Here is a 60,948-nt window from a genome sequence, read left to right on the forward strand (position 1 = left end):
TTCTGCCTATTTACCAGTTCCCTCAAAAGTTGACCATCTTCCATTGTGGGGAGCACCAACAAGGGACATGAGAATTAACTCAGCAGACTATACCACAAGCCAGGCCACTGGTTCCCCCAAACTGATTTTGTACTTGAGCCATTGATCATCCCCAACTATGCTTCCTGGAGACTCTGTGAACTAAGCATGGTCAAAAATGCTCTTAATGGGCTTTTGAAGCTGAAGGCCACCATCATCCACTGCCTGATACAAACCTTTAGAGAGCCAAATATTAGCTGTCTACTGGGCCCTGATAGAGACTGAGGCTCTCACTGTCCCAACCCAGATTTCTATCCTGTCATGGGTGACAGATTCTTCCCAGGAGTGGCTTGGCATGACCATGGAAAATACTTCGCTTAAGTGGAAAAGGAACCTTCAGTAATTGGTTAAACCTTACAAACAGGGTCTTTCTAAGTTGCAGGGTATGTGGCTTCCCCCATGTTCAGCACATTGCCCATGGACCTAGAGACAGCAATGGTGCCCCCATTGCCTCATCCTCTGGCAAAATGGAGAGCCCCTTGTGACCAAATGTCTGACATGGAAAGGAAGTTGGTGTTCACTTATGACAGCACCACCAATGTATGCAATGCTGTCCACTGGAGTACTGCAAACTATCATCCGGCCTCAAGTGACTAGGGATGATGTCCTTGGGCCTGCCCAACTTACACTACAGGATGCCCTTTGCTAGGTAGATTCCCTATGTCTAGATTCTTATTGCTTCATGGGTGGTTGCAAATGGCCTTGTGGTCTGATCAGGCCAATAGCAGAAAGATGATCTCCCAGCACTCCTGAGGCTGGCACCCCAAAGCCTACATACATACATACCACATGTGCATACCTACATGCACACATACCACTCCCATGAACACCTCCGCTCCCTGTCTCTACTCACTTATATCAACTACCACACCACCCTGGCTGCAAACCAAGACCTCTAACTCATATGTACAGGCTACTGAAGTTTCAGTCATGACACAAGCCCTTTAAAACTGTTGGGCCTGCCACTAAGTCCCTCTAGAGATGGGACCCCACCTTAATGTCCTCCTCATCACCATGCTAAACTAAGTTCTATCATGACTTCCAAGGAAAACCCATATTCACTTAAACACACCTGCCTTCATTCCTAACTCTACTCACCTGGGACAGCTGCACATGATAGTCAAGTCATCCCCAAAGTCTTGCCAATTTTACTGAGGAGTCAACTGCACTTGGCCACTTCCCCATGCTGAGGCTTTTACCTTTCTTATGATAACATCCTCAAGGATACATTGTGCTCTAAATAATGGCACTTTCCAGTTATATTGTGGTCCAAACTCACAGGCATAGCACCTTATGTATTTTTTCTTTGCCAACTTCCCCACAGGTTTTCCCTAATGAAACCATACCCCAGTGTGCAATGATTACATAGGGGATTCCCCTATTTCCTTGTCCACTGGGTACCTCCTTGTTTCTATCAACCCAAGGACACCAGGTAAAATGGGCTATATTTATCCATATCTTTTTTTTGTTTTTTGTGGTACGCGGGTCTCTCACTGTTGTGGCCTCTCCCATTGTGGAACACAGGCTCCGGACCTGCAGGCTCACCGGCCATGGCTCATGAAGCCAGCCACTCCACGGCATGTGGGATCCTCCTGGACCAGGGCACGAACCTGTGTCCCCTGCATCGGCAGGAAGACTCTCAACCACTGCGCCACCAGGGAAGCCCTTATCCCTATCTTAATAGCACTTGCCATAGCTATAGGATCTGCCAGAATTGGCATCAGAACAGCAGTTTTTGTCAAAAAAATCAAATTATAACTACAAACTAGCACCTTTCAGTTGACTTTTCAGTACTATTAAAAGGCTGGTCAAAACACTGTCCCTTTTACAACTAGTCCATTAGTCTCTAGCCCAGGTGGTAATGGATAACAGACTGGCTCTTGTCTTTTTACTAGCCAGGGAAGGAGAGGTTTGTGCCATTCAGGATACCTCCTGTTGTATGTGTATGAATAAGTCTGGACAGGTACAGACCAAGCTATGAGGAATGGCCAAGAGGTAAAGATCTTTTGTAATATAACCAACATCTTCCAACAGATTTCCTTAATCCAGAGATGCCTGGATTTCTCCCACAAAGTATGGTGCCTGGTTGTGAACTGGGTACCAAACCTTCATAATATGCCTAATAGAACTCTTCCTAGTTGTCACCTTTATCAAAATTTGCCTTCAGTGGCTAAGTCAAGATGTTCCATTCACCTTTAACATCTCCAGAAGCCAGGGGGCAAGCATTATCCATTCTGATTCCCAATTAGAATTGTCAGTGATGTTGAGCCCCACAGGGTCAACTGTATTGTAAATTTTATTTTTTTAATTAATTAATTTTATTTATTTATTTTTGGCTGCATTTGGTCTTCATTGCTGTACTCAGGCTTTCTCTAGTTGCAGGGGCTACTTTTGGCTGCAGTGTACGGGCTTCTCATTGTGGTGGCTTCTCTTGTTGCGGAGCATGAGTTCTAGGCATGCGGGCTTCAGTATTTGTGGCTCGCGGGGTCTAGAGCACAGGCTCAGTAGTTGTGGCACACGGGCTTAGTTGCTCCGTGGCATGTGGGATCTTCCTGGACCAGGGCTTGAACCAGTGTCCCCTGCATTGGCAGGCGGATTCTTAACCACTGTACCACAAGGGAAGCCCCAACTGTATTGTAAATTTTAAAACTTCATTTTTTACTGCTGCCTCAGCATCCCCACCAATAGGCTCTGAGCACCCTGCCCAGATGAGCAAATATGATAGGGTTGGCCCTTGCCACAAGTTCCCCTTCTTCTGTCTGTCACCTACTGACATTGAAACACACCAATGAAATCCCCTGGCACTTTTTGCTTGTGTACTCCACCCTAACCCCCAATAAAAGCACTTACTCACAGGTTCTCTCTCTCTATCTCTATCTCTCTCTCTCTATCTCTATCTCTCTCTCTCTTTCCTCCCTATCTTCTTGTTGAGTCCTCTCCCTCAGAACTTCCGCCTGTGACCTCTTAGCATTTTGTGCCTCTGCCTCTTTAGGACTTATGAGTATAGCAAACTTTGTTTCCCTGAGTCTCTCCTGTGTTCCCTCTTGTTGCTGCACCTGACTCACCATCACCTAAAAGAATACGAAACAGGAAACTGGTTTAAGATTTTGGTAGAGGAAGCCTTGAATTCACCTATTCCCACAGACATAACAAATTTAGAATTACATGTGGAATAATTATCCTCTGACAAGGACCTGAAAACTAGATGAACAGCATATCCACAACAAAAGATAAAAGAGATGCATCAAAATGGGTAGGAGAGGGAGAGACTTGGTCTTGCCCAGGACCCAACCCCTGGCATAGTATTACAATTTGGGAAGAATTCCCAAAATACAAAATATTCTGGAGAGAAGTGAAGGGCCTGTGCCCTACCATAGACATGAACCCCAACTCTTGGATCTGGCACCAGAAGGACAAACCCCCAAAATATCTGTATTTGAAAATTAACAGGATTTAATTAAGTCTAGGAACTACAGGGAGTGAAGAACTTGCTTTGAAATCGTTCATGTGCAGACCCACTCACCCTGAGATCTAGTGCAAAAACAACAGTCTAAAAAGCACCTATATCATAAGTGAGGGAGACCTACTTGCTAATCCTAAAGCAGCTGCCAGAGAGACAGGAACTTGCGGTGACACAGAAGCACAACTGCAAACCATTTCTGTGCCTTCTCTGTAGCCTACTACCACCTGTGGACATGCTCTGCACCCCACCCACCCCACACAACAGCTACCCCTCAAGCAGGACAGGCAAGCACATGGTGCCCTACCATATCTGAGCAGCAGCTGCATGCAACCAGGCTGGGCAAGTGTTCTGAGCCCCACCACCCTACACAGAAGCTACACCACAGCCAGGCGAAGGCCCCAAGCCCTGCCCTTCCCATGCACCAGCCATGCCACAGCTGGGCCAAGGGAATGCCTTGAGCCCTGTTCACACTATGCTGTATCTATGCCACAGCTGTACCAGGTGAACACATCACACCCCATCCTCCCTGTGCAGTAGCTGAAGCCCTGCCTTAGCTGGCAGGAGAACACAGCCTGCACAAGAAATGCCTCTTGAGCACCTGGCTCTGGAGGCCAGAGGAGATTGTGCTTCTGGGCTCCATGGATCATCTGCTACACAAAACCACTCCTTCAAGGCTGGGAGAGGTAGCTGTTTTGCCTAATATATATAGACAAACACAGAGAGTCAGGAAAAATAAGAAGACAAAAGAGTATGTTCCAAACCAAAGAACAAGACAGATCCCCAGCAAAGGACCTTAATAAAAGAAGGTAGGTGTGTGGAGGGTGACCTTAATAAAAGAAGGTAGGTGGGGGGGATAAATTGGGAGATTGAGATTGATATATACACACTGCTATATATAAAATAGTTAACTAATAAGGACCTACTGTATAGCACAGTGAACCCTACTCAGTACTCTGTAATGACCTATATGGGAAAATAATCTAAAAAAAGAGTGGATATATGTATATCTACAACTGATTCACTTTGCTGTACAGCAGAAAGTAACACATTATAAATCAACTATACTCCAATAATTTTTTTAAAAAATAATAAAAATAAAAACTAAAATTTTAAAAAAGAGATAAGCAGCCTATCTGATAAAGAGTTCAAAGTAATGGTCATAAAGATGCTCACTGATCTCAGGAGAAAAAGAGATGAAAAAAGTGAGAACATAAACAAAGAATTTAAAACAATAAGAAAGTACCAAACAAAGCTTATAACAATTGAAAATACACTGGGGGTTTCAACAGCAGAATGCATGAAGTAGGAGCACAAATCAGTTAACTGGATGACAAAGCAATAGATCTCACCCAGACAGAGCAGCAATATTAAATAATTTTTTAAAGTGAGGACAACTTAGGGGATCCCTGGGACAACATCAAACAGAATAACATTTGTATCATAGGGGTTCCAGGAGGATAAGAAAGAGAGAGAGAGAAAGGGGCAGAAAAATTATTTGAAGAAATTATGGATGAAAAGTTCCCTAATCTGGGAAAAGAGAGAGACATCCATATTCAAGAAGCCTAAAGAGTTCCAAATAAGATGAACCAAATAGAACCACACCAAGGCACATTATAATTAAGATGGTAAAAGTTAAGGATAAAGAAAGAATTTTAAAAGCAGCTAGAGAAAAAAACAATGTATTACATACAAGGGAAACCCCATGAGGCTATCAGCAGATTTTTCTGTAGAAATTCTGCAGGCCAGAGAGGAGTGCTGCATTCCTCTCTGGATATATTCAAAGTGCTGAAAGAAAAAAAAAATCCAGTCCAGAATTCTCTACCCAGTAAAGTTAACATTCAGAATTGAAGGAGAGATTAAGAGTTTTCCAGACAGACAAAAGCTAAAAGAGTTTATCACCACTCAACGAGCCTTACAAGAAATGTTAAAAAGACTTCTCTAAGTTGAAATGAAGATACACTAATTAACAATAAGAAAACATACAAAAATAATACTCTCACTGGAAAAAGTCAATAAAAAGTAAAGGTAGTGGATCAATCACTTATAAAGCAAGTATGAAGGTCAAAAGATACAAGTAGTAAAATTAAAATTGTACTAATTAGTTTAAGGGATGCATAAAATATGTAAAATATGTCATCAAAATATAAAATCTGGGTGGAAGAGTAAAAATGTAAAGCTTTTGGAATGTGTTCAAATATAAAATGCTATCAAATTTTTAAAAAATATTGTATGCATAGGATGTTTATTTATGAAACACTTGGTAACCACAAAGAAAAAACTTACAGTAAATACACAAAAGAAAATGAGAAAGGAATATAAATATAACACCAAAGAAAGTGATCACACCACAAGGGAAGAGAAAAAGAGAAGAAAGGAACAGAGAGGAATTACAAAAACAGCTGGAAAATAATGAACAGAATGGCAATAAGTACATGCTATCAATAATAACTTTATTATTGTTATTATTTTAACATCTTTATTGGGGTATAATTGCTTTCCAATGGTTTTTTTTATGGTTGAGTAATATTCCTCTGTGTGTGTGTGTGTGTGTGTGTGTGTGTGTGTGTGTGTGTCATAATTTTATCCATTCATATGGTTTGGTTTTCTATTACATCTTTATTAGAGTATAATTGCTTTACAATGGTGTGTTACTTTCTGCTTTATAACAAAGTGAATCAGTTATACATATACATATGTTCCCATATCTCTTCCCTCTTGCATCTCCCTCCCTCCCACACTCCCTATCCCACCCCTCCAGGCAGTCACAAAGCACCGAGCTGATCTCCCTGTGCTATGCGGCTGCTTCCCACTAGCTATCTACCTTACGTTTGGTAGTGTATATATGTCCATGACTCTCTCTCGCTTTGTCACAGCTTACCCTTCCCCCTCTCCATATCCTCAAGTCTGTTCTCTAGTAGGTCTGTCTTTATTCCTGTCTTACCCCTAGGTTCTTCATGACATTTTTTTTCTTAAATTCCATATACATGTGTTAGCATATGGTATTTGTCTCTCTCTTTCTGACTTACTTCACTCTGTATGACAGACTCTAGGTCTATCCACCTCATTACAAATAGCTCAATTTCGTTTCTTTTTATGGCTGAGTAATATTCCATTGTATATATGTGCCACATCTTCTTTATCCATTCATCCGATGATGGGCACTTAGGTTGTTTCCATCTCTGGACTATTGTAAATAGAGCTGCAATGAACATTTTGGTACATGACTCTTTTTGAATTATGATTTTCTCAGGGTATATGCCAGTAGTGGGATTGCTGGGTCATATGGGAGTTCTATTTGGAGTTTTTTAAGGAACCTCCATACTGTTCTCCATAGTGGCTGTACCAATTCACATTCCCACCAGCAGTGCAAGAGTGTTCCCTTTTCTCCCCACCCTCTCCAGCATTTATTGTTTCTAGATTTTTTGATGATGGCCATTCTGACTGGTGTGAGATGATATCTCATTGTAGTTTTGATTTGCATTTCACTAATGATTAATGATGTTGAGCATTCTTTCATGTGTTTGTTGGCAGTCTGTATATCTTCCTTGGAGAAATGTCTATTTAGGTTTCTGCCCATTTTTGGATTGGGTTGTTTGGTTTTTTTTAACATCTTTATTGGAGTATAATTGCTTTACAATAGTGTGTTATTTTCTGCTTTATAACAAAGTGAATCAGCTATACATATACATATGTTTCCATATCTCTTCCCTCTTGCATCTCCCTCCCTCCCACCCTCCCTATCCCACCCCTCTAGGTGGTCACAAACCACCGAGCTGATCTCCCTGTGCTATGCGGCTGCTTCCCACTAGCTATCTACCTTACGTTTGGTAGTGTATATATGTCCATGCCTCTCTCTCGCTTTGTCACACCTTACCCTTCCCCCTCCGCATATCCTCAAGTTCATTCTCTAGTAGGTCTGTGTCTTTATTCCTGTCTTACCCCTAGGTTCTTCATGACATTTTTTTTCTTAAATTCCATATACATGTGTTAGCATATGGTATTTGTCTCTCTCTTTCTGACTTACTTCACTCTGTATGACAGACTCTAGGTCTATCCACCTCATTACAAATAGCTCAATTTCGTTTCTTTTTATGGCTGAGTAATATTCCATTGTATATATGTGCCAAATATTCTTTATCCATTCATCCGATGATGGACACTTAGGTTGTTTCCATCTCCGGGCTATTGTAAATAGAGTTGCAATGAACATTTTGGTACATGACTCTCTTTGAATTATGGTTTTCTCAGGGTATATGTCCAGTAGTGGGATTGCTGGGTCATGTGGCAGTTCTATTTCTGGTTTTCTAAGGAACCTCCATACTGTTCTCCACAGTGGCTGTATCAATTTACATTCCCGCCAACAGTGCAAAAGGGTTCCCTTTTCTCCACACCCTCTCCAGCATTTATTGTTTCTAGAATTTTTGATCATGGCCATTCTGACTGGTGTGAGATGATATCTCATTGTAGTTTTGATTTGCAATTCTCTAATGATTAATTATGTTGAGCATTCTTTCATGTGTTTGTTGGCAGTCTGTATATCTTCTTTGGAGAAATGTCTATTTAGCTCTTCTGCCCATTTAGGGATTGTGTTGTTTGTTTCTTTGTTATTGAGCTGCATGAGCTGCTTATAAATTTTGGAAATTAATCCTTTGTCAGTTGCTTCATTTGCAAATATTTTCTCCCATTCTGAGGGTTGTCTTTTGGTCTTGTTTATGGTTTCCTTTGCTGTGCAAAAGCTTTGAAGTTTCATTAGGTCCCATTTGTTTAATTTTGTTTTTATTTCCATTTCTCTAGCAGGTGGGTCAAAAAGGATCTTGCTGTGATTTGTGTCAGAGAGTGTTCTGCCTATGTTTTCCTCTAAGAGTTTGATAGTTTCTGGCCTTACATTTAGGTCTTTAATCCATTTTGAGCTAATTTTTGTGTATGATGTTAGGGAGTGATCTAATCTCATACTTTTACGTGTACCTGTCCATTTTCTCAGCACCACTTATTGAAGAGGCTGTCCTTTCTCCGCTGTACATTCCTGCCTCCTTTATAAAAGATAAGGTGACCATATGTGCGTGGGTTTATCTCTGGGCTTTCTATCCTGTTCCATTGATCTATCTTTCTGTTTTTGTGCCAGTACCATATTGTCTTGATGACTGTAGCTTTGTAGTATAGTCTGAAGTCAGGGAGCCTGATTCCTCCAGCTCTGTTTTTCGTTCTCAAGATTGCTTTTGCTATTCGGGGTCTTTCGTGTTTCCATACAAATTGTGAAATTTTTTGTTCTGGTTCTGTGAAAAATGCCAGGGGTAATTGGATAGGGATTGCATTGAATCTGTAGATTGCTTTGGGTAGTAGAGTCATTTTCACAATGTTGATTCTTCCAATCCAAGAACATGGTGTATCCCTCCATCTATTTGTATCATCTTTAATTTCTTTCATCAGTGTCTTATAATTTTCTGCATACAGGTCTTTTGTCTCTTTAGGTAGGTTTATTCCTAGATATTTTATTCTTTTTGTTGCAATGGTAAATGGGAATGTTTTCTTGATTTCACTTTCAGATTTTTCATCATTAGTGTATAGGAATGCCAGAGAATTCTGGATATTAATATTGTATCCTGCAACTTTACCAAATTCATTGATTAACTCTAGTAGTTTTCTGGTAGCATCTGTAGTATTCTCTATGTATACTATCATGTCATCTGCAAACAGTGACAGCTTTACTTCTTCTTTTCCCATTTGGATTCCTTTTATTTCCTTTGCTTCTCTGATTGCTGTGGCTAAAACTTCCAGAACTATGTTGAATAAGAGCAGTGAGAGTGGGCAACCTTGTCTTGTTCCTTATCTTAGTGGAAATGCTTTCAGTTTTTCACTATTGAGGATGATGTTGGCTGTGGGTTTGTCATATATGGCCTTTATTATGTTCAGGCAAGTTCCCTCCATGCCTACTTTCTGCAGGTTTTATCATAAATGGGTGTTGAATTTTTTCAAAATCTTTTCCTGCATCTATTGAAATGATCATATGGTTTTTCTCCTTCAATTTGTTAATATGGTTTATCACATAGATTTATTTGCATATATTGAAGAATCCTTGCATTCTTGGAATAAACCCCACTGGATCATGGTGTATGATCCTTTTAACGTGCTGTTGGATTCTGTTTGCTAGTATTTTGTTGAGAATTTTTGCAACTATGTTCATCAGTGATATTGGCCTGTAGTTTTCTTTCTTTGTGACATCCTTGTCTGGTTTTGGTATCAAGGTGATGGTGGCTTTGTAGAATGAATTTGGGAGGGTTCCTCCCTCTGCTGTATTTTGGAAGAGTTTGAGAAGGATAGGTGTTAGCTCTTCTCTAAATGTTTGTTAGAATTCGCCTGTGAAGCCATCTGGTCCTGGGCTCTTGTTTGTTGGAAGATTTTTAATCACAGTTTAAATTTCATTGCTTGTGATTGGTCTGTTCATATTTTCTATTTCTTCCTGATTCAGTCTTGGCAGGTTGTGCATTTCTAGGAATTTGTCCATTTCTTCCAGTTTGTCCATTTTATTGGCATAGAGTTGCTTGTAGTAATCTCTCATTATCTTTTGTGTTTCTGCAGTGTCAGTTGTTACTTCTCCTTTTTCATTTCTAATTCTATTGATTTGAGTCTTCTCCCTTCTTTTCTTGATGAGTCTGGCTAATGGTTTATCTATTTTGCTTAACTTCTCAAAGAACCAGCTTTTAATTTTATTGATCTTTGGTATCATTTCCTTCATTTCTTTTTCATTTATTACTGATCTGTTTTATATGATTTCTGGTAACTTTGGGCATTTTTTGTTTTTCTTTCTCTAATTGCTTTAGGTGCAAGTTTAGGTTGTTTATTCGAGATGTTTCCTGTTTCTTAAGGTAGGATTGTATTGCTATAAACTTCCCTCTTAGAACTGCTTTTGTGGTATTCCATAGGTTTTGGGTCTTCCTGTCTCCATTGTCATTTGTTTCTAGGTATTTTTTTTATGTCCTCTTTGATTTCTTCAGTGATCACTTCGTTATAAAGTAGTGTATTGTTTAGCCTCCATGTGTTTGTATTTTTTATAGATCTTTTCCTGTAATTGATATCTAGTCTCATAGCGCTGTTGTCGGAAAAGATACTTGATACAATTTCAATTTTCTTAAATTTACCAAGACTTGATTTGTGACCCATGATATGATCTATCCTGGAGAATGTTCCATGAGCACTTGAGAAGAATGTGTATTCTGTTGTTTTTGGATGGAGTGTCCTATACATATCAATTAAGTCCATCTTGTTTAATGTATCATTTAAAGCTTGTGTTTCCTTATTTATTTTCATTTTGGATGATCTGTCCATTGGTGAAAGTGGGGTGGTAAAGTCCCCTACTATGAATGTGTTACTGTCGATTTCCCCTTTTATGGCTGTTAGTATTTGCCTTATGTATTGAGATGCTCCTATGTTGGGTGCATAAATATTTACAATTGTTATATCTTCTTCTTGGATCAATCCCTTGATAATTATGTAGTGTCCTTCTTTGTCTCTTGTAATAGTCATTATTTTAAAGTCTATTTTGTCTGATATGAGAATTGCTACTCCAGCGTTCTTTTGGTTTCCATTTGCATGGAATATCTTCTTCCATCCCCTTACCTTCAGTCTGTATGTGTCTCTAGGTCTGAAGTACGTCTCTTGTAGACAGCATATATGTGGGTCTTGTTTTCGTATCCATTCAGCAATCTGTGTCTTTTGGTGGGAGCATTTAGTCCATTTACATTTAAGGTAATTATCGATATGTATGTACCTATTCTCATTTTCTAAATTGTTCTGGGTTCGTTATTGTAGGTTTTTTCCTTCTCTTGTGTTTCTTGCCTAGTGAAGTTCCTTTAGCATTTGTTGTAAAGCTGGTTTGGTGGTGCTGAACTCTCTCAAATTTTGCTTGTCTGTAAAGGTTTTAATTTCTCCATCAAATCTGAATGAGATCCTTGCTGGGTAGAGTAATCTTGGTTGCAGGGTTTTCTCCTTTATCACTTTTAATATGTCCTGCCACTCCCTTCTGGCTTGCAGAGTTTCTGCTGAAAGTTCAGCTGTTAACCTTATGGGGATTCCCTTATGTGTTATTTTTCCCTTGCTGCTTTTAGTGTGCTTTCTTTGTATTTAATTTTTGACAGTTTGATTAGTATGTGTCTTGGTGTATTTCTCCTTAGATTTATCCTATATGGGATTTTCTGTGCTTCCTGGACTTGATTAACTATTTCCTTTCCCATATCAGGGGAGTTTTCAACTATAATGTCTTCAAATAATTTCTCAGTCCCTTTCTTTGTCTCTTCTTCTTCTGGAACCCCTATAATTCGAACATTGGTGCATTGGACCCTCTGTTGACCCAGAGGTCTGTGAGACTCTCCTCATTTCTTTTCATTCTTTTTTCTTTATTCTGCTCTGCAGTAGTTATTTCCACTATTTTATCTTCCAGGTCACTTATCCATTCTTCTGTCTCAGTTATTCTGCTATTGATCCCATCTAGAGTATTTTTTATTTCATTTATTGTGTTGTTCATTGTTGTTTCTTTCATCTTTATTTCTTCTAGGTCCTTGTTAAATGTTTCTTGCATTTTGTCCATTCTATTTCCAAGATTTTGAATCATCTTTAGTATCATTATTCTGAATTCTTTTTCAGGTAGACTGCCTACTTCCTCTTCATTTGTTAAGTCTGGTGGGTTTTTATCTTGCTCCTTCATCTGCTGTGTGTTTTTCTGTCTTCTCATTTTGCTTATCTTACTGTGTTTGGGGTCTCCTTTTTGTAGGCTGCAGGTTCATAGTTTCCGTTGTTTTTGGTGTCTGTCCCCAGTGGCTAAGGTTGGTTCAGTGGGTTGTGTAGGCTTCCTGGTGGAGGGGAGTAGTGCCTGTGCTCTGTTGGATGAGGCTGGATCTTTTCTCTCTGGTGGGCAGGTCCACACCTGTTGGTGTGTTTTGGGGTGTCTGTGAAATAATTATGATTTTAGACAGCCTCTCTGCTAATGGGTGGGGTTGTGTTCTTGTTTTGCTCGTTGTTTGGCATAGGGTGTCCAGCACTATAGCTTGCTGGTCGTTGAGAGAAGTTGGGTGCTGGTGTTGAGATGGAGATCTCTGGGAGATTTTAGCCATGTGATATTATGTGGAGCTGGGAGGTCTCTTGTTGACCATTGTCCTGAAGTTGGCTCTCCCACCTCAGAGGCACAGCACTGACTCCTGGCTGCAGCATCAAGAGCCTTTCATCCACACGTCTCAGAATAAAAGGGAGAAAAAGTACAGAGAAAGAATTAGTAGAAGTAGCAAGAAAAAAAGAAAGAAAGAAAGGAAGGAGAGAGGAAGGGAAGGAGGGAGGGACGGTGGGAGGAAGGAAGGAAGGAGGGAAGGAAGGAAAAAAGAAAGAAAGAAATAAGATAAAGTAACATAAAATAGAGTAAAATATAACAAAGTTATTAAATTAAAAATAAGTATTAAGAAAAAAATTTAAAAAAATAAAACGGATGGATAGGACCTTAGGTCAAATGGTGGAAGCAAGCTCTACAGACAAAATCTCACACAGAAGCATACACATACAGACTCACAAAAAGAGGAAAAGGGGGAAAGATTATAAATCTTGCTCTCAAAGTCCACTTCCTCAATTTCGATGATTCGTTGTCTAAAGGAGGGAAGGAAAGAAAGAAAAAAGAAAGAAAGAAAGAAAGAAAGAAAGAAAGAAAGAAAGAAAGAAAGAAAGAAAGAAAGAAAGGAAGGAAGAAAGAGAAAGAAAGAAAAAGTAAAATAAAATATAGTTATTAAAATTAATTATTAAGAAAGAAAAAAATTTAAAAAAAAAAAACGGACGGATAGAACCCTAGGACAAATGGTGGAAGCAAAGCTATACAGACAAAATCTCACACAAAAGCATACACATACACACTCACAAAAAGAGGAAAAGGGAAAAAAATCATAAATCTTGCTCTCAAAGTCCACCTTCTCAATTTGGGATGATTCGTTGTCTATTCATGTATTCCACAGATGCAGAGTACATCAAGTTGATTGTGGAGCTTTAATCCACTGCTTCTGATGCTGCTGGGAGAGATTTCCCTTTCTCTGCTTTGTTCTCACAGCTCCCAGGGGCTCAGCTTTGGATTTGGCCCCGCCTCTGCGTTTAGGACGCTGGAGGGCGTCTGTTTATCGCTCAGACTGGACAGGGTTAAAGGAGACACTGATTCGGGGGCTCTGGCTCACTCAGGCCGGGGGGAGGGAGGGGCACGGAGTGCGGGGCGAGCCTGCGGTGGCAGAGGCCAGCGTGACGTTGCACTTGCCTGAGGCTCACTGTGCGTTCTCTCAGGGAAGTTGCCCCTGGATCCCGGGAACCCGGCAGTGGCGGGCTGCACAGGCTCCCCAGAAAGGAGGTGTGGATAGTGACCTGTGCTCGCACTCAGGCTTCTTGGCAGTGGCAGCAGCCGCCTTAGCATCTCCTGCCAGTCTCTGGGGTCTGCGCTTTTAGCCGCGGCTTGCACCAGTGTCTGGAGATCCTTTAAGCAGCAGTCTTAATCCCCTCTCCTCGTGCACCAGGAAACAAAGAGGGAAGAAAAAGTCTCTTACCTCTTCGGCAGCTCCAGACCTTTTCCCAGACTCTAATAATTACTTCCAATGTAAATGAACTAAATTTGCTAATCAAAAGACATAAAGTGGCTGAATGGATTAAAAAAAATAAGACCCATCTATATCCTGCCTACAAGAGACTCACCACAGAAGTAAGAGCACAAACAGACTGTGGAAGGCAGGAAAAAGATATTCCATGCAAATGGAAATGAAAAGAAACCTGGAAAAGTTATATCAGACAAAATAGGATTTAAAACAAAGACCATAATAAAAGACAAAAAGGGCACTAATTAATGGTAAAGAGGCCAATAAAGCAAAAATATATATAATATTTATAAATATATATGTACCCAATATAAGATCACCAAAAGATATATAGTAAATATTAATGGACCAAAAAGCAATAAAATAGTAGTAGGGGAAATTAAACACCCCACTAACAGTAATGGATAGATCATCCAGACAAAAAAATCCATAAGGAAATATCAGCCTTAAATGACACATTAGACCAAATGAAGTTAATAGACATATACATAATTCCATCCAAAACCATCAGAATCCATATTCTTCTCAAGAACACACAGAACATTCTTCAGAATAGATCGTATGTTGGGACACAAAACAAGTCTCCATAAATTCAAGAAAACTGAAATCATACTAAGTATCTTCTCTGACCACAATGGTATAAAAATAGAAGTCAGTTACAATGAGAAATATGGAAAAACCACAAAAAACATGGAGATTAAATGACATACTACTGAACAACCCATATCAAAAAAATCAAAGAAGAAAATTTAAAATACCTTAAGACAAATGAAAACAGAAATACTACATACCACAATGAAAGAGGTTGTAGAAGAAAGGAAATAATAAAGATGAGAGCAGAAATAGATGAAATAGAGACTAAAAAGACAATGGAAAACATTAAAGAAACTAAGAGCTGGTTCTTTGAAAATATAAACAAAATAACATACCTTTGGCTAGACAAAGCAAGAAAAAAAGAGAAGGCTCAAATAAATAAAATCAGAAATGAAAGGAGAAATTACAACTGATACCACAGGAATTAAAAGTATCATAAGAGATTACAACAAACAATTATACACCAAGAAATTGGACAACCTGAATAAATGGACAAGTTCCTAGAAACAAAATCTTCCAAGACTGAATCATAAAGAAATAGAGAACTTGATAGACTGATTACTAGTAAGGAGATCAAATCAGTAACTAAAAATACCCCCCAAAACAAAAGTCCAGGACCATATGGCTTCACTGGTGAATTCTTCCAAATATTCAAAACATCCTTCTGAAGCTCTTCCAAAATATTGATGAGAAGCGATAAATTCCAAACATATATTATGAGGCCAGTATCAACCTGATACAAAAACCAAACAAGGATGCTATAAAAAAAGAAACTTACAGACCAATATCCTTGATGAACATACATGCAGAAATCCTCCACAAAATATTAGGAAACTGAATTAAACAATACATTAAAAGGACCATAAGTCATGATCAAGTGGAATTTATTCCAAGGACACAAAGATGCTTTAACATCCACAAATAAATCAACATGGTACACCATATTAACAAAATGGAGAATAAAAATCAAATGATCATCTCAATAGATGCAGAAAATCATTCTATAAAATTCAACATCATTTATGATAAAAAAATCTCAACTAAGTGCATATACATCAACATAATAAAGCTATATATGACAAACCCACAGCTAACATCATACTCAATGGTAAAAAGCTGAAAGCATTTCCTCTAAGATCAGCAACAAAATAAGGATGCTTGCACTGGCCATTTTTATTCAACATAGTATTAGAAGTCCTAATCATGGCAATTAGTCAAGGAAAAGAAATAAAAGACATCTAAATCAGAAAGAAACAAGTAAAACTGTCTCTATTTGTAGACATGATACTATATATAGAAAACCCTAAAGATTCCACAAAAACATGGTTAAAGCTAATAAATTCAGTAAATTTGCAGGTTACAAAATCTATATACATAAATCTGTGATGTTTCTATACATTATCAACAAACTGTCAGAAAGAGAAATTAATAAAACAATCCCATTTACAATTGCACCAAAAAGGAATGAAATACCTAAAAATAAATTTAACCAAGGAAGTGAAGACCCATAGACTGAAAACGATAAGATACCAATGAAAGAAACTGATGAAGACATGAAAAATGGAAAGATATTCTGTGCCCATGGATTGGAAGAATTAATACTGTGAAAATATCTATACTACCCAAAGAAATCTACAGATACAATGAAATCCCTATCTAAATTCCAATGGCATATTTCATAGAACTAGAACAAATTATTCTAAAATTCATATGAAAACAAAAAAGACCCTGAATAGCCAAAACAATCTTGAGGCAAAACCCCCCAATAAACCCACAGCTGATGGTACCACACTGCCTGATTTCAAAGTATAATACAAATCTATAGTAATCAAAAGAGTATGGTACTGACACAAAAACAGACACATAGATCAACAGAACAGAAATAAACCCACACATATATAGACAATTAATCTATGACAAAGATGCAAAGAACATACAATAGGAAAAGGACAATTTCTTCAATAAATGGTGTTGGGAAAACTCCACATCTGTATACAAGAGAATGGAACTAGACCACTAGCTTACACCACACACAACAATTAACTTGAAGTGGATTAACGACTTGAATGTAAGAGCAGAAACCATATAATTCCGAGAAGAAAATATAGGTGGTAATCTCACTGGCATCAGTCTTAGCAATGTTTTTGTGGACCTGACCCCAAAGGCAAGGGAAACAAAAACAGAAATAAACAAATGGGATTACATCAAATTGAAAAACTTTTACAAAGTGAAGGAAACCATCAACAATACAAAAAGGTCACCTACTGAATGGGAGAAGATATTTGCAAACAATATATCTGATAAGAGGTTAATATTCAAAATATAAAAAGAACTCATACAGCTCAACATCAAAACAAACAAACAACCCAATTATAAAATGGCCAGAGGACCTGAATAGGCATTTTTCCAAAGAAGGCATACAGATGGCCAACAGGCACTTGAAAAGATGCTCAACATCACTAATCATCAGGGAAACACAAATCAAAACCACAATGAGATTTCACCTCACACTCATTAGAATGGATATTATCAAAAAGACTACAGGGCTTCCCTGGTGGCGCAGTGGTTGAGAGTCCGCCTGCCGATGCAGGGGACACGGGTTCGTGCCCCGGTCCGGGAGGATCCCACATGCCGCGGAGCGGCTGGGCCCATGAGCCATGGCCGCTGAGCCTGCACGTCCGGAGCCTGTGCTCCGCAACGGGAGAAGCCACAATAGTGAGAGGCCCACGTACTGAAAAAAAAAAAAAGACTACAAATAACAAGTGTTGGAGAGGTTGTGGAGAAAAGGTAACTCTCATATGCTGTTGGTGGGAATATAAAATGGTACAGCCACTTTGGAAAATGGTGTGGAGATTCCTCAAAAAATGAAAAATAGAACTACCATATGATCCAGCAGTTCCACTTCTGGGTATTTATCCAAAGAATATGAAAACATTAATTTAGAAAGATATATGCACCCTTATGTTTATCATAGTATTATTTACAATAGCCAAGACATGGAAACCACCTACGTGTTCATCAATGAATGAATGGATAAAGAAGATGGGGTGTATATATACAATGGAATACTACTCAGCCATCCAAAAGAGTGAAATCCCACCATTTGTGACAACATGAATGGACCTTAAGGGTGTTATGCTAAGTAAAATAAGTCAGAGGGAGAAAGGCAGATACCATATAATCACTCACACTTGGAATCTGTAAAACAAAACATAAAAACGAAATAAACTAAAATAATAAACTAAAATTCACAGATACAGAGCACAAATTTGTGTTTATCAGAGAGGAAGAGCATTTGGGCAAAATGGGTGAAGGGAGTCAACATTATGGTGATGGATGGTAACTAGACTTGTGGTGATGATCACTATTATGTACACAGATGTTAAACTATCATGCTATACACCTGAAAGTTATATAATAAAAATTGTTAAAATGGTAAGTTTTATGACATGTGTATATAGCCACAATAATAACACTTAAAAATAAAATGATACAGAACAAAAATTAAAAAGGCAACTTACTCAATGGAAGAAAATATTGGTAAGTCATCTATCAGGGACTGATATCCAGAATATACAAAAAACTCCTAGAACTCAATTTTTAAAAACCCAATTCAAAAATGGGCAAAGGACTTGAATAGACATTTGTCCAAAGAAGTTATACAAATGATTGATAAACACATGAAAAGATGTTCAGCATCATTAATCATTAGGGGAATAAAAATAATAACCACAATGAGATACCATTTAACACATGTGAAGGTGACTATAATTTTAAAAAATTGGAATGTAACAAGTGTTGGCCAGGATGTGCAGTAATTGTAACCCACATACATTTCTGGTGATAGTGTAAATTCGTGTATCTGCTGTTAAAAACAAGTTAGATATTCCTCAAAAAGTTAAATTTAAAATTACCAGAGAATTGAAAAAAGGTGTTCAAATAAAAGGTTGTACATAAATGTATATAGCAGCATTACTCACAATAGCCAAAAAGTGAAAACAACCCAGGTGTCCATCAACAGAAGAGTGCATAAACAAAATGTGGTATATCCATTCAATAGAACATTATTCAGCCATAAAGAGAAATGAAGTACTGATACATGCTACAATGGATATGAACTTAGAAAACATTATACTATGTAAAAGAAGCCAGACACAAAAGGTAATATATTATGATTGCATTCATATGAAATATCCAAAATAGGTAAATCCATAGAGGCATGGATTAGTGATTGTCAGGAGCTCAAGTGAGGGGGAATGAATGGTGACTGCTAATGAGCATGGGTTTCTTTTGGGATCATAAAAATGTTTTGGAACTAGATAGAGGTAATGTTGCACAACATTGTGAATGTACTAAACAACACTAATGTACACTTTAAATGGTTAATTTATGTACTAATGTACACTTTAAATAGTTAATTTATGTTACATAAATTTCACCTCAATTAAAAAATAGCCAAAAAAGTAATATTCCTAGAAATACACCTAACAAAGATGTGCAAGATCTTTAAGAAGAGAATTGTAAAATTTTATAACAACATATCAAAGACAATACGAGTAAATAAAGATATATAACAGTTTTCATGAGTAGAAATACATGACACCATAACAATGAAAATACTACACAAACTATAGATTCAGTGAAATTCTGACTTAAAACCAAAGTTTTAAAATGAAATTTGTAAAACAAATCTAAAATTCAATTCACACAAGGCATATCCTGTGACTAAAATAGAATTAAGAAATCAATAATAGAAAGATACCTGGAAAAATCTCCAAATAATTGAAAACTAAATAGTACAATTCTAAATTACCCATTGGTGAAAGAAGAAATCAAAAGGAAATTGGAAGGTATTCAAAAAAAATTTTAATTGAAGTATAGTTGATTTACAATGTTGCATTAGATTCAGGTGTACAGTAAAGTGACTCAGTTCTGTGTTATATATATTATTTTCCAAATTTTTTTCCATTATAAGTTAATACAAGATATTGAATATAGTTTCCTGTGCTATACAGTAGGTCCTTGGAGTCTATCTATTTTATATATAGAAGTGTGTATCTGTTGATCCCAAACTCCTAATTTATCCCTCACCCCACTTTCCTCCTTGGTAACCATAAGTTTGTTTTCTGTGTCTGTGAGTCTATTTCTGTTCTGTAAATAAGTTCACGTGTATCATTTTCTTCTTTTTTCTTCTTTTTTTTTTTTTTCGATATGCAGGCCTTTCACTGCTGTGACCTCTCCCATTGCGGAGCACAGGCTCCGGACGTGCAGGCTCAGAGACCACAGCTCACGGGCCCAGCCACCCCGCGGCATGTGGGATCCTTCCGGACCAGGGCATGAACCCGCACCCCCGCATCGGCAGGTGGACTCTCAACCACTGTACAACCAGGGAAGCCCTGTATCATTTTTTCAATTCCACATATGAGTAATATCATATGGTATTCGTTTCTCTTTCTGACTGACTTCATTTAGTATGATCATCTCTAGGCCCATCCATGTTGCTGTAAATGGCATTATTTCATTCTTTTTTATGGCTGAGTAATGTTCTCTCAGATAGATAGATAGATAGATAGATAGATAGATAGATAGATAGATAGATAGATAGATAGATATAGATATATGTATTCTTTTTCATACTCTTTTCCATTATGGTTTATTACAAGGTCTTGAGTATAGTTCACTGTACTATACAGTAGGACCTTATTTATCTGTTTTATATCTAGTAGTTTGTATCTGCTAATCCCAAACTCTTAATTTATCCCACCCCCCTTCCCCTTTGGTAATCATAGGTTTGTTTTCTATGTCTGTGTGTCTGTCTCTGTTTTGTAAACAAGTACATTTGTATCATATTTTAGGTTCCACATATAAGTGACATCATATGATATTTTTCTTTCTCTTTCTTAATTCATTTAGTATGATAATCTCTAGGTCCATCCATGTTACTGCAAATGGCATTATATCATACTTTTTTATGGCAGAGTAGTATTCCATTGTATACATACCACATCTTCTTTATCCATTCATCTGTTGATGGACATTTAGGTGGTTTTCATGTCTTGGCTATTATAAATAATGCTGCAATGAACATTGGGGTGCATGTATCTTTTCAAATTAGAGTTTTCTCTGTTTATGTGCCCAGGAGTGGGATTGCTGGATCATATGGCAAATCTATTTTTAGTTTTTTAAGGAGCTTCCATACTGATTTACATAGTGGTTGTATCAATTCACATTCCCATCAACAATATAAGAGGGTTCCCTTTTCTCCACACCCTCTCTGGCATTTATTGTTTGTAGACATTTTTATGATGGCCATTCTCACTGGTGTGAGGTAATATGTCATTGTAATTCTGATTAGCGTTTTTCTAATAATTAGTCATATTGAGCATCTTTTCACATGCTTGTTGGCCATCTGTCTATCTTTTAGGAGAAATGTCTATTTAGGTCTTCTGCCCATTTTTTGATTGGATTGTTTGGTATTTTGGATATTAAGTTTTATAAGCTGTTTGTACACTTTGTAAATTAATCCCTTGTTGGTAGCATCATTTGCAAATACCTTCTACAAGTTCATAAGTTTTGTTTTGCTTATGTTTTTTATTCTGTGCAAAGCTTTTAAGTTTAATTAGGTCCCACTTGTTTATTTTTGTCTTTATTTCTATTACTCAAGGAGATAGACCCAAAAAAAACATTGCTGTGATTTATGTCAAAGAGTGTTCTACCTATATTTTCCTCTAGGAGTTTTAAGAGTATCCAGTCTTTCATTTAGGTCTTTATTTTGAGTTTATTTTTGTATGTGGTGTTAGAGAATATTCTAATTTCATTCTTTTACATGTAGCTGTCCAGTTTTCCCAGCGCCACTTATTGGAGAGACAGTCTTTTCTTCATTGCATATTCTTGTCTCCTTTGTCATAGATTAATTAATCATAAGTGTGTGGGTTTATTTCTGGGCTTTCTATCCTGTTGCATTGATCTACATGTCTGTTTTGTGCCAGTACCTTACTGTGTTCATTTTTTAATTTTTTAAAACTAATTTTTATTGGAGTATAGTTGATTTACAATGTTGTGTTAGTTTCTGCTGTACAGCAAAGTGAATCAGTTGTACATATACATATATCCACTCTTTTTTCAACACTGTTTTTTTTTAACTGTAGGTTTGTAGTATATTCTGAAGTCAGGGAACCTGATTCCTCTAGCTCTGTTCTTCTTTCTCAAGATTCTTTTAGCTATTCAGAGTCTTTTGTGTTTCCATACAAATTTTAAAATGTTTTGTTCTAGTTCTGTGCAATATGCCATTAGAACTTTGATAGGGATTGCATTGAAACTGTAGATTGTTTGGGTAGTATGGTAATTTTAAGAATATTGATTCTTCCAATCCAAGAACATGGTATACCTCTCTATCTGTTTGCATCATCTTCAATTTCTTTCATCAGTGCCTTACAGTTTTCTGAGTACAGTTCTTTTGCCTCCTTAGGTAGGTTTATTCCTAGATATTTTATTCTTTTTGATGCAATGGTAAATTGAATTGTTTCTTTAATTTCTCTTTCTGATAGTTCATTTTTAGTGTATAGAAATGCAACAGATTTCTGTATACTAATTTTGTATCCAACAACTTTACTGAATTCATTGATGAGTTCTAGTAGCTTTCTGGTAGCATCTTTAGGATTTTCTATGTATAACATCATGTCATCTGCAAACGGTGACAGTTTTACTTCTTCTTTTCCAATTTGGATTCCTTTTATTTATTTTTCTTCTCTGTTTGCTGTGACTAGGACTTCCAAGACTATGTTGAATAAAAGTGGTGGGAGTGGGCATCCTTGTCTTGTTCCTTATCTTAGAGGGAATGCTTTCAGCTTTTCACTGTTAAGTATGATGTTAGCTGTGGGTTTGTCATATATGGCCTTTATTATATTGAAGTATATCCCCTCTATGCTAACTTTCTGGAAAGTTTTTATCATACATGGATATGGAATTTTATCAAAAGCTTTTCCTGCATCTGTTGAGGTGATCATATGGTTTTTATTCTTTAGTTTGTTAATGTGGTGTATCATATTGTTTGATTTGTGACTATTGAAAAATCCTTGCATCCGAGGGATAAATCCCACATGATCATAGTGTATCATCCTTTTACTGTATTTTTGAAGTTGGTTTGCTAGTTATTTTGTTGAGGATTTTTGTATTTATGTTCATCAGTGATATTGGCCAGTTATTCTTTTTTTGTGGTATCTTTGTCTTGTGTTGGTGTCAGGGTGATGGTGGTCTTATAGAATGATTTCAGAAGTGTTCCTTACTCTACAATTTTTTGGAATAGTTTCAGAAGGATAGGTGTTAACTCTTCTCTAAATGTTTGGTAGAACTCACCTGTGAAGCCATCTTGTCCTAGATTTTTGTTTGTTGGGAGTTTTTAAATTACTGATTCAATTTCAGTATTTGTAATTGGTTTGTTCATATTCTCTATTTCTTCCTGGTTCAGTCTTCGGAGACTGTACATTTCTAAGAATGTGTCCATATTTTCTAGGTTGTCCATTTTATTGGCATATTGTTGCTCATAGTAGTCTCTTATGATCCTTTGTATTTCTGTGGTGTTGGTTGTAACCTCTCCTTTTTCATTTCTAATTTTATTGATTTGTGACCTCTCCCTTTTTTTCTTGATGTGTCTGACTAGAGGTTATAAATTTAAAAAAAAACTTTTCAAAGAACCAGCTATGAGTTTCATTTATCTTTTAAATTAAAAACAAATTTTTTTAGTCACTATTTCATTTCTTTTTTCTCTGATATTTATGATTTCTTTCCTTCTACTAAGTTTGGGTTTTGTTTGTTCTTCTTTCTCTAGTTGTTTTAGGTGTAAAGTTAGGTAGTTTATTTGAGATTTTTCTTGTTTCCTGATGTAAGTTTGTATCACTATAAACCTTCCTCTTAGAACTGCTTTTGCTATGTCCCATAGGTTGTGAATTATGTGTTTTTGTTTTCATTTGTCTCTAGGTATTTTTTTTACTTCCTCTTTGACTTGTTCAGTGACCCATTGGTTGTTTAGTAGCATATTGTTTAGCCTCCATGTGTTTGCAGTTTTTTTTCTTATATTTGAATTCTAATCTCAGAGCCTTGTGGTTGGAAAAGATGCTTGATATGAGTTCAGTTGTCTCATGTTTACCAAGCCTTGCTTTGTGGCCCCACATGTGATCTATCCTGGAGAATGTCCATTTGCACTTGAAAAGAATGTTTATTCTGCTGCTTTTGGACAGAATTCTCTATAAATATCAATTAAGTCCATCTGGTCCAATGTGTCATTTAAGGCTTGTTTTTCCTTACTGATTTTCTGTCTGGATCATCTGTCCATTGATGTAAGTGTGGTGTTAAATTCCCCCACTATTATTGTGTTAATGTCAATCTCTTCTTTTGTGCCTGTTAGCATTTGCCTTACGCATTGAGGTGCTCCTATGTTGTGTGCATATGTATTTACAATTGTTATATCTTCTTCTTTGACTGATGCCTTGATCATCATGTAGTGTCCTTCTTTGTGTCTTATAATAGTTTTTATTTTAAACTCTATTTTTATCTGATATAAGTATTGTTACTCTGGCTTTCTTTTAGAAAGTATTTTTAACCAAGTGGGTAAAAGAGCACAACATGTCAAAATTAATATGATACTCTTAGAATATATTGTAGGAGAAAATCTAAGTGACCTTGGGTTTGTTGATGACTTCTTAGATACAACACTAAAAGCATGATTCAGAAAAAAAAAGATATGTTGGACTTCATTAAAATTAAAAACATCTGCTGTACAGAAGACATTGTTAATAGAATGAAAAGACACGCCACAGACTGGGAGATAATCTTTGCAAAATACACATCAGATGAAGGACAAGGATCCAGAGTATACAAAGGACGCTTAAAATTCAACAACAAAAAAATGAACAATCCAATTTAAAAATAGGAAAAAGATCTAAAAAGACATCTCCCCTAAGAAGATATACAGATGGCAAATAAGCATATGAAAAATGCTCAGGATCATATGTCATTAGGGAGTTGCAATTAAAACAACAGTGAGATAGCATTACACACCTGTAACAATGCCTAAAATCTAAACAACTGAAAATACCAAATGCTGGTGAGGATTTGGAGCAGTGGGAGCTCTCATTCATTGCTGGTTGGAATACAAAATGGTACAGCCACTTTGAAAGACAGTTTGGAGGTTTCTTACAAAGTTACACATGCTCTTACCACATGTTTCAGCAATCACACTTCTGGATGTTTTACCAAATGAGTTGAAATTTTATATGCAAAAAAATTTATGTGCAAAAATTTATGTGCAAAAATACCCTGCACATAAATGTTTATAGCAAGTTTATTCATAATTGCTAAAACTTGTAAACAAGAAGCATGTCCTTTGATAGGTGAATGGAAAAAAATTGTGGTATATCCGTGTAATGGAATAATGTTCATTGATAAAAAAGAAATGAGATATTAAGCCATGAAAAGACATGGAGGAACCTTAAGTACATATTACCAAGTAAAAGATGCCAATCTGAAAGGGTTACATATTGTATGATTCCAACTGTATGATATTCTGGGGAAGACAAAACTATGGAGATAGTAAAAAGTTCAGTGGTTGCCAGGGGTTTTGATGGAGGAAAGCAGGTAGGTAAAGAAGGAGGAATGAATGAGTAGAACACAGGAGATTTTGAGCATAGTAAAATAATTATTCTGTGTGTTGCTGTGATGATGGATACATGTCAATATACATTTGTCAAAATCCATGGAATATACAACACAAAGAGTAAAGCCTAATGTAAACTATGGAATTCCCTGGTGGTCCAGCAGTTAGGAATATGCGATCCCACTGCAGGGGGCACAGGTTCGATTCCTGGTAGGGGAACTTATATCCTGCAAGCCATGTGGCACTGCCAAAAAAATATAAAATAAAACAAAATCTTGTGTAACTTAAACTATGGACTTTAGTTAATAATAATGCATCATTGGTACATATATTATAACAAATGTACCACAGTAATGTAAGATGTTACTAAAAGGGGAAATTGTGGGGAGAGTAAAGGGTTATATGGCAACCCGCTGTTCTTTTCAATCAGTTTTTCCTATAAACCTAAAATCGTTCAAAAAATAAAGTCTATTAACTTAAAACAATTTAATGGGACACCTCTAAAGTTTTAATTAAAAGGAAATTTATAGCAGTAAATGTCTATATTAGAAAAAAAAATGTCTGAAATCAATGACTTCAGTTTGCTCCTTGTATTGGTCAGGATTCTCCAGAGAACTAAGAGAACTTGTATGTATATATACACAAAAAAGTGAATTATTTTAAGTAATTGACTCACACGATATGGAGACTGGCAAGTCCAAAATCTGCAGGGCGGACCAACAAACAAGATATCCAGGAGAGAGCCAATGTTGTAATTCAAGTCCAAAGGCCAACAGGCTGGAGCATTCCTTCTTGCCATGAGGAGTCTTCAGTTGATTGGATGAGGCCCAGCCACATTGTGAAGGACAATCTGTTTTATTCAAAGTTCACCAATTTTTCATCTTCCAGTTTTATCGAGGTATAATTGACATACAACACTGTATAAATTCAAGGTGTACAGCATAATGATTTGACTTGCATACATCATGAAATAATTATCACAATTCATTTAGTGAACATCCAGCATCTCATACAGATACAAAATTAAAGAAATAGAAAAAAAAATTTTTTCCTTGTGTGAGAACTCTTAGGATTTACTCTCTTAACAACTTTTGTATGTAACATACAGCAGTGTTCATTATATTTATCATGTATAACTTACATCCCTAATACTTATTTATCTTGTAACTGAAAGTTTGTACCTTTCGAATACCTTCAACCAATTCCCCCTCCCCCAAACCCCCACCTCTGGTAACCACAATTCTGATCTCTTTATCTATGAGTTTATTTACGTTTGAGGTATAAATGACCTACAACACTATGTTAGATACTGTTACACAACATAGTGATTTGCTATTTCTATGCATTTCAAATTTATCACCACAATAAACCTGGTAACAATATGTCACCATACAAATATACTACACTTATTGACTATATTCCCCATACTGTTCATTTCACACCCTGTGACTTATTTTGTAATGAAAGTTTGTACCTCTTAATCTCTTTCACCTATTTCTTTCTGCCCCCACTCTCCTCCCTCTGGGAACCACCTGTTTATTTTCTGAATCTGTATCTCTGTTTCTGTTTTGTTATGTTTGTTCATTTGCTTTGTTTTTTAGATTCCACATATAAGTGAAATCATACAGTATTTGTATTTCTTTGTTTGACTTATTTCTCTTAACATAATACCATGTAGGGCCATCGATGTTGTTGCAAATGGCAAGATTTCATTACTTTTTATGGTTGAGTAATATTCCTGTGTGTGTGTGTGTGTGTGTGTGTGTGTGTGTGTGTGTGTGTGTGTCATAATTTTATCCATTCATATGGTTTGGTTTTCTATTACATCTTTATTAGAGTATAATTGCTTTACAATGGTGTGTTAGTTTCTGCTTTATAACAAAGTGAATCAGTTATACATATACATATGTTCCCATATCTCTTCCCTCTTGCATCTCCCTCCCTCCCACCCTCCCTATCCCACCCCTCTAGGTGGTCACAAACCACCGAGCTGATCTCCCTGTGCTATGCGGCTGCTTCCCACTAGCTATCTACCTTACGTTTGGTAGTGTATATATGTCCATGACTCTCTCTCGCTTTGTCACAGCTCACCCTTCCCCCTCCACATATCCTCAAGTCCATTCTCCAGTAGGTCTGTGTCTTTATTCCTATCTTACCCCTAGGTTCTTCATGACATTTTTTTCTTAAATTCCATATACATGTGTTAACATACGGTATTTGTCTTTTTCTTTCTGAGTTACTTCACTCTGTATGACAGACTCTAGGTCTATCCACCTCATTACAAATAGCTCAATTTCGTTTCTTTTTATGACTGAGTAATATTCCATTGTAGATATGTGCCACATCTTCTTTATTCATTTATCCGATGATGGACACTTAGGTTGTTTCCACCTCTGGGCTATAGTAAATAGAGCTGCAATGAACATTTTGGTACATGACACTTTTTGAATTATGGTTTTCTCAGGGTATATGCCAGTAGTGGGATTGCTGGGTCGTATGGTAGTTCTATTTGTAGTTTGTTAAGGAACCTCCATACTGTTCTCCATAGTGGCTGTACCAATTCACATTCCCACCAGCAGTGCAAGAGTGTTCCCTTTTCTCCCCATCCTCTCCAGCATTTATTGTTTCTAGGTTTTTTGATGATGGCCATTCTGAGTGGTGTGAGATGATATCTCATTGTAGTTTTGATTTGCATTTCTCTAATGATTAATGATGTTGAGCATTCTTTCATATGTTTGTTAGCAGTCTGTATATCTTCTTTGGAGAAATGTCTATTGAGGTCATCTGCCTATTTTGGAATTGGGTTGTTTGTTTCTTTGTTATTGAGCTGCATGTGCTGCTTATAAATTTTGGAGATTAATCCTTTGTCAGTTGCTTCATTTGCAAATATTTTCTCCCATTCTGAGGGTTGTCCTTCGTTCGTGCTTATGGTTTCCTTTGCTGTGCAAAAGTTTGAAGTTTCATTAGGTCGCATTTATTTATTTTTGTTTTTATTTCCATTTCTCTAGCAGGTGGGTCAAAAAGGATCTTGCTGTGATTTATGTCAGAGAGTGTTCTGCCTATGTTTTCCTCTAAGAGTTTGATAGTTTCTGGCCTTACATTTAGGTCTTTAATCCATTTTGAGCTTATTTTTGTGTCTGGTGTTAGGGAGTGATCTAATCTCATACTTTTACATGTACCTGTCCAGTTTTCCCAGCACCACTTATTAAAGAGGCTGTCCTTTCTCCACTGTACATTCCTGCCTCCTTTATCAAAGATAAGGTGACCATATGTGCGTGGGTTTTTCTCTGGGCTTTCTATCCTGTTCCATTGATCTATCTTTCTGTTTTTGTGCCAGTACCATATTGTCTTGATTATTGTAGCTTTGTGGTACAATCTGAAGTTAGGAAGCCTGATTCCTAAGGCTCCATTTTTCATTCTCAAGATTGCTTTCACTATTCGGGGTCTTTTGTGTTTCCATACAAATTGTGAAATGTTTTGTTCTAGTTCTGTGAAAAATGCCAGGGGTAATTGAATAAGGATTGCATTGAATCTGTAGATTGCTTTGGGTAGTAGAGTCATTTTCACAATGTTGATTTTTCCAATCCAAGAACATGGTGTATCTCTCCATCTATTTGTATCATCTTTAATTTCTTTCATCAGTGTCTTATAATTTTCTGCATACAGGTCTTTTGTCTCCTTAGGTAGGTTTATTCCTAGATTTTTTATTCTTTTTGTTGCAATGGTAAATGGGAGTGTTTTCTTGATTTCACTTTCAGATTTTTCATCATTAGTGTATAGGAATGCCAGAGAATTCTGTGCATTAATTTCGTGTCCTGCTACTTTACCAAATTCATTGATTAGCTCTAGTAGATTACTGGTAGCATCTTTAGGATTCTCTATGTATAGTATCATGTCATCTGCAAACAGTGACATCTTTACTTCTTCTTTTCCGATTTGGATTCCTTTTATTTCCTTTGCTTCTCTGATTGCTGCGCCTAAAACTTCCAAAACAATGTTGAATAAGAGTGGAGAGAGTGGGCAACCTTGTCTTGTTTCTGATCTTAGTGGAAATGCTTTCAGTTTTTCATCATTGAAGACAATGTTGGCTGTGGGTTTGTCATATATGGCTTTATTATGCTGAGGAAAGTTCCCTCTATGCCTATTTTATGCAGGGTTTTTATTATAAATGGGTGTTGAATTTTGTCAAAAGCTTTCTCTGCATCTATTGAGATGATCATATTGTTTTTCTCCTTCAATTTTTTTAATATTGTAATCACATTGATTGATTTGTGTATATTGAAGAGTCCTTGCATTCCTGGAATGAACCCCACTTGATCATGGTGTATGATCCTTTTAACGTGCTGTTGGATTCTGTTTGCTAGTATTTTGTTGAGGATTTTTGCCTCTATGTTCATCAGTGATATTGGCCTGTAGTTTTCTTTCTTTGTGACATCCTTGTCTGGTTGGAATCAAGGTGATGGTGGCCTCTTAGAATGAGTTTGAGAGTGTTCCTCCCTCTGCTATATTTTGGAAGAGTTTGAGAAGGATAGGTGTTAATTCTTCTCTAAATGTTTGATAGAATTCGCCTGTGAAGCCGTCTGGTCATGGGCTTTTGTTTGTTGGAAGATTTTTTTTTTTTTTTTTTTTTTTTTTTGCGGTACGCAGGCCTCTCACAGTTGTGGCCTCTCCCATTGTGGAGCACAGGCTCCAGACGCACAGGCTCAGTGGCCATGGTTCGTGGGCCTAGCCGCTCCATGGCATGTGGGATCTTCCTGGACCGGGGCACGAACCCGTGTCCCCTGCATCAGCAGGCAGATTCTCAACCACTGCGCCACCAGGGAAGCCCTTTTTTTTTTTTTTTTTTTTTGTTGGAAGATTTTTAATCACAGTTTCAATTTCAGTGCTTGTGATTGGTCTGTTCATATTTTCTATTTCTTCCTGATTCAGTCTTGGCAGGTTGGGCATTTCTAAGAATTTGTCCATATCTTCCAGTTTGTCCCTTTTTTTGATATAGAGTTACTTGTAGTAATCTCTCATGATCCTTTGTATTTCTTCAGTGTCAGTTGTTACTTCTCTTTTTTCATTTCTAACTCTATTGATTTGAGTCTTCTCCCTTTTTCTCTTGATGAGTATGGCTAATGGTTTATCTATTTTGTTTATCTTCTCAAAGAACCAGCTTTTAGTTTTATTGATGTTTGCTATCGTTTCCTTCATTTCATTTTCATGTATTTCTATTTTGATCTTTATGATTTCTTTCCTTCTGCTAAATTTGGGGTTTTTTTCCTTTGTTCTTCTTGCTCTAATTGCTTTAGGTGCAAGGTTAGGTTGTTTATTCGAGATGTTTCCTGTTTCTTAAGGTAGGATTGTATTGCTATAAACTTCCCTCTTAGAACTGCTTTTGCTTCTTCCCATAGGTTTTGGGTCATCGTGTCTCCATTGTGATTTGTTTCTAGGTATTTTTTTATGTCCTTTTTGATTTCTTCAGTGATCACTTCGTTATTAAGTATTGTATTGTTTATCCTCCATGTGTTTATATTTTTTTACAGATCTTACCTGTAATTGATATCTAGTCTCATAGCATTGTGGTCAGAAAAGATACTTGATACAATTTCAATTTTCTTAAATTTACCAAGGCTTGATTTGTGACCTAAGATATGATCTATCCTGGAGAATGTTCCATGAGCACTTGAGAAAAATGTGTATTCTTTTGTTTTTGGATGGAGTGTCCTATACATATCAATTAAGTCCATCTTGTTTAATGTATCATTTAAAGCTTGTGTGTCCTTATTTATTTTCATTTTGGATGATCTGTCCATTGGTGAAAGTGGGGTGGTAAAGTCCCCTACTATGAATGTGTTACTGTCGATTTCCCCTTTTATGGCTGTTAGTATTTGCCTTATGTATTGAGATGCTCCTATGTTGGGTGCATAAATATTTACAATTGTTATGTCTTCTTCTTGGATCGATTCCTTGATCATTATGTAGTGTCCTTCTTTGTCTCTTGTAATAGTCTTTATTTTAAAGTCTATTTTGTCTGATATGAGAATTGCTACTCCAGCTTTCTTTTGGTTTCCATTTGCATGGAATATCTTTTTCCATCCCCTTACTTTCAGTCTGTATGTGTCTCTGGGTCTGAAGCGGGTCTCTTGTAGACAGCATATATTTGGGTGTTGTTTTTGTATCCATTCAGCCAATCTGTGTCTTTTGGTGGGAACATGTAGTCCATTTACATTTAAGGTAATTATCGATATGTATGTTCCTATTCCCATTTTCTTAGTTGTTTTGTGTTTGTTATTGTAGGTCTTTTCCTTCTCTTGTGTTTCTTGCCTAGTGAAGTTCCTTTAGCATTTGTTGTAAAGCTGTTTTGGTGGTGCTGAACTCTCTCAGCTTTTGCTTGTCTGTAAAGATTTTAATTTCTCCATCAAATCTGAATGAGATCCTTGATGGGTAGAGTAGTCTTGGCTGCAGGTTTTTCTCCTTCATCACTTTCAGTATGTCCTGCCACTCCCTTCTGGCTTGTAGGGTTTCTGCTGAGAGATCAGCTGTTAACCTTATGGGGATTCCCTTGTGTGTTATTTGTTGTTTTTCCCTTGCTGCTTTTAATATGTTTTCTTTGTATTTAATTCTTGACAGTTTGATTAATATGTGTCTTGGCGTATTTCTCCTTAGATTTATCCTATATGGGATTTTCTGTGCTTCCTGGACTTGATTAACTATTTTCTTTCCCATATTAGGGAAGTTTTCAACTATAATGTCTTCAAATATTTTCTCAGTCCCTTTCTTTTTCTCTTCTTCTTTTGGAACCCCTATAATTCGAATGTTGGTGCATTTAATGTTTTCCCAGAGGTCTCTGAGACTGTCCTCAGTTCTTTTCATTCTTTTTTCTTTATTCTGCTCTGCAGTAGTTATTTCCACTATTTTATCTTCCAGGTCACTTGTCCGTTCTTCTGCCTCAGTTATTCTGCTATTGATCCCATCTAGAGTATTTTTTATTTCATTTATTGTGTTGTTCATCAATGCTTGTTTCATCTTTATTTCTTCTAGGTCCTTGTTAAATGTTTCTTGCATTTTGTCTATTCTATTTCCAAGATTTTGGATCATCTTTACTCTCATTATTCTGAATTCATTTTCAGGTAGACTGCCTATTTCCTCTTCATTTGTTAGGTCTAGTGGGTTTTTATCTTGCTCCTTCATCTGCTGTGTGTTTTTCTGTCTTCTCATTTTACTTAACTTACTGTGTTTGAGGTCTCCTTTTTGCAGGCTGCAGGTTCATAGCTCCTGTTTTTTTTGGTGTCTGTCCCCAGTGGCTAAGGTTGGTTCAGTAGGTTGTGTAGGCTTCCTGGTGGAGGGGACTAGTGCCTGTGTTCTGGTGGATGAGGTTGGATCTTGTCTTTCTGGTGGGCAGGTCCATATCTGGTGGTGTGTTTTGGGGTGTCTGTGGACTTATGATTTTAGGCAGCCTCTATGCTAATGGGTGGGGCTGTGTTCCTGTCTTGTTAGTTGTTTGGCATAGGGTGTCCAGCACTGTAGCTTGCTGGTCATTGAGTGAAGTTGGGTGCTGGCATTGAGATGGAGATCTCTGGGAGATTTTAGCCATTTGATATTATGTGGAGTTGGGAGGTCTCTTGTGGACCAGTGTCCTGAAGTTGGCTCTCCCACCTCAGAGGCACAGCACTGACTCCTGGCTGCAGCACCATGAGTCTTTCATCCACGTGGCTCAGAATAAATGGAGAAAAAGTAGAAAGAATTAGTAGAAGTAGAAAGAAAGAAAGAAAGAAAGAAAGAAAGAAAGAAAGAAAGAAAGAAAGAAAGAAAGAAAGAAAGAAAGAAAGAAAGAAAGATGGAATGAAAGAAAGGAGGGAGGGAGAGATGGAGGGAGGGAGGAAGGATGGAAGGAAGGAGGGAAGGAAGGAGAAAAGAAAGAAAGAAAGAAGATAAGGTAAAATAAAATAAAGTAAGATAAAAGATAATAAAGTTATTAAAATAAAAAATTTTTAAGAAAAAAAAAAAGACGGATAGAACTCTAGGAGAAATGGTGGAAGCAAAGCTATGCAGACAAAATCTCACACAGAAGCATACACATACACACTCACAAAAAGAGGAAAAGGGGAAAAAATCATAAATCTTGCTCTCAAAGTCCACCTCCTCAATTTGGGATGATTCGTTGTCTATTCATGTATTCCACAGATGCAGGGTACATCAAGTTGATTGTGGAGCTTTAATCCGCTGCTTCTGAGGCTGCTGGGAGAGATTTCCCTTTCTCTTCTTTGTTCTCACAGCTTGCAGGGGCTCAGCTTTGGATTTGGCCCCCTCTCTGTGTGTAGGTCGCCAGAGGGCGTCTGTTTATCGCTCAGACAGGACTGGGTTAAAGGAGCCACTGATTCGGGGGCTCTGGCTCACTCAGGCCGTGGGGGAGGGCGGGGCACGGAGTGTGGGGCGGGCCTGCAGCGGCAGAGGCCGGCGTGACGTTGCACCAGCCTGAGGTGCGCCGTTCTCCCGGGGAAGTTGTCCCTGTATCCCCGCACCCTGGCAGTGGCTGACTGCACAGGCTTCCCAGAAGTGAGGTGTGGATAGTGACCTGCGGTTGCACACAGGCTTCTTGCTGGCGGTAGCAGCAGCCTTAGCATCTCATGCCCGTCTCTGGGGTCCACGCTGTTAGCTGCGGCTCGCGCCTGTCTCTGGAGCTCCTTTAAGTGGCGTTCTTAATCCCCTCTCCTCTTGCACCAGGAAAAAAAGAGGAAAGAAAAAGTCTGTTACCTCTTCGGCAGGTCCAGACTTTTCCCCGGACTCCCTCCCAGCTAGCCGTGGTGCACTAACCCCCTGCAGGCTGTGTTCATGCCGCCAACCCCAGTCCTCTCCCTGCGCTCAGACTGTAGCCCAATCCTCAGCTCCCAGCCCCGCCCGCCCTGGCTGGTGAGCAGACAAGCCTCTCGGGCTGGTGAGTGCCAGTTGGCACCGATCCTCTCTGCGGGAATCTCCCCGGTTTGCCCTCTGCACCCCTGTGGCTGCGCTCTCCTCCGGGGCTCTGAAGCTTTCCCCCTCCGCCACCCGAAGCCTCCACCTGTGAAGCGGCTTCCTAGTGTGTGGAAACATTTCCTCCTTCACAGCTCCCTCCCACTTGTGCAGGTCCCATCCCTATCCTTTTGTCTCTGTTTATTCTTTTTTTCTTTTGCCCTACCCAGGTACATGGGGAGTTTCTTGCCTTTTGGGAGGTCTGAGGTCTTCTGCCAGCCTTCAGTCGGTGTTCTGTAGGAGTTGTTCCACGTGTAGATGTATTTCTGGTGTATCTGTGGGGAGGAAGGTGATCTCGTCGTCTTACTCTTCCACCATCTTCCCCTCGTCTCTCTATCCATTCATATGTTGGTGGACACTTAGGTTGCTTCCATATCTTGGCTGTTGTAAATAATACTGCAATGAACATATGGGTGCATGTATCTTTTCAAATTAGTGGGCTTTTTTCTTGTTTTTTGTTTTTTGTTTTTTTTTTTTAACGGCACCACTCAGCTTGCAGGATCTTAGTTCCCCAACCTGGGACTGAACCTGGGCCATGGGAGTGAAATTGCCGAGTGTAACCACTGGAACATCAGGGAATTACCCAAGTTAGTGTTTTCACATTCTTTGGATAAATACCCAGGAGTGGAATTGCTGTGTCATATGGTAGTTCTATTTTTAGTTTTCCGAGGAATCTCCATACTGTTTTTCAAAGTGGCTGTACCATTTTATATTCCATCCAACAGTATATGAGGGTTACTGTTTCTCCACAACCTCTCCAACCCTTGTTATTTGTAGTTTTTTTTGATAATAGCCATTCTAATGACTGTGAGGTGAAATCTCATTGTGGTTTTGTGTTTCCCTGGTGATTAGTGATGTTTAGCATCTGTTCAGGTGCCTGTGGGCCCTCTGTATGTCTTCTTTGGAAAAATGTCTATTCAGGTCTTCTGCCCATTTTATAATTGGTTTGTTTGTTTTTTGATATTAAGCTGCATGAGTTCTTTCTATATATTTTTTTTAATATTAAGCCCTTATCAGATATATGGTTTGCAAATATCTTCTCTTGTTCAGTAGGTAGACTTTTCATTTTGTTGACTGTTTCCTTCACTGTGCATAAGCTTTTTAGTTTGATGTAGTCCCATTTGTTTATTTTTGCTTTTGTTTTCCCTGTTTTCCTGAGGAGACATAGCAAAAAAAGTTACTAAGACTGATGTCAAAGAGATTACTACTTATGTTTTCTTCTATTAGTTTAATGGTTTCCAGTCTTCCATTTAGGTCTTTAATCCATTTTGAGCTTATCTTTGTATATTCTGTGAGAAAATTTCTTTTTAAAAAAAAATTATTGATTGGTTTATCTGGCTGCACGAGGTTTTAGTTGTAGTATGTGGGATCTTTTTAGTTGCAGCATGTGAGATCATTTTAGTTGTGGCATGTGGGATATAGTTCCCCAACCATGGATCAAACCCAGGGCCCCTGCATTGGGAGTGTGGAGTCTTAACCACTGGATGACCAGGCAAGTTCCAGAAAATTTTTCTTTCTTTTTTCTTTTTTTTTTTTTTTTGGTGTACACGGGCCTCTCACTGTCGTGGCCTCTCCTGTTGTGGAGCACAGGCTCCGGATGTGCAGGCTCAGTGGCCATGGCTCACAGGCCCAGCTGCTCCACAGCATGTGGGATCTTCCTGGACCAGGGCATGAACCTGTGTCCCCTGCATCGGCAGGCAGACTCTCAACCACTCTGCCACCAGGGAAGCCCAGAAAACTTTTATTTTTAATTTCATTTTTTTTACATGTAGCAGTCCAGTTTTCCTGGCACCACTTATTGCAAAGATTGCCTTTTCCCCACTGTACATTCTTGACTCCTTTTTCTATTAATTGACCATGTGTGTTTTATTTCTGGCTCTGTATTCTGTTCCATTGATATATGTGTCTGTTTTTGTACCAATATATACTGTTTTGATTCCTGTAGCTTTGTAGTATAGTCTGAAGTCAGGAAGTGTGATACCTCCAGCTCTGTTCTTCTTTCTTAATATTGTTTTAGCTATTCAGGGTCTTTTGTGTTTCCATACAAATTTTAGAATTTTTGGTCTAGATCTGTAAAAAATGTCATTGGCATTTTAATTGGTATCACATTAAATTTATATATTGCCTTGGGTAGTATGGTCATTTTAACATTATGTATTCTTCTAAATCAGGAATATGGCATATCTTTCCATCTGTTTGTGTCATCTTTCGTTTCTTTTACCAGTGTCTTATAGTTTTCTGAGTACAGGTCTTCTACTGCCTTAGGTAGGTTTATTCCTAGCCAGCACTAGCCTCAGGACCTGGCTTCACCCACCTGTTGTTGGGCAGCACCCCAGAGTCTCCTGGACCCTGACTCCACTCACCATTGAGTGAGGACTAGACCAGGGGCCCACCAGGATTCCACAGCCAGCCACCTCTTGACCTGGCCCCACCAATCAGTGGCCAGCAGCCTCTCCACAAGACAACCAACCAAGCCTACCAGACCACTCATAGAAATCATCCTGCAACAACAGAAGGAAACATGCAACCCACATGAGGGGTATCCCTAGAGTATAGAGCACTGGTGACAAGAGGGGAGTGTGCTGCTAGGACACATAGGACTCTCCTACAAAAGGCCACTTCTCTAAAGTTGGGAAACTTAACCAACCTTCCAGATAAATAGAAATAAAAACAGCAAGTTAGGCAAAATGAGGCTACAAAGGAACATGTTCAAAATGAAGGAACAAGATAAAACCCAAAAGAAGAACTAAATGAAGTTGAGGTAGGCAATATACTTGAGAAAGAGTTCAGGGTAATATCCAGAATCAAGCACACAGAAAAAAAGATAGGAAACATTGAATAGAACATGAGACATATGAGATATTGATAAATGGTCTAACATATGTGTAATTGGATACAGTAAGGTGTGTGGGAGAGAGCGGGGAGGGGGGATTGATAAGCAATATTTGAAGAAATACTGGTGAGCAATTTTTGAAAATTAAATTATCAAAATACAGATTAAAGAAGGCGTATAAATCCTAAATAAGATAAATACAAAGAAAACCATACCTAGGAGCTAACATCTTACATCTAGTTTTGCTTGATTGATGATTTTCATTATGGATCATATTTTAGTACCTCTTTGTATGCCTGATAATCTTGAATTGGATTCTAACATTGTCACTATTACCTTATTGAGTGTTGGATATTTTTATATTGCTAAACATTTTCTTGAGTTTTGCTCTGGGATACAGTTATTTTACTTGGAAACAGTTTGATACTTTCAGGTCTTGTTTGTGTGGTGCATTAGGTGGATCTGGAGTGTAGAGATACTATATACAGCACCCATGAAGTATGAATTTTTCTAGTCCAGATGTGAGAACGAGTACTGATTCCAGCCCTGTGTGTGTGTTAGATACTGTTTCCCTCTATTCCTTTTGGATGGTTCTTTCCCCAGTTTTGGATTGTTTCCTTACAGTTATGTGCTTATTATTTCTCTGCTGAATACTCAAGAGGGACTGTACAGATCTCTGGGATTCTTCTTCAATGCAATTATTTCCTCTAATAGTCTATCTTATCAACTGTAGCTGCCTTGTATCCTGGACCATCAACTCCATCTTCACAACTCAGCTAGGCTGACATGTTCTTCCTCAGTTTTCCCTCCCTGAGCTGTAGTATGGAAACTCTCTCAAAGCAGTAATCTGAGGCATTTGTAAGATTTACCTCATTTGTTTCCCATCTTTCAGGGATCACTGTCTGATGGGAATTTTTGCACCCTCCTAAATTTGTATGTTGAAACCCTACCCACCCCCATGTGATGATATTTGGAGATGGGCTTTTGGGAAGTAATTAGGAGAAGGCATGAGAGTGGAGTCCTCATGAACGATTAGTGCCCTTATAAGAGTCAAGAGAGAGGTTGTTTCCTTTCTCTGTTCTCTTTTATGTGAGGATACAATGAGAAGTTGATAGTCTGCAACTCAGAAGAGGGCCCTCAGCAGAATCTGACCACACTGGCACCCTGATCTTAGACTTCCAGCCTCCAGAACTGTGAGAAATAAATTTCTGTTTTTTATAAGCCACTCATTTTATGGTACTTTGTTATGGCAGCCCAAGCTAAGACATTGTTCATTATTTGATTGTCTTGAAAAGTGTTGTTTCATGCATTCTTGTCTGGTTGTTGTTGTCATTGCTTCAGGTAGGAGGGTAAATCCAGTCCCTGTTACTCTGTCTTGTCCAGAAGTGACTTTAAAAAGTTTTTGACTATTCTTGTAGTCAGTTCTGATATAACATGACATATACATTCCTAAAAATCACCACACTATGCAAAATTATGCAATAAAACCCCATTTTACTCAAGGGAAAATGAGGTTATGAGCACAACACCAAAAAATTCTGACATACTAAACAAAAGACAAGGACTAAATAAAAATGTAAGTACAGTTTTTAACATGTTAAATGACTAATAAATACATAAATACTATAGTAAACATGGCACTTTGCCTTGTGAAAAACCTGAAATTTACTTGTGGAAGGGCATGCTCTTCCTGCCAGCCTGCCCACCTCCCACTCCCAGCATGCTGTATGTGTGAGGAAGAGAACAAAAGAGATTTTTAAAAAGTGAAAATAATTGGAGATTAAAAAGAAAAATAACAAATCTGGACTGTTCCTTAACTTTCTTCTGAGTGGACAGACATTGATAATCCCAGGGCAATGTGGGAGAGAGACAACAGAAATAACTTAAACCTGTCTTTTCCCGACCTATTCTTTCCCTGTTTTCTGTGCTTGGACTGCAGCTACTTTCTTCCCTACACATTCATTTTAAGACAGGCTTCAGCTCCCTTAGGAGTTTTTAAAATTTCTCTTAGTTCTTAGAATATATGTTTCCCTTTTATAATTTAGAGAAAGGAACCAGTAGCCCATAGTAGTTCATCATCGTAGCAGGATTCAGCAAATGTTGTATTATAATTGTTATGTATAATACTTGCAAAGAAAAATCTCTGCTGTATTTATAGTTATTTAACCATTTCATCCTGTATTTTGCTTACTTGCATCTTTCCTCTTTTTTTGCTTGATTAATCTCACTAAAGGTCTCTCTCTATTATTGATTTTATCAAAGAATCAGCTTATGGCTTTGTTAATTTACTGCATTATTTTTGTTGTTATATACTTCACTTACTTATTCTTTTTTCCTTTGGTATTCTCTCTTGCTTTTTAAAATACTTCCAAATTGGATGCTTAACTCATGTGTGTTTAAACATTCTTATTTTATGACAAATGTGTTTAAATCACTTAATTTCCATTATGATTTCATCTTTAACCCAAGGGTAATTTAGTAATAGGTTATTCAGTTTCTAAATATGTCTTAAAGCTATTCTTAATTATCTGGATAGCTAATTTTAATCAATTTTTGGTTGGAAAACATAGTATATATAGAATTAATCCTTCAGCACTAGTAGAGCTTCCTTTGTAGCCTATCACATTATTTTTATACATATTTTATATGTGCTCAAAAATAATGTGAACTATCCAATAAGTGGATTATTTACCATCTGATGTCTCAACCTGGTTTACTGTATTGTTTAAAATTTTGATATCTATGCCTATCTTTTCTCTGCTTCAACTATTAATTTCTCAGAGATGTACGTGTGTAAAATAACCTTCTACATTTGTTGACTCATTAATCTATTCATTTCTGTCAGTTTTTGCTTAAATTTGTCACTCTTTTAGCTAACAAGAGCTATATTTTAATATGCTCTAATTTCTTTTTGGTCTCTCGTCCCTTTATCTCTGCTGTTATGCTATTCTCTGTGCATCAGTTTCTTCATCAGTAAAGCACTTAGAATAGTACTTGGCATGTAGTATTATGTGTTTGGCTAGTATAAAAATGGCTAGAGGTGGTCATTGAAACCACAGGCATGGTTGAAATCGCTTGAGGAGACAGGATAGTTTGAGAAAATAAGAGGATCAATCATCAAGATTTAAGGAACTCTTCTGTTTAATGGCCAAGTGAGGGATAAACCTTCAAAAGAAACTGAAAAAGAGTACATAAAAATGTAGGAGGAAACCCAAGAAAGTATATTACCAATGGCATCAAGAAGAATTAATTAACAGCGCTGCAGAATAAAGATTTGAACAAATCTTTATACTATTTGTGATAAATAGTATCAATTGAAACAGCTAAATGAGTGGTTTAATGAGTACAGTGGACACTCTGATGCATCTCCCAGACCTCCCTTGCAAAATGAAGGTCTTATTCTGCCAGTTACTGGAGTGCTGCCAGCAGACACGCCTCAGCTATCAGCCACCTTGAGGAATTACTTTGGCTAAGGAGATCATCCTTGCCTAAGGTCATGCATCCTTCCTTGGGAAATCCTGCATCCTACTGGGGAAAACTTCAGAAGTTCATCTTAAAAAAAAAAATCATCTTAATTTTAGAGCTCTGTGTGGGATAGTCTAAGGCCTTTGTTGAGACTGGGCGTCACAACCCAACGTCTCCCTCTGCCGAGTTTTGCTCCCTTTTCTTCCCTTCTACAGATACTGATCCCTAATAAACTTCAGGCACACCAAAGTCCATCTCAAGAGTCTGCTTCCCAGGGAACCCAATCTGTGACAATGAGTTTCATTTATTAGAAGTGCTGTTGGATATGAGGAGAAGCCAAACTGCAAAGTTAAGAAATGAATGGTGAGAAAATGTAACAAGCCAAGAATAGGCAACTCGTTCAAGTAGTTTTGCTTTCACAGATAGGATGATCAGAACCAAGACAGTATTAAGGGCTCACCACTCTGCCCCCTCTTTAGTATGGGAAATATTTGACTGAAAGATAAATGCCAGTTACACACACAGGATTCGACATCGCTAAAATTAACCTTTAACAAAGAATGAACAGTAGTTAAAAAGTATTACGTTCTGTATCAGAACATCAAGATCTTTCATCAGTACTAGCTGATTAAGGAGTTAGGAGAATGAGTACCCAGCATTTTTAAAAAACCAACTTGGCTACCATACATCAATCTCCTAAATTTGATCCAGTTTACATTTTTACTGCCTCTAGCTGATAAAACTGGATCTCCTAAACCACTCCTCCCACAACTTCCTTCTAGTCCCAGCTGAAGCCAGAGACTTAACCTGTTCCTCAGATAAGAGATTTTAACAGCGGGAATCAAGAGACTTCTGCAAAGTTTTTCTCTGGAGATCCAAATAAAGATGCCAAAAAGTAAGTCTATATGGGGAATTAAACTTTTAGAGAATCAAGTAGTTAACTATATGACAATAAGTAATTTCGAGCGAGAATTAATGGTGGGGTGGAGAGAGAGATTAGGTTAAATCTCGAGGCAAAGCTTCAAGAAAGGAAAAAAACCAAGAAACCCTCAGGAAGTAGCAATAATACAGGCGCTTGCCACAGGCAGGCGTCTAAAATTTTCTCACGCCAGGAGTGCATATGGCTTCAAAAGAGCGCTCCGATGTCTTTTAAAGCACTGGCGGCAGAGGAAACTTACACTAGCGGCGAATACAAAGGCAGAAACTTTGCGATTGACCCCGGAAACATTTTATTTTGCGTAGGTATCTGGAGAATTTTCTTTGGCGATTCGTTACTTGATCCGGAAGAAGAGACAGCAAACATCACCTGCGATTGGATCGCAGCATAAGGGCGGGGCGTTAGCGAGCCATTCACCTTGGCGACCGGATGTGGCGATACCGGAAGCTGCTAGGCTGAGCTTTGCTCTCGCTGGCGGCCTCGGTGGGCGGGGTCGGCCGAGCCCGTCTGGCTTGGTCTTCACCACTGACCCGGCACCGATAGGGGCGGCACCATTAAGGCCACGCCTCCCGCGCTGATTCCCGGTGACTCTGGAGCGATGTCCTAGGCGCTGAGGCGGAGACTCAGGGCTGTTTTCTCAGAGGTTAGGGACGGACCCGCCCCGTCAGCCTCTTCGATTCTTCCGGTTTCTGGTGGCTGCGCCGCCTCCATCCGAAGCCTGAGGATACGCCCTCTCGAGAGCCCGCCGTCGCTCTCCTTTCAGCTTCTAACCTCTCTGAGCTGCTACGGGGCAACTCCATCCCTACATTCTCTCTCTCTGGTTCTCGCCACTTGGAGGACCTCGGCCCCGACACTGCCCCCTTTCCTGGATGTACTGGTCCCTTCCACTCCTCTAAAATGTCCAATAACCTACAGAGGGTCTTCCTGAAACCTACAGAGGAAAAGTCAGGCAACGCCTCGCACTGGTAAGTACCGGTTTCGAATCTCCCTCGACATGGCCGCACCTCGCCCGTCTCTTAGCAGGATGTCGAGTCGGCCGTCGTTTCCTGACGTTCTGCAATTCAGATGCCTTTGATCCCGCTGGGTGAGCACTCCAGGGGAAGTTCGCGGCAGTTTGGCACTTAGAGCCCTTAGAGCACATCCCTGTCGGAAACGTAAAACCTCTTCAGAGCCTGACGCAGTCAGCCTCTGCCCTGGCTCCGCAGGACTCCAGCGTCTGAAGTTTCATAGGCTGACAGAGTAGATCTCCACGGGAGAGGAAAATCAACATGGCCGGCGCGCCTGTGTGAGCAAAATCTTCTGGAAGATTCTCGCGCACTCGCAGAAAAACACGCAGCAATCCGCGCGGATTAGCAAGTGCAGCTCAGGTGGCGCTGGACCTTCAGGGAAAATAGCTGTAATTTAAGAGAGTTAGTGAGAAGGAAAGGACATATTTTTGTGTAATTGATAAGAGTATATGAATATAGAAACCGAAAAATTGTTCTGGAATAAGGGAATCGATTTTTTTAAAATTTCGAATAATAGCTTTATTTGAAGATAAAGAAAAGTGAAGATAGAGAAATTATCATGTAAAGTTAATCCCTTCGAACAGCATATTCGAAGCAGGTGTAATGAGAATGTCGTCTCGAATTGGATGTTTATGTAGAGGAACTACATTTGTCAGGGGGAGATTCGAGTATTTCTTAGACACTTATTTGTAAATTTAGACAATAGTTTATCACTAACTCAGTGGTTTTTTTAAGCTCATATTAATCAAGAAGAAATAAAACTGGAACAAAATTGTTTGCTAAGGTAGAATATTTTAAGTTGTACTCTCCATGGTTTGTGGGTATATAATAAGCGGCGAGAAGAAAGTTAACGAGTCCCTGCAGAAGGAAAATGTGAAGAAGAAGGCATGGAAATGGAGATATAAAAATCATGGAAGAGCATTTATGATTGAAGAAAATCGGGCTCACTAGGTTTAATGCTAGCTTTGCTAGTTACTATTTGTGAGGCCAAGTGACCTGGTTTCCAGTCTGTAAATAAGAGCACCTAGAGGTATTTTAAGGATTAAAAGAATGAATATACTAAAATACTTAGTATAGGAAAAATAGAAAAGCATTATTTAAATGTTAGCTATTATTATTATCCTAAGGATACAACTTTACTTCTGTACAAATTTTAGCCCAGGAAGTAGGTAGTTACAAGTAGCTATAAAACCTAATTGTAATAAACACTTTAAAAAAGTATGCATAATATTCTAAAGAGAAATGGTCACCAAAAGTGTTGAGCTAAAACCATATGGAAGAACTGCCAAGAAAGAACCATTGTATTTCAGATCTTAACAAGAGCCAGCTTTTGTGCATGTATGTTTTTTGTTGGCTTATTTTTGGTGGAAGTTGAAGGGGAAGGCAGAGGTAGTGCCCTGTATAGATATGCAAAAATAGAATTAGTCTTTAATGATTGTTCATTTCTTCTATCTTGTTTTAGTACCTGGATATTTTATAACATCTGATTTACCCTAATTTAACACAATTTGTTTCAGGATTGCATTCTTTTTCAATATCAGAAATTAGACAGAGTAAGAACCTTACTTTTTGTGTATTGTGTAATTTAACTCTGTTATCTAGTTTCTACTTCTTTTGGCTATCTATATTTTTAAAACATTACAAGTTGAATTCTGTTTTAGTTACATTCATCAGTTATCTGGAGTTCATTAACTCATTGGTTTATGCATTATTTTTTATCATTTTTGAATGCATTTATTTCTTCAAATCCTCGATTTTAAATCACATACTTAAGACATTTACAAGATGCTTTTCTGAAACAATTTGACATTTACTTTGGTTATTGATTGCATATTTGATTCTATTCTTTTTTATAAGCAACAATCTGCATGATGTCCAAATATACTTTTGCAAATAGTTGGATTAATGTCATCTCTTTAGTTTATTGGAAGCTTCATTTTCTTATATTTCTTATATTTTCTTATATTTTGATGGTATAAAATCATTTTTTTCATAAGTTTAGAATGACTATATGATTTTATTATTTTCTGTAGGTACTTGAATTTTTCTTGAGTTACTTCTTTCCTGCTGTAAAGTTTTTCAGTAATGTGATACAGAATGTTTATTGTTTAAAAAGTATCTCTTCATCAGTGCATAAAATGTAAAACCCAAATTTAATCTTATAATACAAAGGAAAAATCTGGAAGATATTTGTGACAGTAAACATTAAGTTTATTTAGATTTGGACTTCATATGCAAAGAGCAAAGCAGGAGTCAGAATGGTACAGTAGAGTTACAAAGACCTTGGTAGAGTTACAGAAACAAGGTAGAGTTACAGAGACCTAGGTTCATATGCTGCGTCACCACTTATTATCTGTATCGTTCAAACATTTGGTTAAAAAACGTTCACTGAGTGCCTGCTATGTGACAGACTGTGCTAAATTGAGAGGCTGACTAAAGAGTAGGATATGGGCCATGCCCATGAAAAACCTTAAGTCTGGAGGTGGATATGATGTAATACACTTTTTAATAGTGTTATGTACAGGATGATGCTGTGAGGGCATACAGAAAGGGAATTGTAGGAAAGGTTTCTGGAGTGGCTGAGTTGGGGAATGGAAGTATCAGCTATCCAATTAAAGATGAATGCAGGCTATGCCAGGAAGAGGGAATTGATTAAAAAAAAACAGCAGTATGACTTATTACTAGTAATAAGTGGGATAAATAGAGAGCTCTTAAGGGTTTGCTGAGAAGATTAGACTTCATCTGTTGGAGAGCCTTCAGAGGATTTTAAGAAAAGAACTGTCATGGTCAGGTGTCGTTTTAGGTAACTGATGGCAGTGTGGATTTGGGGGTGAGGGGTCAGGCATATAAGGATTCTATTTCAGTTGTCCTTTCAGATATTCAGAGAGCCTGCACTAGCTAATGTAGAGCAAGGGTTGGATTCAAAGAAATATAGAAAGGAAAATAGGCAGACCTTGTCAGTGAACTGGCATGAAGAAAAGTGGATCAATTATGATGCCAATTTTCTGGGTAGATATTGGTAAATTAATTGAGGTTAGGAACACACCAAGAAAGCAATCAGTGAGATATTTGAATCTGAAACTCAGGCAGGGTCAGAGCTGAAAATAGAGAGTGATAGACCGTTGGCTTCTATCTGCCTTTGACCTTTTGTTCTTAAATAGGGAGCTAAAATGGGTGTCCTCAGCAGGGGGCTTGGTTTGGTTAGACAGATAATGTTTCATTGTCAGTTCAGTGTGCATTTAGTTTTGTACAGTGTAAGTGTTATTATCTTAGCTTTTGTGATTTGTGTGTGTGTGTGTGTGTACGTGTACGTGTACGAGAGGCAGAGAGAGACACACATACCATAAGGCTAACTGAAATCTATTTCTCATTAATCTCTCAGTTTATTCATGAATTTTTGGGACCCTGTTATATTAGGGTTATGCTAAAGTAAATACAAGAAAATGCATGGGATTGCCCAAGAAAGCATGTCTCTGAATAAGTTATTTAATATTACTAAATCTTCATTTTCTCAACTATAAAATAGGAATGGCAATACCTACCTTGTTGGACTGTTCATTAGGGTTAGAGTTAATGACAACTGTTTACAATAACATATCTATTATGTATATAATATTATATGGTAAATATTATCATATATATTATTACATTATGTACTTGTGTATGTTATGTATGTACATAATGTTGAATCAGAGAGAGTAAGATGGAAGAAAGTCTCTTAGCAGTTGAAAATTTTGCAAAATTATCTACGAAATGTTCAGTAACCTGCAAAATTTTTATCATTCCATATCTAATCTGTAAATGCTTCACTCAAAATTAGAATAGTCAAAAATGTCAGAAGTTATATAATAAGTATGTTTAATATATCTTTTATTAAATTTCTCACATTTTCAAAAGATTATCTGATTCATTTACTTGTTCTTGAACACCAATTATATATTTTTGTGGAAGATGATATCTAGCTTATATTGGGAGCTTATTAGAGTCCCAACCAGTTATAGCAAACCTTTACAAATGAAGAAAGATTCAAAGAGGTTAAGTAAATTTACCAAAGTCAATCAACTAATAATTGGAAGAGCCAGGATTAGAAGCCCAGAATCTTTCTAATGTATTCCTGTGTTCTCTTTTAAAGCCTTAAACTGTATTAGTTTTCCAGTGTAGTTTCTCAGTTCACATCCTAGTTGGTTTAAAGTAATTAGCATGTTGATTACTCTTCTTTTTAAGTGACCTAACCAGAGCATGGGATGCAAAGTCCGGTTTTAGTTTTAGTTCTAACCTTAACTAACAGAATATGATCTTTAAGAAAACAGAATCTTTATAGGGTTTTAGTATGTTAAGTGGAAGATCTCTTCTATAACTGAAAAATATATATATTGATTGAAGAAGTATGAATTTCACCCTGATTCATCACTTCTTTCCTTAGCATTCTGCATTTCAGTTTAATTTTTAGAACTCATTCCATTTGTTACTAGGAAATCACAGACTTTTTTAAAATCAGAGTTTGTAGGATTCAATTCAGCCAATATTGTCTACAGTGTGCCAGTTGCTCTATTAGGTGTAGAGAATATAGATATGAATAGAATAACCTACCCTTAAGGAATTTATGGTCTCTGGTAGATTGTATGAATCTCTACTGATATACTGACATAGAAGAAACTGTATTTTCCTTCCCTTTTTTGGAGGGGAAATGAAGAAGAGAGGAAAAATCCATGATTAGATTTGAAGAGTTTGTGCAATATAAATGTTTTTATAAAGCGGAAATATAGGGGCCATATAATAAAGTATGTGAATGAAGTATCAGAATTCTGTGTGATTTGTTTAACTAATATGCCAATTAAAATGTGTTTGCCCCATGCAAATAATTAATTATAAAAGCGTGTGTTCTGCTCTGTTGAAGCTTCTAATGTGTTAACCAGGTGTTACTGACAAATGAAGTACATAAACTAAATGAGACTAAACATTAAAGGTATTGAGACATTTCAATATATTTGAAATATTTGAAAGAGCTGCCTTATTTTTTATATAATTTTTTGAGGGCCTACTGTGCCTGGTATTGGAAGAACAGTTACAAAATAAATGATATAGTCTCTGACCATAATGGGTTTCAAGCTCACTGAGGAAAAAAATACTAATTTTTTAAAATTAACTAATAGATCAAAGGCCTTATAGAAGGCATTATGTAACTCCTAGCATTAGTGGCACCAATGAGAGTGCTTTAGGGATTCCAACTTGGAAGAAATTAATATGAGTTTGAGTGACTAGCAGATATTTCGTGGAGAAGATGGATTGATCCTCAGTTTATAACTATGTTTTAAATTGTTAGAGAAGAAAAAAAAACCCTTAAAGAATGCTTAGAGTAAATAATGTACATAAGACAATCCAGAATAGTAGAGACCTTTCTGGTAGGACCAGAGATTTTATGCTGAGATGTTCTAGGTGGTACTATTGTAGAGATTGGTTGGGGCTAGATTGTAGATGATTTTCATGTCAGGCTGAATTGGCAATGATGAATTACTGAAACTTTGAGCAAGGAGGTAACAGGATGAAAACAATGATTTAGTCTGCCAGAGATACATAATGATAATGGCCACAGTCAGAAAAATGAGTTTAAAAGTTAGAGCCAAACACAGGAATGAGATAATGAGGACTAGATACAAGGTGATGCAGGTCTGATGTAGCAAGTAGAAGTGGCAAAGGTGAAGAAAGAGAATATGAGTAAGAGCTGTAAAAAAGAAAAAAAAAACTTTATGGACTTGGTGATTCATTCAGTATACATTTATTGAATGTTTATCCTTTGTAAGCATCTATACAAAGTACTATGGGTGAATTAAAGGTGAATAAAGAGGGTGGTAAAGATAGAGATTACGAGGTGATTTAAGACCTAAGTGACCTGGAAAACAGTAGTGCTGACACATGACTGGATGGTAAGATAGAGTAGTAGTTTTCAGTACAGAGTAATTTTAACTTTAAAGTAATGGTATTAAAAGTGAAAATGTTTGGTCAGACATCACAAATATGGAATTGAGGTCAATATTAGGGGATAGAATAAAAGGATATAACGTGAGAGTCATCATTGCAGAAGAGATAGTTGAAGGTAATAGTTGAAGCTTTGAACTATTACCTTGGTGCACTCTTTAAGGAAGAATGCCTTTTTTAAATTTTATTTTTTTATTGAAGTATGGTTGATTTACAAAGGAAGAATGTGTTAAAGAAGAAACAGGGTCAAGAACTGTACTTAGGGGAGAAGTCATAGTTGGATACTTAAAATGCAGAAAATGAATAAGAAAGGGAACATTAAGAAAGACAAGAAATATTGTACACAATGGAAATCGTAGTAGAAAGTGGTTCAAGATGGAGGGATAATTAACTACCAGTGCTAATTTCAGCAGAGAGCACCTAGGGAATGAGTATAGAGTAAAGCCAGATTTAACTGTGTGGACATATTTCATAATCTTTGAGAATAAGGTGTCATAGAATAATGGGAAAGAAAATAGATTGCAGAAGACAGTGGGCTTCAAGACAACTTTTTGGTATATCAGTGACAGAAAGTTGGTAGATGGTCCTAATTATGGTTCATTAATACCATCTACCAACTTTCTGTCACTGAACTTGGCACCCACATCCCAATCTTCTCTCTAATCCTACATAACTTTAGCATCTGTGTGGATAACCTCTTTGTCACCTGGTCTTTCAGTACAAAGATCTTTTTCCTCAGTGTTTTCTCCATTCTATCACCAGCTATCCACTTCTGTAGTTCTTGTTATCAGATGAAATTGCTGCATCTACAAAATTCTTGATTTAGGCATCCTGCTTTCCAAACACCAGTTCCTATATTTTAGCTTAGTTGTTTAAGTATTCCCACTCTGACTGTTCTTTATCTGGCCCTCAGTCCATTCCCTTTATTTTCTCCCTATACATTAGCCTTTTATGTTCTCATTTCCTTCCCATCTAGTATAGTTTCTATATTTCATCATTTGGTAATTTTTTTCAGTACCCTAAAATCTTTTGCTCCTCTTTGATTTTTGTTATACCCTTCTGAAGCCACCCCAATCTTGGATGAACTCAGTGATTTACTTTCTCTGCCTATACCTGGTGAAACAGGGAGACTCTCATGAGCACAGGTTGGTATTACTATGAATTCATGATCATTACCTATCTCCCTGGGCCATCAACCCTGCCTGATGACTGATATTTTCTGAGGTCAGCTTATTTTTTCACAAAGACTGTTTCAAATCTTTTTGATTATCCTCAAATCTCTCCCTGTTTTTGCTCTTCTTAGCAATTGATGTCATATCCTTATTTCATAGTGCAAGTAAAAGCCACTAGATCAGAATTACCTCAACCTTCTAACACCAAAGCTTTAAATTTACCTGCAAATGCACCTAACCTCTCTTCCAGTTCCAATGAAAGGACATACTTCTCCAGCTCTCTTTAAGGTTCAGTCCCTTCAGCTGTCTTATGGTCTCAATTTCCTACCTCCTTTTCAAACTTTACATTATTAATTACCCCTCTTTCTCCTTTATTACCAGTCTCTTCCTTTCGTTGACTCACATGAGCATTTATGCTCTAGTTCACCTAACATTAAAAAAAAAAAGAAAAAAAGAAAAGATCTTTTCTTTGACCCCATTTAATTTCCAGCTGCTTTCCAGTTTTTCTCTTCCTCTTACAGTCAAAGTTCATAAAAGAGTTGTCTATCCTTTTTGTCTTCATATTCACTCCTACCAACTTCTTTCCTCACCAAACTGCTCTTTTAAAGCCATCAATGATCCTCATGCCCTTAATTCCAGTATACATTTTAAACCTGCATCCTACTTGGCCTCTCAGAAACTTTCAATAGAATTGCCCAATTTTTTTGAAACTCTCTCTTCCTTTGGCTTCCATTGCATCAGAATCTCTTGATTTTCTTTCTACCACTCAAAGAAAGTGGGAAGCTGATGAAATGTTTTAAGCTGGGAAGGGCTGGCGTTAGAGTGCTGAGTAATTTTAAAAGGAGATGGTAGACTGAAGAAAAGACCAGTTATGAAGCTACCATAATAGACCAAGCCAGAGATGGACTAGAGTGGGAACAATTGATTTGTAAACGATTGAATAGGTCAAGAGAAATTTAGGAGTTAATATCAACAGGATTTTGTGATAGGTTGAATACAGATGGTAAGAAAGTTGGAATTACTTGTTCAGATTTAGGCATCTAAGATAGTTCGGATGCCATTTACTGAAGGAAGAACACTGGAAAAGACCATGTTGAATTTTAGGTGCATTTGAGATTCTGAATGGAAATGTCAAGAGGGAAGTTGGACATATAAGCCTGAATCTCAAAGGAGCTAAGATATAACTATTTGAATTGTTGATATATAAATGGTAGTTTAGTTGAAATCATGCATATAGAATAAATCATCTGGGGGAAAGCTTACAGAGTAAGAAGAGAATAATTTACTCTAAGCTTTGGTGAATTCCAACATTTTAAGGTTGATTCAAGCAGAATGAGTTGGCAAAGAAGACTGAGGAGTCACTACAGGGATAGAAGTATGTCATATCTAGGAAACCTTGGGAAGAAAATGTTTAAAGAAAAGGAGTGAGCATTTTTGTACTCTTCCAAGTACATCATTTATCTCAATAAAAATTGCCTATTTACATGTCCATGTACCCAGCATTTTAAGTTCTTTTAGGGATTGTGGGTTGAACTAGTTTAGAGGCTAGCAAACATTTTCTGTAAAGGACCAGACAGTAAATGTTTAGGCTTTATAGGCCATGTGATCTTTGCTGCAACTACTTAACTCTGTTGTTGCAGCAGAAAGCAGCCATGTACAATACATAAAAAATGTGTGTGACTGTGTACTAATAAAACTTTATTTATGGATACAGAGTTTTGAAACTCATAATTTTCATATATCACAAAATGTTATTTTTGTGATTTTTTTAAATTAAAATATAAAGACCATTCTTAGCTTGTGTACTATACAAAAACAGGGAGAGGACCAGACTTGGCCCCAGGCTGTAGCTTACTGAGCTACATAACTGAGTCTGGTGCCTAAACCATAACAGACACTCAGTAAATTTTGGTTTAATAAATTAAGTTCTGATCCAGTTTATATTTGCTTTTTGGGGGATAGGGAGGAGGTGAAGGTGAGTTTTCTTCTTCAACCTGTCAAAGCAAGAATTCATACTTTTCTTTATGTTTATACTTCTTTAGAGATTAACTTTTAATTTATTGAAAGTAAATATAACATTTTGAAGTGCTATCAAAGGGCCAGAAAACTTTTAAATATTTATAAGTATATAATTATGTTATTTGGGGTTGCAAAAAGGTAAAACTAAATCCAGTGCTTCCTAAGATGCATAGAATTTTTGGCTTTGATTTGTATTAATACCTGAAGCTTTAAAAACACCTATAGGCAGAAAAACACACCTTTACACTACTGAGAATTCTAATTATTATTATTTTTCATTCTTAAATTTTTTTCATTTAATCTTAGCCATGTAAGGCCATATTGGGTCTATAGGACATGGACTCTGTACCCATATTGCTGGAATTTAGTATGAGAGACAATATGTAGACCAGTGGAAAAAATCCATTAATATATGATGACAACTTATGATATGTACCATGAAGGAAACTAACAGATGTAATATTATTACCTGTGAAGGAAGAGCAAGGGTAGTTAAGGTGGCCAGAGAATGTATCCTCTGGGAAGTATCATTTATGTTGAGAGTTGAGTATATGGGTGGGTGAAGAATAAGTAGCATGTGTGACTACCCTGAGTCCCATGAGGGTTTAGTATTTTCCAAGAACTGAAGGATGGTTTCAGGATAACTTGAGGTGTCTGCATTTAAGTAATCTACAAATAATTGATTGTACAAACAGATACAGATTAGTATTGGATTTTTTTTAAAAAATCAGATAATCTGTGCTAAGTAATAGCTGATAACTTTTAATAGAATCAAAATAGGCTAAGTTAAAAAAATTATTGACTTCCAGTGTATTCCACATTCACTGAAAACCATTCAGCTGAAATGATGTTGCTATTATAAATATGGGTTGACTGACAATTGGAACTAATATGAGTAATTGCCATACTAAGAGCTATTTAACACCAAACATCAAACATGCTGGAACAATAAATCAAAGAAGAAACTAGTTCCTACATGAGTAACTCAGTTTAGTCTCCAGAAATGTGGCAAACTAAGGTATCATCTTAAGAGATGCCTTAAGCAAAAGAATGGCTGACAGTAGAACTTGTCATTATCAGTGGGAAGAATACAGAACAGATTGGGTAGGGGGAGAAAAAAGTGAGGGAAATAGAATAAGCATAAATGGAGGTAAAATAAGAATCCTGGTCAATAATAGTAAAGGAGAAGGACTAGAGGAAAGAATTTAAGGAAAAGAAGGAAGGATGCTAATAGTTTAAGAGGAGCATATTCTAGTAGCTGAAATTTTATACAGGGTAAAACTTAGAAAAGTCTACTTTTAGGAATAAATGCTAATATCTTATACCCATTGCCTAATCATGTGAGGAGATCTATATCAAAGCTGACCATACCTTTGATTATCTCTTCTACTTCTTCAAACTCTTTCTTTTGCAGTATTTCACTTTGAAAACTCAAAGTGACAAATTACATACTTATGTTATTATATTTTATAAATTTTTATTTTTAAAACATAGTGTTTGCAAATACTTGTTTTTAAATAAAATGTATATACCATGTAGTATGTTGTATTTATTTACTCGATGTTCTTTTAAGTGTTTCAGGCTGCATGTACCAAGTAGTTCAGACGATTGGCTCGGATGGAAAAAATCTTCTGCAATTACTTCCAATTCCTAATTCCTCTGGAAATCTTATACCACTAGTTCAATCTACAGTCATGTCTGATGCTTTGAAAGGGAATACAGGAAATCCAGTTCAAGTTACTTTTCAGACTCAGATTTCCAGCTCCTCCACAAGTGCATCAGTTCAATTGCCCATTTTTCAGCCAGCCAGTTCTTCAAACTATTTTCTTACAAGAACAGTAGACACAGCAGAAAAAGTTAGAGTTACTTCTGTGGGAACTGAAAATTTTACCTCATCAGTTTCTAAAGTTCAGAGGCATGGTGTGAAAATTGATGGACTCACCATGCAAACGTTTGCTGTTTCTCCCTCCTCAACACAAAATGATTCATCTTATATTTTAGTAAATACCCAGAGTCTTCCAATGACTGTGAAGTCTCCGGTTTTGCCTTCTGGGCATCATTTACAGATTCCAGCCCATGCTGAAGTGAAATCTGTACCAGCGTCTTCATTGCCTCCTTCAGTTCAGCAAAAGATACTTGCAACTGCAACCACAAGTACCTCAGGAACAGTTGAGGCCTCCCAAATACCAACTGTTATTTATGTATCTCCTGTAAATACAGTGAAAAATGTAGTTACCAAGAACTTTCAAAACATTTACCCAAAACCTGTTACAGAAATAGCAAAGCCAATGATACTAAACACCACACAGATTCCAATGAATGTTGCTAAAGAGACACAATTAAAAGGTGGTCAGCATTCTCAAGCTGCTCCAGTGAAATGGATTTTTCAAGAGAATCTACAGCCTTGCACTCCATCTCTTGTTCCTGTTAAATCTTCAAATAATGTGGCTTCAAAGATTTTAAAAACTTTTGTAGATAGGAAAAGTTTGGGAGATAATACTGTAAATTTGCCACCATTGAGTACCATCAGTCCTAGTGGGACACAATCCAAAAGTATGCCTATTAAAGATAATGCTTTGGTTATGTTTAATGGGAAAGTCTATCTATTGGCTAAAAAGGGGACAGATGTTTTGCCATCACAAATTGACCAAGAGAATTCTGTTTCTCCTGATATTCCACCAAGAAAAGATACATCACAGATAGTAAGTTCAAGTCCAGTCACAGAAATATCCAGAGAGGTTGTAAGTATTGTTTTGGCTAAAAGTAAATCTTCCCAGATGGAGACAAAATCACTTTCAAATACCCAGCTTGCTTCCATGGCCAATCTAAGGGCAGAGAAGAATAAGAAAGTGGAGAAACCATCTCTTTCTACCCCAAACCCACATAGTATGAACCAATCCATTAACTACTTAAAGCACAGTAAGACTTTATTCTCAAAGCCAGACTTTCCAGATGGATTTAGTACAGGACAAAATTCCCCCAGAAAAGGAAATATCATCCACAGCATAGAGAAAATAAGTTCCTCTGTTGATGCAACAACTGTTACTTCACAACAGTGTGTTTTCAGAGACCAAGAACCAAAGGTAATTTTCCCATGTTAGGGTGTTCTTTTTATCTATGTATATAGAAAATTTTTCTTTCTTAATTCTCAAAGTTAGTTATCTATGATACCTCTCTTTCCCTCCTCTCCCATCCTCCTCTTCATCACACACATACCATACGCACATGAATGCTTAATTAAGTCAAAGCTTTCATCTGAAGGAAATGTTTGAGGAGTGTAATAGAGAGAGCTGAAGCAGTATTTTTCTCTAGAATCATTTGGCATGCCAAGTCTTCAAAGCAAAATTAAACAAACAAATCACAGAGCAACAAGATTTAGAAGAGTTGGAGAAGGATAATGTGAATTCAAAGCTTAGTAAAATTTTGTGTGTGTGTGTGTGTATATATATATGTATATACATATATATATACACACACACATACTTATCTTTGTACACATAAATACATATACATGCATACATATATACTTAAGAGCTTACTTTTAGTATATGAAGAGATTAATATTATGCACAGAGCAGTGCTGGGATTTGTTTGTTTGTTTTGTGGTGGTAGGGAGATATCTGGCAAGTTTTTTAGGTAGACGGTAGAAGGGGCAGGACATGGCTAATTAATACCTTTCAGTCATTTGTGGAAGAAGAATTTATCAACATCTTGATTGGGTTGTTTGGTTGTTTTTTGTGTTTTTAGTATACAAGTCTCCTGTTCCTCTTTTTAGTCCTTCTTTCTGAATCATTCAATTACTCAACATATCCACATAGTTATCCTTCTGTTCTACTTAAGATATGTACATGTGTAATCACTAAATATTTGTACCCACATTTTCCTTCTTAGAGGTCTACTTAATAATGTTCAGTATTTCTCCCCTTCAGTACAGAATTCAATGAACTCCAGAGATGTAAGGAGGTAAATTCTGATTAAGTACAAATTGATTAAAGCTATAAGAGTTTTCCAAAAGATGACAATTTCCAACATGATGTTATATTGATTATTTTTAACTTGTCATTAGTCTGTATTCTCATTTCATTTGTTTGAGAATTAACTACCTGTTACTTTCCTAGTACAAGAAAGTAAAATTGTAGGAGAACATTTTGGTTTTGCTCAGTTAAGTTCAGCTTTTCAAGTGTGGGTGGTAAGGCAAGAGTAATACAATCCAATCATTTAGGACTTTAAAGCATAGCATTTTAAGTAAGATGAGGTAATCACTTAGTTGCTAGTCTGATAAAATAGCTTAAGTAATTGGCAGTATTGTTTGTGTGTTTTCTTTTCCTATTTCCAGATCCAGAATGAGATGGCATCAACATTAGAAAAAGTTACTCAAGAAAGAAATGACAAGAACAATTCCCAAGGAAGAAGCAATAAGGCATCATATCTGAACAATGATGCTGAACTTAGAAAGATATTTGGTCTCACTAAAGATTTGAGCGTGTGCCTTACTCGGATTCCTCACCATTTGGGCTCTGGAGGAGGTTTTGATTCCTTTAGCTGTTTGGTGAAAAGTGATACTTACAAAGAGACAGAGTTTATAGTGAAGGAGGAAGGGAGAAAACAGGTAATAGATTTTAAAGTGTCCTTTGTAGGTACTCCAAAGATATATGAATGTATTAATTTTCTTGATTTTTTTTAGTCTTGTGCATTAATATGAATGATAGTTGTTACCAAATTTGCATGTATATGTATTATATTAAAACAATGTTAAGAAGAACCATATATGCACAGGTAAAAATGCATCCCCAGTTAATTAAAAATGTTGCTTTAGGGAATTCCCTACCAATCTAGTGGTTAGGACTCCGAGCTCTCACTGCTGAGGGTCCCAGTTCAATTCCTGGTCAGGGAACTAAGATCCCACAAGCCACAAGGCATGGCCAAAAAAAATAAAAAAGGAAAAGAAAAGAAAAGAAATGACAGAAATGCAGGGAAAATATAAGCATGCAGATACTCACTGAAGTATTACTTTAATTTAAACATCTTAAGAAATCTACACAATAATGATGAAAATAAAATCCCTATAACTTTGCTTACTGTCATTCTACTTATAAATATTTCATTATTGTATAATATCCTGAACTTCAGATCTGAAACCGGTCAACCTTTCCCAGTGATAATCTTCCCTATGTGCCTACTCTGCAGAGGAGAAAATAAATAAATAAATTCTGTTTCTTATGCTCTTCACATATGGTTGTTAGGTTTTCATAGTAGATCAATATAGCTTCTAATATTTGACTTAAGCAGGAATATGTGAATTATATTTTGTTGAGTTGAATTTAATGGCTAAATATTTGTATCTGCAAACTTTGTTAAATTCGAGAGCACACTATTCAGCAATAATATTTTGTTTTTCTTTTGGAATCTTACTCAACATTGCAACAGGGTTTTGGTAAGAAAAGAAAAGCAAAAACCAATAAGAAGATGGATCACACAAAGAAGAGAAGAACTGAGAGTGTTTATAACACAACTGTAAATGGAGGAACTAATGTCACCAGTTCCCAACTCGTTAGCAGTATTTTACCAACTTCAAATGTATCACACCATAACATTCTCAGAGGCTGCAACAAAACCAGGGAAGAAAAGAGATCTGAGGTAGAACACTCTACCCATGGGAATGAAGAGAAAGGCACACTGAGTTCAAATACAGCTTTTGAGCAAAGCCATTCCTTCAGTAAAAACTATACTGAAGATATTTTCCCCATGACACCACCAGAGTTAGAAGAAACCATTAGAGATGAAAAAATAAGAAGACTTAAGCAGGTGCTGAGAGAAAAAGAAGCAGCTCTTGAAGAAATGCGTATGAAGATGAGCCAAAAATAATGAAATGTTGCTATATGTAAAGACCAGTGAAATAGCTGTGTTTTTTCATATACTTTTGCATTAAGTTAATTATAGATGCATTCTGAAAGTGTCTTTGAATATTAAACTTGTCTTTTCATCAGTTGATTATCAAATTTTATTTAAGGAATACAGAAAAGGTTGATTATATGACTTTTGTGAATAATCTCATGGGGTATCTGAATCTTTGTCTAGATACCTCTTTTTGGAAGGAAAAATTTTCTATTTTTCTATTACTTTAACTTGAATTCCCCAAGTTTGAATATTTGTTATTGTTTGTACATTTAGCTAAATTGCTCAGATGTTATTCCAACAATAGGTAATTATTGTGTACTTTTTAAATTATACAATCCAACAGAGGAAATCAGCTCTAAACTTAGCTTTTCCAATGGGCTTGTATATCTATATGTCTCTTTACCCATAAATGATACATTCTCACCATTGTTGTAAGATTTTTTTTAATTTCATGAAAGAAAATGTATTATAGCAGCATTATTTAAAAATTCAAACATTTCTCAAGAGTGAGGGACATTTGTTTTATAACCTTTACAAAGTAGTTTCATATAATACAAAATGGGTTTTAGAATTCAGGCTATATAGTGTATTGTTTGCTTAAAGTGATATGTTATTATTCCTAGGCAAATGCTTCCTTTTTTTGTGTGGGGGGGGGAATTTGTACATATGTGACTTGGATTGTGTGAAAAGTAAATATGAACATGGCCACATTTAATACTTTTTAAAGTGGTAAAGTGTAGTTTTTCATAATAGAGGCAGACATTTTCCTATCTGGTTATCTTTGATTTAGCAAGTTGGAGAATGGTGTAGAGATGGGGATTAAGGGGGAGGAAAGGGTTATTTTTTTAAAAAAATGATTAACAAATTCCTGGAATAGTGTTGGTCAAATAAAACCTGGACATTGGCAACAAAATAGAAAACAATAAGTCAGAAAATACTGAGAAGGAGTAGAACAAATGCAAACTGAGCATCAGCTAGATTCTCTTGCCTTTTTGGGTTTTTGTAACAGCTTTATTAAGACAATTTGTATATCATAAAGTTCACCCTTTTGAAGTGTACAACTCAGTGGTGGTTATATTCACAGAGTTGTGCAACCATCAACATGATCTAATTAGAACATTTTCATTACCTCCAAAAAACCTCATACCCATTAGCAGTCACTCCCCAGACCCTCCTTCCCCCAGCCGTTGGCAACCACCAACACTTTCTGTCTCTATAAATTTGCCTGTTTGGGATATTCATATGCATGGAATGAATCATTCAATATATGTCCCTTTGTGACTGGTTTCTTTCACTTAGCTTAATGTTTTCAAGTTTCATCTGTGTTGTGGCATGTATTAGTATGTAATTCTTTAATTGCTGAGTAATATTCCACTGTATGGATATAACACACTTTATCATTCATTTGTCTATGGACATTTTGGTTGTGTACACATTTGGCTACTAGGATGTTATGTTGCTGTGTTGCTCTGAACGTTTGGGTACATGTTTTGGTGTGGACATAATGTTTTCAAATCTCTTGGGTATATACCTAGGAGTGTAATTGCTGGTCATACCCTAACTCATTGAGGAACTGCCAAACTATTCCAGGCAGATTTTTCTCCCCCTACTCCACCAAAATGGATCTTGTTAACGACACCAGTGACTTCCATGTTGCTAGATGCAGTGGTCAATTGTCAGTCTTAATTTATCTATCAGTGGGAATATAATTTCATGAATTATTACCTCCTTTGAAAAAATTTTAAACATTTTATAAAAGAACCAGTACATGTCCATTGTGGGAAAATTGAAAATACAAACTAAAATATTAAAAATTCACTTTCCCATCAAGCTAAAACATTAAATTTGGGGGCTAGGAGATACATAGTTAAAGGCTATCAGTAAATAGATATTATTTGAAGTCATAGGTCTGGAAAACTTCACTTAGGGAAACAGTATAAACAGAGAAGTTAAAATGGTGGGCTCATGTCAGACTACATTTAAAGGTTGGAAAAAGGGCAATCTCAAATGAATTTTGAGGATTGGAAGATTATTGAATGAATTGTATTTACAAATCCTTGAATAGTGCTTGACACATAGCAATGTATCAATGTTTGTTAAATAAAATAAATTCAACTAAAATCATCCTAATAGACATGTTGCATCCATTTTCATTTCATTTCATTTTCTTACCTTCTCCTTTTGATGTTTTCTGCTTCTTTTACTATTAAGGCTTTGCTGCTCATGGAATCATCAAGCACCACATTTCTTCTGATAATAAATTCCATGGTATGGAAATGTGGCTTGAATTCTTTATAGCAAAATTCTCAAAATTTGTTTATACTGATGGTCTCAAACTCCTACTTCTCACTCTGAAATTCTCTCAAATTAGGGTTTTGTCTTGACCACTCCACTAAACCTGTTTTTCTCAAGGTGTTCAACAATCAACATATTGCTAAATCTAATGGTCAGTTCTTAGTCTTTATCTTATTTGACCTGTCAGTAGCATTTGACACTTTTTATAAGTCTGTCATTGAAATTTGTTCTTCACTTTGCTACCAAGACACCATATTCTTGATTTCCTACTACCTTATTGGTTGCTCCTTAGTCCCTGGTTGATTCCTTCCCTTCTCCATGATTCATAATATTGGAGTTACATACAGCTCAGTCCTTGTATGTCTTTTATTTTATACCTATATTCAGTCATGATGGTCTCACCTAGTTCTCATGGATCAAATTACCATCCATATTCAGGAACTCTCTTCTGAACTTCAACATCGTGTATCCAACCACCTTCTTGACATTTCTATTTAGAAGTCCAGTGGGCATCTCAAAATTAACACAGGCCAAACCTACGTTCTAATTATCCACACCCACAATTTGCCTCAACCAAGATCTTCTTTATCTCAGTTAATGACAAATTCAGGCTTCCACTTGTTCAAGTGTACACACTTGGAGTAAACCTCGATTTTTCTTTTTCTCATGCCCTAGTCTGTTAGGAAATTTTCTCCATTTACCTGGAATCTGATCATTATTTACCACCTCTACTGTGACAACCTTGCATTATCTCTCATTTGGATTATTGAAAGCACCAACTGTCTCCCTGCTTCCATCAGTGTCCTCCGACAACCTTTATTTATCACGATAGCCAAGTAATTTTGTTAAATGTATAAGTAATGAGGGGGAAAGGAAAAAAAACAGAATAGAAAAATGGGAAAACTATATGAACAATTTATGATAAAATATATAATAATGACCTTCAAACATGAAAAATATTCAAA

General features: G+C 37.0%; 1 protein-coding gene across 3 annotated transcripts; it reads left to right on the forward strand.

Annotated features, from left to right (window-relative positions):
* Window positions 1-41,954: 41,954 nt before the first annotated feature.
* Window positions 41,955-59,682, forward strand: LRIF1 (ligand dependent nuclear receptor interacting factor 1). 3 transcript variants are annotated; one of them, XM_082668182.1, is made up of 4 exons: window positions 41,955-42,581; window positions 53,364-54,873; window positions 56,127-56,399; window positions 57,203-59,682. In XM_082668182.1, exons 1-4 carry the CDS (start codon window positions 42,514-42,516, stop codon window positions 57,653-57,655), a joined length of 2,304 nt encoding a protein of 767 aa, XP_082524308.1. In that variant the 5' UTR covers window positions 41,955-42,513; the 3' UTR covers window positions 57,656-59,682. The 3 variants fall into 3 exon arrangements, with proteins under 3 accessions (XP_082524308.1, XP_082524307.1, XP_082524309.1); XM_082668181.1 differs by having other exon boundaries at window positions 57,218-59,682; XM_082668183.1 differs by lacking the exon at window positions 53,364-54,873 and having other exon boundaries at window positions 57,218-59,682.
* The last annotated feature ends 1,266 nt before the right edge of the window (window positions 59,683-60,948 follow it).

The sequence above is a fragment of the Grampus griseus genome (genome assembly GCF_964374135.1).
Source record: "Grampus griseus genome assembly, chromosome: 1".
NCBI lineage: Eukaryota > Metazoa > Chordata > Mammalia > Artiodactyla > Delphinidae > Grampus > Grampus griseus.

Excerpts from the sequence above, each read along its gene's own strand:
- LRIF1 (XM_082668182.1), top strand. The coding sequence starts at position 42,514 with ATGTCCAATAACCTACAGAGGGTCTTCCTGAAACCTACAGAGGAAAAG. Across the intron at positions 42,582-53,363 it reads TCAGGCAACGCCTCGCACTG|TGTTTCAGGCTGCATGTACC; the intron begins GTAAGTACCGGT and ends TGTTCTTTTAAG. Across the intron at positions 54,874-56,126 it reads TCAGAGACCAAGAACCAAAG|ATCCAGAATGAGATGGCATC; the intron begins GTAATTTTCCCA and ends TCCTATTTCCAG.